The sequence below is a fragment of the Grampus griseus genome, assembly GCF_964374135.1.
Source record: "Grampus griseus genome assembly, chromosome: 7".
Lineage (NCBI taxonomy): Eukaryota > Metazoa > Chordata > Mammalia > Artiodactyla > Delphinidae > Grampus > Grampus griseus.
Genome location: NC_139001.1, coordinates 103070981 through 103142696, shown reverse-complemented (window position 1 = coordinate 103142696; position 71716 = coordinate 103070981). Strand labels below are relative to the sequence as shown.

At 47.2% G+C, this 71716-nt stretch overlaps 1 protein-coding gene across 4 annotated transcripts; it reads right to left on the bottom strand.

Annotated features, from left to right (window-relative positions):
* Positions 1-28273: 28273 nt before the first annotated feature.
* MARCO (macrophage receptor with collagenous structure) lies at positions 28274-61141 on the bottom strand. Of its 4 annotated transcripts, none has more exons than XM_082658337.1 (13): positions 60995-61141; positions 48482-48583; positions 47434-47586; positions 46029-46103; positions 41048-41146; positions 40906-40941; positions 40348-40446; positions 40192-40254; positions 32217-32261; positions 31202-31300; positions 30408-30452; positions 29744-29920; positions 28274-28548 (listed from the first exon to the last, which is right to left on the bottom strand). In XM_082658337.1, the coding sequence occupies exons 1-13, from the start codon at positions 61101-61103 to the stop codon at positions 28418-28420; spliced, it is 1233 nt and encodes a 410-aa protein (XP_082514463.1). In that variant the 5' UTR covers positions 61104-61141; the 3' UTR covers positions 28274-28417. The 4 variants fall into 4 exon arrangements, with proteins under 4 accessions (XP_082514463.1, XP_082514464.1, XP_082514465.1 ...); XM_082658338.1 differs by having other exon boundaries at positions 40219-40254; XM_082658339.1 differs by having other exon boundaries at positions 46029-46073.
* Positions 61142-71716: the final 10575 nt, after the last annotated feature.

The window sequence follows — 71716 nt, the reverse complement described above, 5'->3', positions numbered from 1 at the left end:
AGGTTACTATCTTGATTGTGTATTAAGAGCTCATCTGGAAAAGGGCTGGCCAGTTGCTGAGTCTATAGGGGGCTATAGGGATGCACCCATCACAAGCCTTACTGTGGAGCTCTGGTCTATATTCTCAACAAAACACATCTATGAGGGGCCCAACTGTCTGTTAAACGGTACATTTGATCCCCTTCTCCCTCATTCACTTGCGGCCTACGGCTCATCATGAGGTAGAAGAGAGAGGGTTGATAAAACCAACACGTTTCATTACTCTCTTTGTCCAAGAGAAGCCAGGAGGGAGTGAGCTGGGAAGGAGCAGAGAGGGCAGTTGTCTTCCCCCAGAGCAGGGTGTGAGCCCCCTGGGGGCGCGACACAGTGTCTTCTCTTTCAACGCTACACACCGGGCGCCAGCTCCAGAAATGCAAGCCCAGTCCTGTGGCTGGCGGTCCTGATAGCCGACCCCTGAAGGGGCAGCCAACCTGCCCAGCCACTCCAGTCCTTGCAGCCTATAAACAGACAGCCCTGCCCCCGACCACGGGCGCCCTGTTTCCCCTCTGTCTTCCTGTCACCCAGGCCCTCATCGAGCTGCAGGAACCCACCGAGTCCTGGGTAAGAAGGTTAAAGAGCCCCCGGCTGTGGCCTCTCTCTTGCGTGAAACATCTCCTCGGGAGCACTCCAGCTTCCTGCTGCTTCCAGGCCTCTGGATTTGCAGCCCAGTCTCTCAGGCCCTCCCCGGTGGGAGCGCATTCTCCCAAATACCCGGTACCTGGAGCCCCGCTCTGGCCAGTTCCCTCGCACATAAGGAAGCAGCCCCTCAAGCAGCTTGGAAGGTGCTGCCCAGCTCCAGGTTGCATCTGGGATCTTGCCTCTTCTCTCCGTGGCGTGATGAGCAGCCCGCCCATCTGCCACCAGCCAGATGTCTCCCATCCACCTGGGGCCCATCCGTCCTTTGCCAGGGGCTGCAGCGTATCCAGAGAATGAGAAGACAGAGGTCCTCCCTCGAGGACCCTGGCATCTCTTTGGGAGACAAAGTGTAGGCACAGCCATGCTCTCAGAGAACTACATGGAGCAGTTTGGACTGCAGGTGGCCGGGACCTCCAGGAGGCTGGGGCTGGAACACGTGGTCAGGAAGAGCCTCGAGGGCGGCTGGGTGAGAGCAGGTGCTGGTGGAAGAGGATATCCCGTGGGGAGGTGAGAGGGTGTAGGAGGTTGGAGGAGGGGCGTTTGCAGGCATGGGGTAACCCGGTGACACGCCACCCTCCACCAACATCTTACGCTCAGACCACGTGTATGGCTCCCGGGACTGCAGGTACTTGTTCCCACCCCCCAAGCCTTTGCCATGCGTCTCCCCCTGTCCAAATTCCCCTTTCCTCCTGGAATTCCTTCACAACCTTGCAAGGGGGACTTCTCCCCGAAGGCCACAGACCAGGAGACTGGACTTCACACGGCCTCTCCCTCCCTCGGCCGGGCCCTCTCCCAGGACACACCACATCTTACCTTACTCATCCTGGACTCCCAGTGTCCAACATGAGACCCAGCACACAGCAGGTTTGCCACAAATCCAGTTTGACTGGATCAAACAGAACTGCTGGCCCAGCCCGGCCCAAGAGGCTCTTTCCACTGCGAATGTGCCCATTCTGTCCCAATGTTGGTCCTCTCTCCTCGCTGCCCTGCATCTCTGCTCCCCGCCCCCACCCAGCTCTGCCACTTACTCCCGGTGATACCTGGGCCATTTGCTTTAACTTTCGGGCCTCAGGCTTCTCCACGTCGGTCAGTTATGAAGAGGTCTCCACACCGAGCGGTTCTGACGCTTACATGGCCCAGAGCCTGGCAACTCGGAGGCCCTCCAAAAACAGTCCTTCCCTTCCCCAACGCCTGGCTCCCTTCACCGGCTCCCGTCCTGTTCCTGCAGCCTCCACCCATCTCCTTTTAGCCTGTCTTCCCTTCTCTGACACCTCTTGGTGGCCCAGGTGAGCCTTTGGGGCTGGTCCAGACTCTCGAAGCTTGCCAGACAGGAGGTTTGCATGTTTGGTTAATAGGAGAAAACACAACCCTGGCAGAGGGAAGACTGCAGTGTGCAAAGGTGAGATAAAGACTCAGGGAGTTGGACCCCAGGGAGAAAAACACCAGCTCAGCAAGCCCCTCACCCTGTCTCTGTTCTCAGGTGCGTCTGTCGTGGCTGGAGGAAGAGGGTTTGCCCAGTTGCAGATGCCCCAAGCCCTATGAAACAAACGTGACAGTGGCTACACAGGCACTGGGTCCAATTCTGCTTTGGCCACCTACTAGGCTGTGTGAACTCCGGCAAGTTAGACTACCTCTCTGAGCCTCAGACTCCCCAGGTAGAAAATGCAAATGGTGCTAGAACCATCTGCAAAGAGGGTGACGCGAAGATGAAGTGCAATAATGCTAGCACCATGCTTAGCATGGCGCAGGGGACGTGAGAAGCATGAAATGAATTATATAAATGAGTGAATATGTGCATTTTTACAGCTTGACCAAGCCCAAAGAACAGAAGGATCCTTAGGGTGCATGAGGTCCCGGGAAAACATTTGATTAAAAATGTGTTATAAAATCCATGTGGAGTATAATGATTTACAGATGAAGATTTAGAATAATGGGCAGAGAAGAGAAACTTGTTTGTTTATTGTCCGATCAGAGCTCAGGAAGACTCTTCAGAGTCCCCAGGCTCTGTCTCTCCCTGTTCAGGCCCAGAACCATCTCTTTGTAGCCTTTACTGTCACATGCACAATCCTGGCTAATTTCCTATTTCCCACTTCAAGGATAAGGTGGCAACATTATTTTAACTCTCAGTGCCATGGCTTTTCAGAACCTGTATATAAACCTTTTTGTCTCTCCAGGTCCCTAATGCTATTTAGTTAATGCTGGTTTACATCGTTACGCCCAAAGCTGCATCAGCCACTGTGCTGCCCGTGACGACTGACTTCACTGATTTTAAGCTATTATTGTGTTTTATTTACTGATGACCACTTGGGCAAGTCTTGCCCAAGACTGCAAGGAAGTGGGAGCAGTAATTCATTTTCTGGTCATGTTAAATTTGCCTCTTGGAATTTTGTAGCCTTAACGTAAAACAACACATATCTTCCACCCACGCCTTCTCTGGAACTCGTAATCACCGAGTCCCTAGAATGTGATAGCTCTCACTGTGGCCCAGGCGCTGGCCTTTCACACGCTGCCACCAGCATGGAGAACAGGCAAGGGAGGGTGAGGGGAGCCAGCAGACTGGTGCGTGCACATAGGGGTGTCCATTCCCTCTCCGGCATGGCTTAAGATGGGCCAGGGGACCATGGTGTCACCACACCTTTGGCCATAAGAGAAAGCATCAGTTGGAAAGCTCCAATGGCATTTCTCCAAAGCCTTCAGAGGAGATACGTGTGGTCATTCATAGAGTCTGCCTGACTTGGAGCCTGGGGAAGAGGTGTGGGAGCCATCCCGGGTGCCAGAGGTGGGAGGCACGCAGCGGGGAAAGAGGCCAGCCTCCACTCCCGGTGCCCTCAGGTGCCATTGACTGAGGCAGCACCGTGATGGAAACACACCCAGAAAGAAGCAGCCTGGGCCCACAGTGGTGGCTCAAGCCTGAGGGTCCGCGGTGAACTGTGATTACTCAGAGGTCCCAATTCATCCTCTGTCTGACACGAATGAGAGTTACCGCAAAGCAGCATGTCAGTTCCCTTCTAGGGGCGCAGGCCCATGCCAGCCAAGTGAAAGCCCCAGCCGGCCAGCCCGCAGTTGTGATCCACTCAGCTGGCCACGCTCCTGGAACCACGGCCTGGCCACGGGGCCCTTCGATGATCCACACAGCATGAGTCCTTGGGGGCTGCAGTTGTCTTGTAGATCCTCACGTGTGGGGTAGAGGGTCTGAGAGCACCTGCAGAAACAGGGCTACAGGCCCTCACCAGTCTAAATCTGGACCAGGGGTGCCCTGCTCAGAGGCTCTGCCAGCCCTGGGGATCTCAGGTACCAGCAGGGACCTTAGAAAATTTCAAGGAGCGTGCAGCTGGAACCTGGGAACAGACGGGATCTGGTCTGGGCCTGGGGTACCCTGCTTGGACACAACTCCTAGCCCCAGCTTGTCCCAGGTACCCAAGGGGTCTCAGAATTTCAAGAAAAGCAATGCAAAGTGAGGCCCTTTAAGGTGCAAGGGCCAGGGCAGGGGTCTGCTTGCCTAGGCCTAAGGGAGGTGCTTCCAAAGAACACACTGAATGAGATTGTACGTCTAAGGTTCATGAAAAACCAACTTGCATAAGAATTTCTCTGCCCCATCCAACATTAACCTAATTGCTATGGGCCCGGCTGGCTGTAGTGGGGCAGAGGGGCTTGGCTTGGGAACTGATGACCCAGGTGCCCCAGGGAGGCCACTGTTTGAAGAAGGTAACTCAGCAGGCCGGTGCTTCTGCTTGGGCCTTGCCTTCCGGTGCCAGGGCAGGGGTGCCCAGCCTGGATGCACATTGGTGTAACCTGGTGATGTCCCGGTCCCACACCAGACAAGTTAAATCAGAATCTCTGGGGGCTCCTGTGCTCAGAGAATGCATGAAGAGGGAGCAGTGATCTGACTCCAAATCCTAGCTCCTCCACCTACAAGCTGTTTGACCTTGAATAAGTTAATTAACCTCTCTGAGATTCAGTTTCTGATTCCGTAAATAGGATAGGACTCTGCCTCTTCGGACTGTCACAAATGCAGTAATTGAGACTGTGGACTTGCAGGTCAGGCAGGTTCTCTGTTCTTTACTAGCTGTGTGACCTTGGGAAATTTTCTAACCTCTCCTGAACCTTCATTTCTCCAGTTTTTTGTTATTTTAAAAAAATTTATTTATTTGTTTGTTTATTTTTGGCTGCGTTGGGGTCTTCGTTGCTGCACAAACGCTTTCTCTAGTTGCGGCAAGCGGTGGGTTACTCTTCATTGCAGCGCGCAGGCTTCTCATTGCTGTGGCTTCTCTTGTTGCGGAGCACGGGCTCTAGGCACACGGGCTTCAGTAGTTGCAGCACGTGGGCTCAGTAGTTGTGGCTCACGGGCTTAGTTGCTCCGCGGCACGTGGGATCTTCCCGGACTAGGGCTCGAACCCGTGTCCCCCGCACTGGCAGGCGGATTCTTAACCACTGCGCCACCAGGGAAGTCCCCTACAGTTTTTAAATGGGAGTTATGGTGTTACCTCCCAGGGCTGTGGAGATGGAGTAAGATAAAGTATTTTAAATACTTAACATAGTACCTGGTGCATGATTAGGAATTTCTTAAAAAGATGATTCTCTTGCCTGTAGCCCTGCCTATAAGGAGTGGATGATCCAAATCTCCCATCGGCTTTCTGCGGTCTCCGCTGTTGCTTTCCTGTCTGCTCCCCCACCTCCAGTCCTGACAACACGCACCTCATCAATCCTTGTCTCCCCTAACTGCTCCAGTCATATTAATCTCCCTTGTTCTTTCTTATCTCCGAGCCTTTGCTCCTGTCAGGTGCAACAGAATGATCTCCCCTCTCCTCTCTGCCAAACTAGGCTGAGCACCTCATTCATGCCTTTGTCAAATTAAAATTTTCTCCATGGCAAAAAAGACCATGAACAAAGTAAAAGGACAAACCAAGAGAATCTATTTACATATTCATATCCACACAATACGAAGAGCTCTTACAAACTAGTGAAAAAGGATAATAACTCAATTAAAAAATAGGGAGGGTGGGAGGGAGGGAGACGCAAGAGGGAAGAGATATGGGAACATATGTCTATGTATAACTGATTCACTTTGTTATAAAGCAGAAACTAACACACCATTGTAAAGCAATTATACTCCAATAAAGATGTTAAAAAAAAAAAAAGTAGGGAATGAACACATAAGGCAGTTTCCAAGAAGGGAAGTACAAACGGTCAATAAACATATGAAGAGCAGCTCAGACTCACTCATTATTAAAAAATGCACATCAAAACAATGAGATGCCATTTTCACAATTATATTGGCAAAATAATGATGACAATATACAGTCAGACAACAGGATAGGGAGGAAGACAGTCACGCACTGTTAATGGGGATGTAAGCAGGTGCAGCCTCTTGGGACAGCGGTTTGACAGATTTACTGGTATTTTAAACGCTTATTCCCTTTGAGAGGGCAATGCCACGGCCAGAAGCTATTTTACAGTTGTAATTACATGTGCACCTCCGTTCAGTCAACAAATCTGCAGTAAACTCCTGCTGTAGGCACTGTTCTTGGCATTGGCATGCAGTGAGGGGAGGGCAAAGCACAGCTATGCCTGGATTAGTTTCCTATTGCTGCTGTAACAAATTATCGTAAACCGAGAGACTTAGAACAATATGGATTTATCATCTTACAGTTATGGAGGTCAGAAGTCCTACAATCAAGGTTTCGGCAAGGCTGAGCTCCTTCCGGAGGCTCTAGGGGAGGATGCGTTTCCTTGATTTCCCAGCTTGTAGAGGCCTCGTGCACTCCTTGGCTTATGGCCCCTCATCCTTTCTCTGACTCTGGCCTTCCTGCTTTCCTCTTATGAGGACCCTGTGATTACATTTAGGGCCCGTGGGGATAATCCAGGATGATCTTCCAATCCCCAGATCTTTAATTTAAATCACATCTGCGAAGTCCCTTTCGCTACAGAAACGAACATAGTCACGGGTCCTGGGCATTAGGATGTGGGCCTCTTTGGGAACTATGGCTCTGTCTGCAGCACAGCCTTGTGAAGTTAATATTCCAGTGATATTTATACACAAAGAGATTCATGGCAGCATTACTTGTAACAACAAAGAACTTAGCAAAGAAAAGCCTGACCATTCAGTAGTGGACGAGTTCAACTGGTTATGATGCATCCACTTAGTGAAGTCCTAGGCTGCCGAAGACCTAAACAGTAGAGCTGGGATCCGTCTCCCAGACACCTTGCTGAGTGAAGAGGTGACACCAGAGCAGGATGAAGAGTAAGCTGACAACTGTGTAGAAAGAAAAGCACGTGTGCTTCTACAGGTATAGACCATATTTGAAACTATACACAAGAAACCGTTAACGGAGACCGGGATCGAGAGCTAGGGTTTGAGTGAGGGTGAGACTTAACTCTTCATAATATAGCCCATTGTAGTCCTTTCCTGTTTTACTGTTTGTGAAAATAACTTTTCAATTAAAAAAAAAATCTAGCTAAGGAAAAGATAGAAACGATACCTTCTGTGTCTTACCTGCAGCCTCCATCACTTCCCCAAAGCTCTGCCCCCATCATCTTCCTCCATGACCTCCCCTCCCAGGCGCCCTGGGACAGGAGGGAGTTGTCTGCAAACTTGAAGCATCAGATGCCCCACCCTGGGAGGACTGCTAGAGGGCCAAGCGTGCTCAGAAACTTCAGGCTGAGGCAGCGGCAGTGAGGAGGTGGGATCTGAAGGAAAGTAGAGGCAGGGCAGACAACAGCTAGGTATTCTCCATTTCATTCATTCATTCATTCATTCAACACATAGATGTAGGAAACCACTGTGTGCAGGTTCTGAATCAGGGCCTGGGAGGAGAGCTTGGAGATATCCCTGGGGGATGTGCTGGAGCCCCATCTTTTAAGGTCCCCCGTCTCACTTCAGACCCACAAACCTTTGTCAGCTGCCCACTCTCTGCCTGGTTCTGGGCTGGAGTTTTGCCTCATGGAATTATGAAGTCAGAGACGCCTTTGGGCTGCAGCGGGTCCAGAGATTGGATGGGCTGAGGATTGAGACAGGCAGCTAACTGGAGGCTGGTTCAGGGGGGAGAGTACAAAGATCCGGATAAGACAGTGGCTGCCGGGGAAGAGGGAGAGGATCTGAGGATGACTTGTGACAGAATTGAAAGGACTGGGGGACCTGGAGTGCTCGCTCTGGGAACTGTTGCCTGTCTAAGAGACTGCAGGGACGACAGCAACTTCCAGTGAGAGAAGCGATATGGTGAGAAGGTCCTGGTGTGGGACCGTGCAGTGGAGGCACTCGTGGGGCACCCAGAGGGTGGTGAAGCTGCAGCGGTCGGAAAGTGGCCCAGGCAGCAAGGGTGACGTCCAGGAGGGACAGAGCAGCCGCACTGCCGAGAGGGGAGAGGCCGTGTGCACGTGTACAGCATGCCGCTCTGGCTTAGGTTACATCAGTAGAAGCAGCGAGGTTTTCTAAGGTGTGTTCAGTCAAGCTCTACTGGAGGATGAGAAAACATGCACCTCACTCACCTTTTTCCTCTCCACGTTCTTCTTCATCTGCTTTGGAGGGTGCTTTGGGAGGAAGCAGATGGAGTTAGAGGGTAACCACCCTCAGGCACCCCTTGGCATCATCCCTGCTAGGGAGTGTGTGGCCAGTGAAGAGAGAGAGTGAAGGTCCAGTTTTAAGCCACAGGCAGAGAGAAAGAAGCCAGGGAGGAAGGTGGAGGAGGGGTCAGGGAGACAAAGTGGGGTGAGACTCCAAAAAAGGTTGAGAAAATCAGGGGGAGAAATGTTTCAAAAAGTACATAGTGCATTTTGAATTTAAAAAACATTTTTTGAAAGGAGGCAATGATTAACGCAGTCAAATACCTCCAGTATCTATCTATCTATCTATCTATCTATCATCTATTTATCTATAATCCATCTACCTAGTCAGTAAATACTTAAGACATGCCTGCCAAGCACAAGGCATCACCTTAGAATCTGCAGGCAATGCTGTTAAGGCACCGTATGTTCTAGTCGGTTGAAAACTGAAACTAGCTATAAAATATTTAACTAACAGTTTAACCCTGAAGCCACAAAGGAAAAGATGGATAAATTTGACTCCACAAAAAATTAAAAGCTTTAGTACAAGGGAAAAAAATCTTCAGGACAAACTGTAAAGGTATTTGACAGACAAAAGACTAATTTCCTTCATTGACATTGCAAGGATCACTGAGAGACAGACCCCGGAGGAGCAGATGTGAACAGGAAGTTCTTAAAAATGAAAGCTGATATGCAAGTATTCTCAACCTAACTCATAATGAAAGAAATGTAATTCAAAACTTCATTAACCACATCTCAGGTTGGTAAATATTAAAAGGCTCATTACTACCCAGTGCCATGAGGAGTGTGGGGAAAATAGACAGCTACTTACTACTGGTACCAGTTAACTGGTACAGCCTTTTTGGAAGGTAATTTAGGACCATGTCAACATTTAAAATACATATCCCATTTGACCTAGAAATTCCATCCCTAAGAATGAGCTCTATAGGTGTCTTGCATAGACACCAAGGTGGACCAGAAGGATGCTCACAAGTGGCAAAGATGGCACACGACCTAATATTCATCAGCTGGGGACTGGATAAATAATTTAGGCTATGTCCAGACTGTGGAATATCGCATAGCCATTAGGAAGGATGAGCTAGAAGTGAAACCAGCTCAGTAGAGAACAGGGTGTCTCTCATTAGGACATTGCACTGATCAAAAGCATATATACTGTATATGGATTATACTAAATTTTATTTTGGAAGTAACCATGTGAAACTAGTAACCATTTCCGTCTTGAGACACTATGTGATTGATTGCTCCATCGAGTGAGATAAGAAATGCAGGAGCAGGTCTTTGGGTGAAGATCATGACTCTGTTGACTGTTGAGTTTCAAGTATACTTGGGAGGAAGACTGAGTGGGGTTCAATATAGAAAGGAAGGCTGCTATTATCTAGTTTATGTTTTCAAGTACTTTATGAACTTTTCTATTAAGTTCATGTATTATATTTTATAATATATAAAATATTTTAGAATAGATTTTAAATAAAATTACATATTAAGACAATACTTGAGCAGTTGGCCCAAGGCCACATGTGAGAAACATCATTGAATTTTTCCCCAAAAAATGGCCAGGACAGGAAGTCTCTCTGATCATCCCTCTGTATCACGTTGTTTCTCTATTTTGTGAAATACTTTTCTCACTGCATATTGTTCATGGAAGCCCTTAGGAAGACCCCCTGCAAGATGCCTGAGATGTTCCCACCCACAGCTAGCCCCACCACCTTGCCTCAAGATACAGCCAGGACAGGAGTTTGTTCTGAGTAGTTTCTATTTCTTTGAAATGCCAAAACATCAGTAGGGTCTTGGCCAGAGTTAGAATGAATCACTAATTTGGATAATTGTGTGTGTGTGTGTGTGTGTGTGTGTGTGTGTGTGTGTGTGTGTCCCACGGTGAGCAGTACAGCTTGATGAGTGGGGGGAACCCTGACTTAGGGACCAGGGGCCTTGGGTTCTAATCCAGCTCAGCAGTCGACCAGCTGTGTCCTGTGGCCATCACAGGGCCTCTCGATCTCCATCACCTGCCTCTAAAATGAAGGAATCCAACTGAGTCATGGTCTCCAATGATCCTTGCAGGTCAGACTTTCTGGTTTCTCTACATTTTGTTCTAGGCCTCAACTCAGGGCTTGGTTATATATGCTTCCATTTCTCTACTCTACCTGTAGAGCCTCCTGTAGGACTGAGCCTGCAAAGGGCTGGAGTCCATAGCTTCCTGGGGTGGAGAGTTTGGGCCTTGGAGGCAGATACCCTTGGGTTTGAATCCCATTTCTGCTCTTCACCAGCTGTGTGTCCTGGAATAAGTCAATTACCTTCTCTGAGCCTTGGTTTCTCCCTCTATACAGTACTTTCAAGGTGGTGGTAGAGATTAGAGAGGTACCATCTCCATCTCAGGGGCCTGGCATATAATAGGTGCTCAATAAAAAGGGAAAGGCTTATAATGTCATCAGAAAGTAATGATAGGAGGACACAGGATGCCTACTTCCTTGCCTCCTTCAAGTCTTGTCAAATGCCCTTCCTCTGGGCGTTCATGTCCCAACCCCTCTGACCTTGTGTGTCGTGTCCTATTGAAGTGGTCTGCTGATGTCTCGGTCTCATCCTCTAGACTGTGAAATCCTTGGGGTCCTGAATCATGATCCCCAGTACCTGGCACAGTGCCTGGCACAGATGCACCTTTGTTAAGTGAGCGTACCCACCCAGTTACCTGCCACAGGTAAGCCTGAGAGGCCTGCAGGCTTTGGCGGTGGTTTTGCCTCAGGCCCAAGCTATCCTCGGCCCGCATGTTTCAGCTGGGACTGAGCTAATCTAGGAGGGTTCCTGTATGGATGGGGGCGGGAAGAGCTCTCTGGGCAAACTGATGTAAGCTGTGACCCCTCGGCCCCGTGCCTGGTGGGGATTTAGCCGTCAGCCAGGAACCTCAGGGAGAGGCATGTCCATTCATCCAGGAGATAAAGAGCCCTCAGGTGCTCCGGGGAGCATCTGTAAATGCCACTCACCAGGGAAGGAGGCTCATTTTTAATTAATTGCAGCCTCTTTTATCAATAACAGCAGGGACCACAATCAGCATCCCAGAATCGCTTTAATTGCCTCTGAGAACTCTCCACACTTCGGGTGCCCTGGGACATCCCCCTCAGCAGGTCCAGGAAGCCCCAGTGGGCCCTCCTGTTCACGCCAATTGCACAGCTCCTCAGGGGTTCCCAGAGGTCAAACCCAAGCTTCTCTCTCCCTGAAACTGCCCTCCGTTTGACGAGTAGCACAACTACACTCCTGGGTACCCGAGCCAGGAACCCAGGAATCAGGCTGGAGTCCACCCTCCTTTCCAGGCACTGAGGGGCCCATCCCGTGCCCCTTGCGCCTGTTCCAGGCCTCGTCCTCTCTCAGCTGGGCTGCTGTGCCAGTCTCCTCACCGCTCTTGTCCCCTAAATGTCCAGCTCCCTCTCTCTAGAGCATCTTCCCTCTGCCCTCACTCCCCTAGCTGACTTTCCTTATCCTCCCAGCACCGGGGGAACTCTTTCAGGAAGCTGCCCAGGATCTCTAGCACCCCCAGCGGTTCACCGTCCTCCTCTGGGTCTCCCTGGACCCCGTATTGGATGGCCTAGCTGTCTGTTGATGGTTCTGACTCCCCAGCTGGACTGAGAACTCTTGAAGGCCTGGCTGCAGGTCGCCTCGGTCCCCATGTCCCACAGCTGCCGCAGTGCGTGACACGTACAATGTGCCTGCTCGGGGTATGTTGGAACAGAATTAAACCCAACACGTTCATAGCAGAAAGAGCCAGAGGAGAGAGACAGCTCCCGGCAAGGAAAAGGTGGGTTGTCGAGTGCTGGGAGCGCTGCCTGATGCCAGCGGCCGTGGGGCTCACTGAGACCCTGGGTGAGCACCTGCTGGTGTGGGTATGTGGTCCCCTGTCTTCCCAGACCACTGGCCACCCTCAGGCAGGCCTGGGGTGGGGCAACTTTTCAGGGGCTCTGGTCCTCTGGTACCCAGACCTCACTTCACAGATGGCATAACCCCGAGACTGCTTGCATAAAGGCTCCCTCTTGGCTTTTTTCTGACCTCTCTGGCCGGCCCTTGGAGGAAGCCAAGTCGGGGAGTCCTCCGCGCACAAACTGTTGGAGATGCCGGGGGCCTTGAGAATGACTTAGTTCCACGCCACATTTTCCAAACAAGGAAATGGGCGCTGGAGGGGAAGGACCTGGCTGGAGGTCACCAGCTAATATTTGACTGAGTAGAGACTAGGACTCAGGTTCCCTGACTAGTTTGGTGCTTTTTCCGCTGTAGAGCTCCGTCTCCCCCAAGCTCTTCAGAAATCCTTCCATCAAACCTGCTGTGGTAGCCCCTCCTCCTGCCCAGGTTCTTTACCCTGGGGTGTGGGTATGGGAAGGCACTGGCAGGGATGGGGAAGGACATGGACTTCGGGTCAGCCTTGGGTTTGGACCATTAGCCCTGCTGCATACCAGCTTGCTGGTGACCCTGGGCAAATAACCTAACCTCTCTGAGCGTCTCAGTAAAATGGGAGCTATAGCATCTCATGAGACTGTTCTGAAGAATTAACGTATTTAAAGAACCTCACCCAGTACCAGTTCACAGTGGGTGCTTCGTGAATGGGAGTTTCCCAACATCCTAAGGACCCCCTGAACGGCCCCTTTTGAACGGCTTCTGTCCAGGGTCAGCGGTAGATTGGTTGTTACTGCGCATCAGGGAGAGAGAACGAGGAGAAAGTTTCGCGGAGGCCCGGACTGGGCACAGATGAAGCGGGTGGATTTCTTCTGAGCGGTGCGCTGGATCCGGCCCTGGAGCCTGGACCAGTCTTTCTAGGTTCGGCCCCGGCGGCGCCGGGCAGAGACCGAGGCCGGCTCCTGGCGGGCTGAGCACGGCCTGCAGCGCCCCCTCGTGTCCTCAGCGAGAAGGCGGCCTCCCCAGCCGCCGCGGGTTTGCAGGTAAATGCCCCCCAGGCCTTGTGCCCTGAGCAGAAGCGGGGTCCAGCAGATCACGCGGAGGGGCAGGCGGCCAGGTTATGTTGGTGGGGCAGGAGGCTTGAAACCCACGCTTCCCCAGACGGTTCTCCGGTCTCAGCCCTGCCACCGCCTGCAAAGGTTAGTCCTCGCCCAGTGTTTACCGAGTTCCTGGAGCGTCGCCAAGCCTGTGGTACCAAGCACCGCCTGTGCTCCACAGTGCACCCGCTGTGTTCTTCCCAGACCCAGACAAAAAGGGGCCGAGGGCCAGAGAAGAGCTCCCATCAGTTTATGAGAGGACTCCAATCAGAGAATCCAGGAAAATGCCATTTTAACATTCATTTTAACACACATGCAAATTTCATTTGCTATTTGGTATGATTTTGAGCATATATGAGGGGAGATACCATGCAGCTGTTTCTTTAAGATGTTACCATAGAGATTTGGGGAGGTGGTAGGGAAGGGATCCCAGCCTGGCCCTTGGCCTGGGGGCGTTCAGAGCAGAGACCCCTCTGGCCCCCACATTCCTGGGCCGGGCCAGCCCGTCACTCTGTGCTGACGTGTTCACTCATGGTTTCCTCTGTGAACCCTGGCCTCAGGGGTCAGGAAATGGGTCTTAAATCTTTGTGTCAGCGGCTCCCAGCACAGCGCCTCACACACAGAAGGGACAGGTAGAGACCAGATTACAGGGGCAAATACAAGTGTGAGGCGGTGAGGCTGGGAGCAGCATTGTGGCAGGTGGAAGGAGAAGCCGCACTGGATTAAGCACAGAGGGGGCCCTCGTGAAGAACCCCCCCCCCAAACTCTTCTGGTAGGACGTTAAACCTTCGACACTCATTCACGTATTAGAGCCCCCAAATTTGCTGGTCCTGCAGGGACCGGACTTGATCAGGAAGTGAGCGCTGGGATGAAGAGGTGCTCAGAGGGTTAGAAGGGGAGGCAGGACACCAAGACTCAGCGAGGGCGCGTCCAGCAGGGGGTGCGTGCGGAGGGCCACTCGTCTCTGGCATCAGCCGTACGTGGTTCAAGTCCGGCCTCTGCCTCTTGCTAGCTGTGTGAGCTTGAAGCCACAGCTCCTCATATGCACAGCGGTCCCAGGAATTCTTACTTTGCAGGTATTCTGAAGATAAGTGAGAATGTGTGCCTGGCACAGAGGGAACCCTCAATGACGGTCGCCCGATGACTCCTAGCATTTCCAGTAAAGGCGGCAGTGCAGTCCACCCCACCCCAGCTTCAGATCTGTCTCCCTTGATGCCCCCAGCACCCATTCTTCCCCTGAGCCCGCTCAGCTGCTGACCTTGGCTCGTGCCCTCTGAAAGAACAGAAACAATCAGATGAGAACTCCCTTGTCCCTTATCTTACCACCACCAAACCCACCAGCTTCTGCATCTTTATTCAGATTTTCCCCTTCTTTCCTGTTGGGGATTCCCACCCCCAACCATTGCTCAGAACCCTCTAGTCCTCATAAGGACCTGGCTCCTGAAATTGTGTCCTCCCTCCTGAATTATTAATTTCTCCCTTTCTACTGGGTCGTTCCCATCAGCTTACAAACAGGACTTTATCTTTTTATAAAAAATAAAGTCCTCCCCTGCACCCCACCTGTCTCGCTCCAGCTGCAGCCCCCTTTCTGTTCACAGCCACACAGCAAAGGTATTCTCTGGACTCTGTACCCCTGTCCTCCCAAGTGCTTGTGCACCAGCGACACACAGTGACACACAGAGAGCCTGGGACGGAAAGTCTGACCTCAGGAGGGAGAAGATTCTGGACTCTTTGATGATCATATTGCACTTTTATTGTTTACTTTAAGTGACAATTTCTTTTCTGCTTATAAATATATACTCATGGCAGACAACCACCAAATCATGGAAAAATATAAAAAAGAAAAGAAAAAGCCATCACAATTCTACTACCAAGCAGAGACATTTTGGTGTGTTTCCTTCCAATTTCTTTCCCTAAGCATACACATTTAAAAATGTATAGAAATATATATACTGTGCGCCATGCCCTGTGCTCAACAGTAGGAATAGGGCAAGGCATAGCTCCTGCTGTCAGAGCAGAGAGAGGCCATGTGCTAAACTGTGCTGAGTGCCATCCTGCTGGCTGAATCCAGGCGTGTGGGACTCAGAGGAAATGGGCATGAATGACCACAGCTGTCCTGAGGGACTGAACGAAATGCCTCAGGCCGGAGAGTAGATTTGGGCTTTGTGGCAAGTGGTGATTCAAAGGCTGGATGACCAGGGCCCCTTATGTCGTGGCTGGGAGTGGGGACTTCCTTGTAATGGCAGTGGGTGATCGTTGAAGTGTTTGAAACAAGGAAAGTGACAAGAGCTAAGGCCACTCTGGCTGTTCTGGGTGCATGGCAAGGAAGGGGCAAGACTGAAGAGGGAGAGAGCAGCGAGAGGCCAGAGCCATCATCTAGGCCACTGTCGCTATGGCTCAGGCCATGCTGGGGAGGGAGGGATAAGTGGACACACCCCAGAAGCATCTGAGGGAGAACTCAGAGGTCTTTGGTGCTTGATTGAATCTGGGGAAGGCATGGTGAGGAAGAAGGAGGAAGGTTTTTTCTTTTTTCTTTTTTTCTTGCGGGGAACGGGCCTCTCACTGCTGTGGCCTCTCCTGTTGCGGAGCACCGGCTCCAGACGCGCAGGCTCAGCAGCCATGGCTCATGGGCCCAGCCGCTCCGCGGCATGTGGGATCTTCCCTGACCGGGGCACGAACCCATGTCCCCTGCATCGGCAGGTGGACTCTCAACCACTGCGCCGCCAGGGAAGCCCGGAGGAAGCTTTTTATTAAATTGTGGCCCTTCTGTACACACTGTTTTATAATTTCTGTACATACTTTTATAACTTCCATACATACTTATTTATTCTAAAATATCATGAATACTTCCTCATATTCCTAATATCCTCTGTAATGTGGTTTATAATAGTTGAATAATCTGTAATTGCAAGTGATGTATATCATTTAGTTAACCAATACCCTCCTACTGGCCATTGGCTAGTTCCAATTTCTCTTTACAAGAGAAGAAATCTCAGCTCATAAGGGGAAAGCACACTGCACTTTGCTTTATTGAACTTGGCAGATACCACATTTTTTACTGAAGTTTGTGGCAACCATGCATTGTCAGATGATGGTTAGCATATTTAAAAATAAAGTATTTTTAATTAAGGTACGTACATTGCGGGGAGGAGTCAAGATGGCAGAACAGGAGGACGTGGAGTTTGCATTTCCTCCCAGGTACATCAAGAATACATCTACAGGGCTTCCCTGGTGGCTCAGTTGGTTGAGAGTCCAATGCAGGGGACATGGGTTCGTGCCCTGGTCTGGGAGGATCCCACATGCCACGGAGCGGCTGGGCCCGTGAGCCATGGCTGCTGAGCCTGCGCGTCCGGACCCTGTGCTCTACAACGGGAGAAGCCACAGCAGTGAGAGGCCCACATATCGCAAAAAAAAAAAAAAAAAAAGAATACATCTACAAAGGGAACAGTTCTCAGAGGGCACCTGCTAAACACTAGCGGAGCAACTTGAACACCTAAAAGGACCAGAAAAATCCCCACGCACCTGTGTAGGATGAAAGAAGGAAAAAAAGAAAAGAGGAAATGTGAAGGGACCAGCACCCCTGGCGGGGGGGAGCTGAAGAAGGAGAGAGGTTTCTGCACTCAGAGAAGGGGGATCAGCTGGGACAGAGAGGGCACTGCCTCCATGGGCCCTGGGATGGGTGCCCATCTGAGCAGGTTCGCCCCTCCTTCAAGCCAAGGCCTCCTTCACCTGCACAGGCCCCAGTGGACCTACACCCCACCCCTGCCAGGGCCTCCTGGGGAGTTAGCCCTGGGTGCTCCAGTCTGAGCCGGGTGTCCGACAATGCTGGTGAGGGCTGGGTGCTAAAGCGAGGGGTTAGGAGAGTGGACCCAGGGAGAGGACTACTGTTGGCTGCGCGGACACTGACTGAAGGGATGGGAGTAAGGATCTCCGCGGCCAGGAATGCTCCTGGAGGAAGCGTGGTCTGCCTTGGAAATGAGGTGCCATTGTTGAGGGGTGTGCAGGGGGCAGGACCACCATCACGGACTCTCTCCCTGCGTGCCAGCCCCTTTTTGTTTGTTTTGGTTGTTTTGGTGTGTTTGCTCGTTTGCTTTTCTTTTTAGTTTGCTTTCTATTTGTTTTTTGATTTTGTTTATGTTGTTTGTTTTGGTTTTGGGTTCTTTGTTGTTTTCTTTGATTTTATGGTTTGTTTTTTCTTGTTTGTGTGTTTTTTGTTTGATTTTGTTTTTGTTTGGATTTGTTTTTGTTATTTGTCTTGGGTTTTCTTTGCCTGTTTGTTTTCCTTTTTTTGTTGTTGTTGGCCATGCCATGCGGCTTGCTGGGTCTTCTTTCTCTAGCCAGGGGTCAAGCCTGAGGCTCTGGGGTAGGTGAAACGAGTCCTGGCCCCAGGGAATATTAATCACTGTGAGCTCTCTTAGAGGTCCTCATGGCAGCACAAAGATCTGGCTCCACCCAACTGCCTGCAAGCTCCAGTGCTGAGTGCCTCAAGTCAAATAACCAGCAAGACAGAAACACAGACCCACCCATCAGTAGACAGGTTGTCTAAAGTCATACTAAGCCCACAGACACCCCAAACACACCTCCTGATGTGGCCCTGCTCCTGAGAGGGACAAGACTCAGCTCCCCCCACCAGAGCACAGGCACACGTTACTCCCACCAGGAAGCCGGCACAAGCCCCTGGACCAACCTCACCCATCAAGGAGCAGACACCAGAAGCAAGAGGAATTATGACCGTGCAGCCTGTGGAAAGGAGACCATAAACACAGTAAGTTAGGCAAAATGAGATGAAGAGAAATATGTTGCAGATGAAGGAGCAAGGTAAAAACCTACAAGAACAACTAAATGAAGAGGAGATAGGCAATCTACATGAAGAAGAGTTCAGAGTAATGACAGTAAAGATGATCCAAGATCTCAGAAATAGAATAGAGTCATGGATGGAGAAGATACAAGAAATGTTTAATGTGGACCTAGAAGAACTAAAGAACAAAAAAACAGTGATGAACAGCAGAATAACTGAAATGAAAAATACACTAGAAGGAAGCAATAGCAGAATAACTGAGGCAGAAGAATGGATAAGTGAGCTGGAAGATAGAATGGTGGAAGTACATGGAACAGAATAAAGAAAAAAGAATGAAAAGAGACGAGGACAGTCTCAGAGACCTCCGGGATAACATTAAACACACCAACATTCAAATAACAGAGGGTCGCAGAAGAAGAAGAGAAAGAGAAAGGGTCTGAGAAAATATTTGAAAAGATTGTAGTTGAAAACTTCCCTAACATGGGAAATGAAATAACCACACATGTTCAGGGATCACAGAGAGTCCCATACAGGATAAACCCAAGGAGAAACATGCTGAGACATATTAATCAAACTAACAAAAATTAAATACAAAGAAAAAATATTAAAAGCATCAAGGGAAAAACAACAAATAATATACAAGGGAAACCCAATAAATTTATCAGCTGATTTTTTCAGCAGAAACTCTGCAGGCCAGAAGGGAGTGGCAGGATATATTTAAAGTGATGAAAGGGAAAAACCTACAACCAAGATTACTGTACCCAGCAAGGATCTCATTCAGATTTGACAGAGAAATCAAAAGCTTTACAAACAAGCAAAAGCTAAGAGAATTCAGCACCACCAAACCAGCTAAACAGCACTCAAGGCAAGAAACACAAAAGAAGAAAAAGACCTACAAAAGCAATTAAGAAAATGGCAATAGGAACAGACATATTGATAATTACCTTAAATGTAAACGGATTAAATGCTCCAACCAAAAGACACAGACTGGCTGAATGGATACAAAAACAAGACCCATATATATGCTGTCTACAGGAGACCCACTTCAGACCTAGGGACACATACAGACTGAAAATGAGGGGATGGAAAAAGATATTCTGTGCAAGTGGAAATCAAAAGAAAGTTCGAGTAGCAATACTCAAATGAGACAAAATAGACTCTAAAATAAAGACTGTTACAAGAGACAAGGAAGGACATTACATAATGATCAAGGGATCAATCCAAGAAGAAGACATAACAGTTGTAAATATTTACGCACCTGACATAGGTGCACCTCAATATATAAGGCAAATGCTAAGAGCCATTAAAAGGGAAATTGACAGTAATATAATAATATTGGGAGACTTTAACACCCCACTTACACTCCACCTACAATGGATAGATCATCCAGACAGAAAATTAATAAGGAAACACAAACCTTAAATGACACATTAGACCAGATAGACTTAATTGCTGTTTATAAGACATTCCATCCGAAAGCAGCAGAATACACTTTCTTCTCAAGTAAACACAGAACATTCTCCAGGTTAGATCACATCATGGATCACAAATCAAGCCTCGGTAATTTTTAAAAAATTGAAATCATATCAAGCATCTTTTCCGACCACAACACTATGAGATTAGAAATCAATTACAGGAAAAAAAAACTGTAGAAAACACAAACACATGGAGGCTAAACAGTATGTTACTAAATAATCAATGAATCACTGAAGAAATCAAAAAATACATAGAGAAAAATGACAGCGAAACACAACAATCCAAAAACTATGGGATGCAAAAAAAGCAGTTCTAAGAGGGAATTTTATAGCAATACAGTCCTACCTCAGGAAATGAGAAAACTCTCAGATAAACAACCTATCCTTACACGTAAAGCAACTAGAAAAAGAAGAACAAACAAAACCCAAAGTTAGTAGAAGGAAAGAAATCATACAGATCAAAGGAGAAATAAATGAAATAGAGATGAAGAAAACAATAGCAAAGATCAATGAAATAAAAGCTGATTCTTTGAGAAGATTAACAAAAGTGATAAACCTTAAGACAAACTCATCAAGAAAAAAAAAGGGAGAGGATTCAAATCAATAAAATTAGAATTGAAAAACAAGAAGTTACAACAGACACCACAGAAATACAAAGGATCATAAGGGATTGCTACAAGCAACTATATGCCAATATAAGACAACCTAGAAGAAATGGATAAGTTCTCAGAAAGATACAACCTTCCAAGACTGAACCAGGAAGAAATAGAAAATATAAACAATAGAAAATATAAACAAATAGAAAATATAAACCAATATATTGGTCTATAAACCAATATAGACCAATCACAAGTACTGAAATTGAAACTGTGATTTAAAATCTTCCACCAAAAAAAGTCCAGGGCCAGATGGCTTCAAAGGCAAATTCTGTCAAACATTTAGAGAAGAGTTAACACCTATCCTTCTCAAACTCAAATGTGTGCACCCTGATGTGTGCACCCTGATGTTCATTGCAGCTCTATTACAATAGCCGGGACGCGGAAGCAACCTAAATGTCCATCGACAGAGGAATAGATAAAGAAGATGTGGTACATATATACAATGGAATATTAGTCAGCCATAAAAAAGAACGAATTAGTGCCACTTGCAGAGATGTGGATGGATCTAGAGACTGTCGTACAGAATGAAGTAAGGCAGAAAAAGAAAAACAAATATCGTATAATATCTCTTTTACGTAGAATCTAGAAAAATGCTAGAGGTGAACTTATTTGCAAAGCAGAAATAGAGTCACAGATGTAGCGAACAAACTTATGGTTACCAAGGGGGGAAGGGGGGACGGCATGTATTGGGAGATTGGGATTGACATATATACATAGCTATGTATACAATAGATAACTAATGAGAACCTACTGTATAGCACAGGGAACTCTACTCAGTCCTCTGTGGTGAACTAAATGGGAAGGAAATCTAAAAAAGAGTGGATATATGCATACATATGACTTATTCACTTTGCTGCACAGCAAGATGCTAACACAACATTGTAAAGCAGCTATACTCCAATAAAAATTAATTTAAAAATACACGCCAAATACAAAAAAGAAGTATGTACATTATTTTTTAAACATAATGCTATCGCACACTTGATAAACTACAGTAGAATGTAGACATAACTTTTATATGAACTGGGAAACCAAAATATTCACATGACTTACTCTATTGTGATGTTTGCTTTATTGCAGTGGTCTGGAACTGAACCCACAATATCTCCGAGGTCCACCACCATATTCAAATATCTTTGAAAACCACTTAAGTCACTCATGAAGTATAGTCTTCCATATGCATAGACATGTATAGTAATGTGCATGTGTCAGTATCTAATGTATAGCATCTATTTAAAAAGATATGTGCGAAATAGAACTTTAGGCCACTATTTACATTGCCATTTTTCTTTTAATTTTTCTGAAGTCAGGTAGTTGAATTTACATAAGGTGACAGTACCAGAGCAACTGTGTGACTCCACAGTGGTATACACAATGCTCCAAAGAACTTTGATCCACTCCAGTGGGTTGGCAGGTGCCTCACTAGCCCCAGTTCTGCATCCTACCCACCCCACCCCCAATACATGCCCTTTGCCCCTTTGCTGTCCTCCCGCCAGAGGTGGAGGGAGCTTCAACTGCCCAGGGACTTTGTGCTCGGCCATGTGACTTCCTTTGGCCAGTGAAATGTGGGTGACAGTGTGCCACCGCTGACCCCAGGGCTTAAGAGGCATCATATGCTCCTTCTTGCTCTTTCATGCCGCTGCCTTCACAATAAGGCAAATTTTAGAAGGATACAGGTGGAGCAGCCCTAAGCCTGACCCACAGAGAGGAGCCAAGCTCAGCTGGACCACAGCTTGCAGCAGAGCTGCCTGGTTGAGCCCAGCCCAGCTCCGCTAATGTCCAGCTGACCTGCAGATGCAGGAGTTAGTATAAATAATGTAACCTACCAAATCTTGGTGTAAGTTGTTATGCAGCAATAACTAACTGATACAGTGGGCATTTCTCATCAGCCCCTTTTTCTATTTCAGAAAGTTCAGGTCACATCTTGCCAAATTTCAACACCCTCCCATCCTGCCCTAGGAAATCTATTTTTATTTCTATTCATAGTTTCTCTCCTCTCTGACCAACACCAAGGATTTTTTAAATTGCCAATTTGATGTGCAAATAAATGATCTCCCTCTTTTTGGATTTCTTTTATTATAAGTGAGGATGAACATTTTTAAAATATACGTTTACTAGTGTATTGACTCTCTTTTGTGACTTGATGGTTTGTATTCCGGGGACTTGAAATAATTCACCTCTGATTACCCTGCCACTGAAGAAGACTGAAGAGTGTTTGAATGAATGAATTCCTTGAGTTCTGAGCCCCTCCTCAGTCTCATAGGCTTAGAACAACCCTATCAGGTGAGTGCTATTTGTGTATAATTTTAATAATGCAGTTTCCTATGTTGCAAAAATATAAATTTTCTGAAAGCCTCCTGAGTCCAGCATGGTGCAAATGAAATAGTCTTCAGAACTAGAAGAACTGGAGATGAGTTCTAATGACCAAAGGAAGGTCATTTTATTTCTCTCAGCCTCAGTTTTTCCATCTGTAAAATGGAGATAATAATCGAACATCCCACTCAATGTTGCTGTGAAGAGTAAGTAAGGTCATGGGTCACCAACACAAAAATATAATGCAGCTAGCATGATGCATACCCCGCAGTAGGCCCTTAAAATATCAGATTCTGCACTGAGTTTTCCTTCCTTTCATGGATGGGCCAAAGGGATTAAGAGAAAAGAAAGATGTCTCTGGAGTGAGAGCCATCAGGGAAGGTTTCCTAAAGGAAGTACAATTTGAGCTCGGTGTTAAAGGGTGGGGAGGATTCTGGAGTAGTGGATGGAAGAAGGGAAGATATTGTGGGTGTGGAGACATGGTAAGAACAGGCTTGGAGTCAGGAGCTGTTCTAATAAATGTTGCTGTTGGTCAGTACCCAGTGTATGTCAAGGGCACACAAGCTAATCCACATAAGGTAATATTTTATTTTTGTTTTTATCATCATCATCATCATCATATTCCCATTTCACGGATGTGAAGCAGAAACTGAGAGAGGTTATGTGATGTCCCCAAAGCCACACAACTGGTCATCGGTGCTGGCTTTGAATCTGATCCTAAGTCCCACCCTCTTTTAAGCAAACCATCTGTAGCAGCCATAGCGGTGCTTCTGGGTCTCTGGCTTCAAGAGAGAACCTGCTGTTCAGCTGTAGGAGTGCCCAGCTTCAGGGCAGCATCATACCAAATCCACCCTCACATCTGGGCCAAGGCCCTGCACTTCTGGGGCAGACCCCGGCCAGGGGACTGAGTTGGGAGGAGGGACTAGGGCCTGACTATTCTTGCCCAACACGGCACTCCTCTGAGGGGCCATCTTTGCTCCTGTCTCCCTATAGAGCTGGCTGAGACTCTGTCATGGCTACATGTCGGTCTGAGACTCTGCCTCCACCTTGCATCTTTCACAGGCCTTCCTTGCAATAAACCTCTCCCACTCCCAGCTCCATATGTGTGGGCTTCTGGAGGACCCACAGACATACCATCCTGGTTCATCCTCTCCACAAGCCTGGTGCAGATGGGTGGGCCCTGAGGAGACCCACTGCCTGGTGCAGGGGGCTCAGTGGGGCAGTGTTGGGGGCGAGGGATGGCTGTGAAGGGTCTTGAAGGATCATAATAACCGAGACCAAGCATTTACCACGTGCCAGGCACCATTTAAGATGTTTTCTTTTAACTTACCTTTTCAATTAATCCTCACAAGAACTCTGACAGGGAGGAACTGTTACTGTCTTTATTTTACAGATGAGGAAAGCTCAGAGAGTTTCAGTAACTTGATTGTGCGGGTAAAGACCTACTACGTGGCAGTACCAGATCCTAACCCAGGCAGTCAGGCTCCAGAACCTCAGTTCCGAGCTGCACCTGTCCAGCTGGATGCTGGGAAACTCTCTGTGCTTGCCCTTCCAGGCGGGGAAATGATGGGAGTCTTGCACACAGAGGACCCTGCCATCTCCATGGCACCCAGCCAGTATGCTCAGCGTTGGTGTCTGTGCTGCCGGCCTCAGACAGGGCACAGAGTCCCCAGGAAAGGGAAGCAGGAGGGAGGAGAGTTATTTCAAGTGGACGGTAGTGTCACACAGAGGTCATGCCCAACATATGGCGGCCCCAGCCGCCCAGCCTGTTCTCTGACCGTTGAGGATGCACTCCTGCTAGTTTTACCCAGTTCCTCTTCCGTCCCACCATCAGCCGCCTATCAGCCACAGCACCAGCGTGCCACACACTGCAACTGCTTTCTGTGGTCTCTGCGGTTCTAAAGGGACTTCCTCAGCTTACCTCGGCCTGAGAGCTTAGCAGAGGACCCACCAGGAGGAGCTGCAGGCAGCAACTCTCCGGGCTGTGTGAATTCCCCTCTACTTCTCACTGGCTGTGTCTAGTTTTATTTGGCCGTTATTGCTACCTAACGAACCACCCCCAAACCTAGCGGCTTTTAGTTGCAACCATCTGTGATTACTCATGAGTTTATGGGTCGCTTGGGCAGTGAGTCCTTCTCATATGGGCTTGACCAGTCTCTGCTGGGCTCGCTAACGTGACTGGGGCCAGCTGTTGGCTGGCTCGCGGAGGATGGCCTCTGCTGGGGTAACTGGGTCCTTCTTCACATGCTCACTCCTCCCCCAGCAGCTTAGCCTGGGCTTGGTTTCATATCGTGGCAGGAATTCCAAGCGAGGGAGTGGAGCAGTAACAGCTTTAGTTCCTGTTAGAAGAGCTGCGGTCACGTCGCAAAGGCAACGTGAATAGAAAGGTGGTGAATTGGGACCAGCATACCCCGGTACTGAACCTCTCAGTGACTCAATTTGCTTATGTATGAGATGCAAATGATACTGCTTGTATCATATGATGCTCTGGCGTGCTGTGTCCTTTTAGGGGTTGGTCGGTCAGGTGCAGCCTCAGGAGGAGACCCAGGAGGGGAAAACAAAGTCTATTACACTCACAGGTCCTAGTGAGACAGAGTCGCTGCAGGCTGAGGGGGAGCCACCCACAGAGAGCACCAAGGGGGTGGGTCAGCCACGCAGGCAGGGAGCCGGGAAAGGGTGAGAACCCGTGGGTGAGGGCCTTTGTCGGGGAGGGGGTGGGTGGGGTACACAGTCAAACAGTGTGAAGGGGATTCCATTGGTGCGTTTGAATGTCATTAGGTCGCAGCGACAGGAAGGGAGGAAGGGGAATTTGTGGCAGGGCCCAGCTTATCACACTGGTGCACCTGGTCACCTGGGCTGGTGCTCATAGCCTGTTTGTGGCGATGCTGAGGCAGCAGGAAGATAAGAACTTTTTTTTTTTTTGGCGGTACGTGGGCCTCTCACTGCTGTGGCCTCTCCCATTGCGGAGGACAGGCTCCGGACGCGCAGGCTCAGTGGCCATGGCTCACGGGCCCAGACGCTCCGCGGCACGTGGGATCTTCCCGGACCAGCATCGGCAGGCGGACTCTCAACCACTGCGCCACCAGGGAAGCCCGATAAGAACTTTTAAAATTTACAATACACCTTGTAAAAGTTGGACCCCACGATTTTGTTTTGAAAGCTAATCTTGTTAAAGGCCTCGGATTAGATTTGCCTCTGGAGAAAACCATTCCTTTGTATGGGGGCACCTGTTTAGTGGGTGGGGATGCAGGGGTCTTTAGTCACAAAAATTAGAGTACAGGGCACAACAAGGATGTGCCTCCCATCTGAGGAAAGACTATGAAGCAATCCCAATACGAGAAGCTAAGCGCCCTGTTTAGCATTCCTTCATTTGTTCAGGCAGTCATTCATTTATTCAGGGAGCCAGTCAGAAAATATTTATCATGAGTCTATTGTGTAAGAGACATTGCATAAGAGAAACTGCATAAACAAAGGACTGGATGTGATAGAGGGGAAACAAAACATTAAGGTTGCTGGAGGACCAGGTGAGATTGTCAGGGGCACATCCTTGTAAGCCGTGATGGTGAGTTTGAGCCACTGCCTAAGGGAATGGGGAGCCACTGAAGGCTATAGGCAGGGAGTGGCATGGTGAGCTATATCATTTCTAAAGATCTCTCAGGCTGCTGCCTGCAGAACAGATAGGTGGTTGGTAGAGCACGGTGGATGCAAGAGACTAATTAGGAGAAGTTCCAAGCACCCAGGCCACTGGGGCTGGAGCCTGGATCATCTTGGTGGCAGAGATGGAGAGGTTTGGGAGGTAGAATGAGTGAGACTTGGTGCCTGGTGGAGGCATGGCATTTGACACTCAGTTTCTGTCTTGGACCCTGGATGGAGGGAGCCATCGGCTGAGATGGGGGCAGGCTTTAGCTGCCTGGCCTTCGAGATACCCGTGTGGAGGCAGTTGGTGGACATACAGGTGGCCAGAGCTCAAGAGAGAGGCCTTCACTGGAAGTATAGGTTGGGGAATCAACAGCTAAGAGATGAAAACCAAAGCCATGGAAGGGAAATGCTGGGTGTGCTGAGCCGTGTCTCTCAGTTTCCTTGCTGTGATGGGGTGGGGGGATGGTCTATTCTCTGCAAGGATTTTGTCTCTTCTGTGCCTGTAAACTGTCGTTTGTTCCTGTGGAAAGGTGTGTGTGTGTGTGTGTGTGTGTGTGTGTGTGTGTGTGAGAGAGAGAGAGAGAGAGAGAGCATGCCTACTGACACATCCCTAAGGATGATGGAAGGGGTCCCCCAGGCAGGAACCAGTCCCGCAGTGCATCATTCTTGGAGGAGGCAGATCCTGGGAAAGGAGATGAAGGTGGGAGAGTTGGGCCTGAGACTCCAGGGAGGACCCTCCTCTATTTTTGTCTCCTTGTCTCCTTTCCCACCTTCCCCTGTGAGGGGCAGGGGGCTTTCACGGTACCCTCCCTTCCTGATTGCTCTGTTCAGACCTCCTGCACTTTTAAAACACTCTAATCAAGTCAGCCAGGCTGGGCTTTTGATAAGCTAAATGGAAAAAACTAGAAAACTATTTCTGCTTTCAACTCTATTTTCACGGCTCTCCTCTTTCTAAAGAGGTTCAGGAAGTCAGCTCTGAGGTTCAGACGGGAGAGATGACATCTTTGTTTCAGGCTGTACCTGCCCTTTCCTTCCTTTACGGGGGTGGGGGAATGGAGGTGGGGTGGGAAACAAGGAACAGGCAATAAGATTGGAGAGATAAGGAGGCTGATAAGACACATTAGTTACCATTTGCAAAATATTATATCCCAGCACCCCCTGATAGGGCTTAAAATGTCCTCTTTCCTCCCTGACTGACCTACCACTCCCCTATCACAAAGTGCCAGGAAAACCTGCATCATTATAGAGGTTTCTGACAAATGAAGACAGGCAGCTTTCAACCCCCCGTCCCATGCCCCTCTCCCTGCCGAGGGCCAGAGAGCCCTCACGTCCCCCTGCAGCTCTGCCCTTGGTGCTGAGTGTGCCCCTGCAGCCTCTGAAAGTGCATATTGGGTCCTGGGTGGCTGGTTGAGCTCTTGAGGCAGAAAGCCCTGAGGTGTCCACTCCATCTCCCAGCCCTTCTGCCGCGCCTCCTCGGTCCCACCATTTACAAGTGTCCCTGGGCAGGTCTCCTAACGCCCTGAGGCTGAGCTCCTTACAGGTCAAGTGTGAACAGTGATGCGTCAGAGCCGTTTCCCATGCACCTCACTCTCCCAGATTTCACATTTACTTGAGCCATTTACAGCACCTGGAGGGAGAGGGCGAGAGCATGTGATTGCGCTCAGAGAATATGTATCCCAGGGGAAGACTGCAAAGGGAGAGGGAGGCCAAATTTCCCAGAGAGGGTGAGCTGCTCTACCTTCTTGGTTTAATTCAGTCGTTCATTCCATAAATATTTACTGCATTTATGGAGCTCACATCCCAATGAGAACAAATTTTCATGCTTAATCGTACGTTTCCTATTTTCCATGCAACCTGGTGTCAGCTACGCGCGGCCTCTTCGTTTGCTGCCGAGCAGCTCCAGTGCTGGAGGGAGAGCCCGCTGCTGTGCAGAGATGCTACGTCGGATTGATTGAAAGGCTGGTCATGACTACTTCTGTCTACAGGTGAGCCTCGCTTTCGGCATTGCATTTCAGCCCCCCCCCCCGTACCCTCAGCCTCCCCGGCTCTGAGCTGAGACTCCACTGTCCCCGTGCGTGGGAATGGGGGTGCAGGGAACGTTAGGACTCAGTGAAAGGCTGTGTGCAGGGAGTGGGCAGGAGGGACGAGCTAGTGATTCCAGCCACGGCGCAGGGCGGTGCCAGGTAGCGCTTTGAGCTTTATTAGCAAGCCCACTTCAGAGGCTGTCAGCCACCCCAGGAAGCCCCTCAGAGAGCACGGCCTCCCTTCGTGGGCTGAGTGTCTTGGCTGTGGACGCCCTGGGGGCAGAGCAGTGAATAGTCTGTGGGGTCATCTGCAGTCCACACCCGCATCCTCACTGTGGTTGCAGTTGTGAGAGCCCCAGCTGTTCTTGCTGCAGCTCCACAGGCTCGATTCCGACCCTTGACACGCAACGTTGTCCAGCCAGATGGTCCCAGTGCCTGGACACAGCAAAAGCAAGGAGGGAGAGGAGCGTGGGATTAGGGTCCAAGCAGCATAGCCTGTCTGTCCTCAGGGTCTTCCACGGGGAGCTAGACTGCCAATTTCTCCCACATGTGCCCAGGCCCACCGTGCTGATGGCTGGTCTGCTCTCTTACGATGGCTCTGCCTCTGCTCTTTCTACCTTTTGACAAAAGTCTCATTCGAGTATTTAATATGTAACCCAAGCATGATCTGAAAGCTCCTCCTAGGATCTCTAGGGTTTGTCTCTTCCTTAAATGCCTTTGTAAACAGGCTATTCACGTGTTCTAAATCACTCACACCTTCCTCAAACCGCCTTCCTTCTGATATAACTGATTTCAGATCAGGAGCTCAGAGGAATTACCGGATGATTTGATTTCCGTAATTGACACTACAGTGTGACCATCTATAGAGGCTTAATCTGTTTGAGGAGAATGTGTATTTTAAAGGAGTTTTGTAATCCAACTGGACTCAGATTGAAAAGTAGGTATGCATTTTGGTGGGGTTGTGGGGAGGGGTAAGGGGAGAGAACATTTTGGGGTGGAGGCAGGAGAAATGGGCCTAGTGTCCCTGTCAGATCAGCTCAGAAATGGTCTCAGGCCTGGGGCTTAACTCTTCTGTTGAAAGTCTAAACATTTTGCTGCAAGACGTAGCTGAGTCTCTAGCACCCGAGGACATCTTTCCAAAACTGATTTTAGGAGGTCCCTGCTCTGATTCGTTTTCTCTTCCCTTCACACCTTCTCCTTGAAGATGATCAAGCTTGGGCCACCTAGACCTTCAGGTTCCAGAGAGCTGGGATGACCACTGTGCTGCCTGCCCTGCGTCCTTCTCTGTTCTCCCAGCTCCAGCCCCTCAGCTGTCCAGAGAGTGTCCCTCACAAACACCCTCCGACACATGGCATTCTGGCTTTAGGGCTGGACAGACAGCAACTCAAACAAGCCTTTGCTGTCCCTTTGGGGAAGAGAGCCTTCTTTCTCCTGGGGCTGCCAAGTCTGAAGGATGTAAGTTGGGGTCCTGGGCTGCAGAACTTTTCAGTTGCTTGAACCAATCCTTTTCTTTTAACGCAACCAAGCTGAGTCACTTGCAACCAATGGTTGCCAACACCCTACCAGGGAGAGAAAGCCCACATCAGCACCTCAAGGAAAGAGGCTCCTGGTTGAGGATCGATTCACTTACCAGCTCCCACGTTGAAAACGGCAGTTCCCGAAGAGAAACCCAGCATGCGGCAGAAGACGGTGGCATCTGAATTGTCCCAGTCATCATCGCAAATTGTCCCCCAGGCTCCATTATAGTAAATTTCAGCCCGGCCTCGGTTCCTAGAGCCAGCAATCCGGACGGATACCATGGATTCGCCTGGATGACAAAACACACACGGGAGAGGTGAGGGAAGCAGCCCAGGGCTTTGTGTGAATGTAGGCTCTGCCGTTTCATTTCTGGAAGTCCTATAGTTAGGGCAAAGAAGCCTCCTGCTTGGCTGCCACCACAGCTGGGAAGATCCCACATGCTGGCACCAGCACAACCAGCGGCTCTGTGCACCTGGGCCTGCAGGTACGAGGCCATGGGGACAGGTCCCTCTGCAGCTGGCCTTGCAAATCCAGCCCACCATGTTTAGCCTTGTGTTGTCGATAAAAAAGGGGGAAGAAAGGAGGGAGGGAGGGAGGAAGGTGTTATCTGTGGCTCTGTGCCACGGGCAGGCTTATTCAAGGGACAAGCCCTTAGCTTTCCCCCCAAATGAGGAATCTCTCTGACAACCAAGCCCTCTCCCCCTAGCACACCTACAATTTTCAAGTACAGAGTAACCTCTGGAACACACATTAAAGAGAACAGAAATAGCAATTACCTTTTTGACCTTTTTCTCCCTTTGCTCCTTTCAGCCCAGAAGATCCTATCATGAGGAGAAAAACCACACAGTTCGAAGGAAACCAAGCCAGGACCCCCTTGCCCTCCTTTGCCAGCAGTGGGGAGGAGGGGCGGGCAGGAGGGTGGAGGGGTGAGGGTCAGACTCCCTCCTTCAGCTTTGCCAGCCACCTGGCATCATGGGGACTGGATGTGCCGTGGGATCCCATGGGTGAGCAAGAAGAAATGGGCCTGGGGCTTCCCTGACAGCGCAGTGGTTGAGAGTCCGCCTGCTGATGCAGGGGACGCGGGTTCGTGCCCTAGTCCGGGAAGATCCCACATGCCGCGGAGTGGCTGGGCCCGTGAGCAGTGGCCGCTGAGCCTGCGCGTCCGGAGCCTGTGCTCCGCAACGGGAGAGGCCACACAGTGAGAGGCCCGTGTACCGCAAGAAAAAAAAAAAGGAGAAGAAATGGGCCTGAGCCACAGCAGGAAGGATTTAAGCTCTATTAGAGAGGAACATTCAAGAGACATGGAGTTAGAAGTCTCTCCTGCCATCAGTCATGGCGACTGTGTGGTCCAGGGCCTGACTGGGCGTGATGCCAGTGCATGGTCACCGGCCTGCCACTCGGAGTGCCTGGCCGTGCCTTATTCTCCTCTGTAAGCTCAGCGCTGAGGGCGATCCCAGCGCAGGACTTGGCCACAGAGCCACTAAACCTCTACCCTTCTGGTTCTGAAAACTCCCAGCACCTTATGACAGGCCTCTCCTTAGAACCCTCACATCAGAAACCGAGGCCTTACCTTTCGCTCCGGGCTCTCCCTTTCGGCCGTCTGGTCCAGGTGCCCCCTTGAGGCCGACCAGGCCTGGGCTTCCCATCTCTCCCTTCATGCCTGCAGGGCCTGCGGAGGAGAGAGACCACCTCCATCAGATGCTCTGCTCTGCTTTCCAAGGGGGACCAAGGGCCTTGGTGTTTAGTGCCTGAGTTGTCCTAAACCACCAGGTTCCCCCCTGCCCACATCAATGGGCTGTTCGAATGTTCAGCAGGGCACTGCCCTGATCCCCCGACTCCTGTGTAAACTCTGGTTGAGGACGAGCGGGTGAAAATCGCGGACAGTATTCCAAGGCTGCTGTTCCTCATTGGATGGCATAATTGTGTGGACGTTCTAGACATTCTAGGAGAATTTGCTAGAACATTTCTAGCATTCAATTTCCCCTTCAGTAAGTTAGAATAGGGATAGAATATCCAGCTCAGGTGGAAGAAAGACTGCTCAGGAAATGTGTCTGGGGAGTGTCGCTTTGGCTTCTCAGGGTAGGGCTGGCGAGAAGACTAGAAATGCCATGGGCAGGGCACAGTAACCAGCTACTAGCTAAGGCGGGGGCCCACGAGGACCTTGATGATAGCCCCGTGAGAAGCAACAGGAAGAGGGGGGCACCTTGGGGGCCAAAGGGTAGAGGGAGATGGACCGAAGCAGATGTGGACAGGCAGATAGAGGCCATGCAACCAACCTGGCAACTGGAGAGGAAGGTCACCCAGCTCCTCTGCGGCTGTGCCGCCTGAAGCCACCACCAGGGGCAATTGTCCTGGCTTTCTTTACCCTCCACCCCCTCTGCCCCCGCCCCTCTCTCTACACCCCTTCCCCAGGTTTGTCACCCAAAGAGTCTGAGGCTGGAGCGATAGAGCCCTGCAGGCAGAGACGCTCTGGGGAAAGGTTACTGAGGTTACCGCCGTGATTTCAGGGTCGACAAGACCCACCCTTGGAGCACAAGCCCTTCCAGTCATCACTGTGAGAAATGAAAATGAAGCCGGCACTTTACCTGGGACTCCTGATTCTCCTTTTGTTCCTTTCTGTCCTTGAAGTCCTAAGATCAAAATACAAAAAAGGGGAGAAGATAATAAAACGTAGATATTAGACTCTTTTAATCTTAGACAACCTCTACCTTCTGTCTGATTAATGCAGAAGGAAAGGCACATTGGTTCTCCACGATTGTTTAAAGCCTCTTTAGCAGAGCATAAATGTAGACAGACTGCAGATAAATGGGGACGTGTGTTGGGGTGAAATAGAAATGTATTTGATGAGAGTCTAGGTTAGATGGACAGACCCCAGACTCAGTGGCTGGCCTTCCTTGTCCAGAAATAACCTGACTTGGTGTCTAAATTCAATCCCATTCCTTTCTGTTGCATTTTATTGAAAAAGAGTTGAGAGATAGTTTGAAAATAAAGTTATTTTTATTTCTAAAAGACTGTGGAGGAGACTCAGTGGCCAATAGGAGCTTTGGGGGGGCCGTCACCCTCAGTAGATATTCCATAGCGTTTATTGGTTTATTTCATTGTGGCCCCCAGTGTAGCTAAACATCCTTCTTCCTTCCTCCCATTCATCTCTTTATTCACTAAATTACGTGGAAGACCCAGTATCCCCAGCACCATGCTGAGTCATAATTTATTGTGGGATAATAATTTATTGGTTTAGCAACTCCATGGTCTCTCAGAGAAACAGGACTCTCCAAGACAGTTACACAAACTTGGGGAAACTAAAGCTCATTATTGACCACGAAGTAACAGTTACTAGAGGGTAACAGTGGGAATGCACTCCCACCATGCTCTTGACTGGTAACCCTCCCACCACGCCAGCTCAGTCTTAACCAAGAACCCACCCGTTTGATGATCACTAGAGACCACAAGGAACTCGGTTACCCTCATTGCCAATTGCCTGGAGGAAGTTCCTGCCTTCCACTTCAGTTCCTGGCTTTCCTGAGCACCTACTGTGTGCTGGTCAGTGGAGGGCAGGCGAGGGGCCTGGTGGGCCTCTTCAGGATCCCTCCTTGGAATAATGAGCAAGCAGTCCTGGCTCCTGGCAGCCTTTCAGAGGGCTCGTCTGAGGCCGGGCGCTGCCTGGGGAGGAGAGCCCGAGGGCCGAGGAGCTAGGAGCTGCTGCTGCAAGCCTGGGCACAAAGGAGGCGGGAAGCCCTGGAAAGATCTGAGAGGGCAACTAGTTCTGCCCCTCATGTTTGAGTTGAGGACCAGAATGGGGCTCAGAGAGCATCTTCTAAAAGCTGGAGGGACCTTCGAGGTTGGCCCTGGCAGACAGGCCCCAGCTCACCCCGCGCCAGCTGTGCCCACTGCAGTCCCTCGGTTTGGAAAGCCTCACCACTTTGGTCCCCTGGGGAATGGGATCAAGGCTGTGAAAGCTGCTAAGATGCTAGATGTTGCTGCCTCTGAAGCCTTCTCTGGCCTCGCCCGTGGCTGACGTACTTCCTCCCAAGGCAGCACAGGGGCAAGAGTCAGAGAGCCTGGGCTTGCGTCTGCCTCCGTGACCTTGAGCCAGGCTCCCTCTCCCTTAGCCTCACCTTTCTCCTCTGAGCCTCTGGCTGGTTGTCAGACTGAAATGAAGTTGTCTGTGTCACGTACTAAGCCTCGTGTCTGACAAGCGGTACCACGAGGACCCCAGGGCCCTGTCGGCATGTGTCTGTCTCTCCTCCAGCGGACAGCGCCTGGGACACTGGGGCTGAAGCCCCCGCAGGAGCTCCAGGCTTGCTGCCCAGCAAGCCCCCCCCCACCAGATGTTTGCTGTTGACCTCAGGTGGCCCAGCACGGGCAGTAGATGTGTCCTCTCTGCTTACCTGCACCTGAATTGCAGGTGTCAAGATGAGGGAGGAGAAACCACATTCAGAAACATGTCTTTGGTTATTAAATAGAAAAACGGTTCATATCTAGACTCTTGACCCTCTCTGTCACATCCTAAAGGGTCCCATATTGCACAGATCTCTACCTTAAGAGACTGTCCCTAGACCCAAGGTTGAGGGACACCTGGCACTGGGATCTCCCCTTATTGCCTCTCTGCCACCAGAGAAGTCTCCAGAGCACCGAACAACAAATGTCCTATACAGACAGGAGCCCCAGGGGAGCCCCTGCTCACTAGGGCCATGGTCCCCAAGGCCTGACCCTTCCACCTCGTTTCTCACACCCTCCCTCCCAGCCCCCCACCTCTTGAGGACTCAACCTCTGCTGCTGCCTGCACTGCACTAGGCACCACGCCAGGAGCTTCACATGCATCTCTCAGCTTCCCAGCGAGGTCGTGCCATTTCCCTCTTTACAGAGGAGGAAGTCCACACTCAGAGACGCTAGGTGATTTATCCCACGTCACACAGGGAGGGAGTGGTGACGCTGGGGTTAGGACCCAGGGTTGGCCTCCCACTGGGCACTGTGGCTGCCTGTGTGCCACCAGCATGCCAGCTCACTACTTCCTGGAGTTTCACGTGGGCTCTCCACCTAGTTCCAAAGACTCCCAGTGGCCTTAGGCCATCTCTTACTCCTAAATAAGTCATCAAACTAGAGTGAGCGTCAGAATCGCCAGCACAGGGTTTGTTAAAAACAATGTGCTAAGCCCCCCCCGCCCCGCCCCGGGGTTCCTGATTCACTGCATCTGGGCTGGGAATCTGAGACGCTGCATTTTTAACAGGTTTCTGGGTCTTTCTGATGCTGCTGGTCAGGGACCATGGTTTGAGTAACCACTGCCCTAAACACATCTCACTCGATCTTCAGGGACCAGCTGACAGCCCGCGTCCTCCAAGCAGCCTTCCTATCTCTGAGGAACTCACGGCCCCTCCCCTGTCTAAGCTCTCCCGTAACCCACTGGCCCTTGATAAAATGCCCTCTGAGATGTGTATAATAGGTGTAGGTTTATGTCTTCAAAACTCCCCTCTTCAGGCTTCCCTGGTGGCACAGTGGTTGGGAGTCCACCTGCCGATGCAGGGGACACGGGTTCGTGCCCCGGTCCGGGAAGACCCCACATGCCGCAGAGCGGCTAGGCCCATAAGCCATGGCCGCTGAGCCAGCACATCCGGAGCCTGTGCTCCGCAACGAGAGAGGCCACGACAGTGAGAGGCCCACATAACGCAAAACAAAACAAAACAAAACAAAAAAAACTCCCCTCTTCAAGGCAAGGAAACTGGAATTGAGTTTTGTGTGATTTTTGGGGGTGTGATTTCTCTCCAGTACTGGACTCTTGAGAGGTGCTCGCTGAGTGGCTATGCATGGATCCAGGGACCAGTAATGACTTCACTATACATCAAGGCGGCATCCTGATTGGATCAGGGAGAAGGAGAAATGGCTGAAAAATACAATTTAGAAGTTCATGTTGTAAACCTTCCCTGGAAGGGAATGAATGCTGGGTTTGTCCTCTTAACCACAAGCAAACTGGGATTCCCTGGGTGTCACAGACTCATCACGCTGAAAGGGCTCAAAATATTTATTTGCAAGCTGCTTATTTATAGAAACAATTTTCCCCCAAGAAAATAGTTTAGTTAGAAAGCACATGCCTTCCTATTGTTTTGTGTTCAGCTGGTGCTCTGCCTAAAATCTTAGAAGGTCCCTGCGTGAAGGGAAAATTGCCTGTTTCAAACCCAGAGTGCTGGCAGATTGGCAGGGACCTGGGTATTATTCTAGAACTCTCCCCACACTCCACAGAGGAGGAAACCAAGGCTCTGGAAGTCATGTACCAACCCATCATCACCTAGCTAGTTGGCAAGTCCAAACTGATGCACAGGCCTCCTCACTCTGATTTAATGTAGAAACTTCCAGTACGTTAGGAAACTTCCTTAAATACCATCCCAACTTATGGGCTAAGTGCAGCCTGGCAAATTTTGGGTTAATTTAATACCTAACACATTGAGCTGTATAACAAGAAGTAAGATGGTAGGTAGGGGACCCAAATTTGGGACGCATGTAGACTTCTTCAGATGTTTCTAAGAAACTTAGAGGAAAACGAGGAAAACTCTAAGTGACAATTTAGCAATATGAGTTGGTAGACTTTAATAAATTCTTGGACTAAGTCAATACTTAGACGTGGGGAATGAAATCAACTGAGAAATTATATTCATGATATAGGGCTTAATTGCTATTATGGGTTATTCTTTGTTACTTATCTTTAAAGTAAAACGCGTCTTAAAAGACAGATGAGAAACTAGATTTCAAGTTCTTTGCACTTTGGCTTTGCCTCAAGAGAAACATAAAAGGACATAGAAGATTCAGATTCTTGTTATATTTTAGACATGAAGATTGTTGCGATGCAGAAATTTTGATCAGATTGGTATTTTGGAGCTTCAGTGTTTTGGCTGTGTCTAACTTCATTTCATAAGGTGAGATGGTAGAAAGAGAAATGCCGTGATCACAAGTTGAAGTGAGCCCTTCCTTATTTCCAAACAAATTTTCCTTTTCAAAATGGCCAAAGGATTTAGAGCTAAAATCTGTTTTGCTGTGGATTTTTTGCAATTTTTTTTTCCCCAAAGTCAAATGATTCTGCAATCGTTTGAAAGATCAAAGGTGAGAAAAAACTAGGTTTTCGGGGTTTGATAAAACCTTGTTTTATGAACGGTGAAGGAAACTACCATTACAGAAAGTTCTTCTTGGTGATAATGTCCTGCTTAAATAAACTATGCAGTCTATCTTCCCAACAGAATGGAAGGAGTCTCCTCTTTGCCATCTTTATCTTTAATCTTTCTCAAGGGGTGTGAACGTGGGGAAACGTTCCACCAGAATGGGTTGGAGTGTGATTAGAGAGCAGCAAGAAGATTTGGTGACTAAGCTAGGATTTACCCATCTACTGTGGGGTGAGAGGTGCGGGCAATTCTGATTTCTCTGAGTCCTCTACTCTATGTTATTCTACACAACAAAATTTAGAAAAGCACAGTTTTGGAATCAAACTTTGGGATTAACTCCTGGACTCAGTGCATATTAACTGTGAGACCCTGAGGAAAGGTTTTACCTTTGCTTCCTCAGTTGTGAGGTAGGGATGATGAAACTCAGCTGTGTGGATGAACTAAGGTCACGGGAGGAAAGGCCCAAACACAGTGCCTGGCTTGGAGGCGTCATCAGTACTAAACAGACCTCTTACTTTTGGTAATTAATGCACAATAACGAGATCTAGCTGTTACCTAGTTTAAGCCAACCCACCAGAATTTCTCTGTTTTCATGCCATACTGCTAGACAGTCTCCTGTGAGATTAATGATTTTATTTACAAAATGGGAAATACATCTGTTTGAAAAACTGGCTTGATATGATCAAAACTGAACCAACACCTCAGTACCTCTAGTCTGGGGAATACCAACATCCTGACGTTGACAAGTAAGCATTGTCTTCCGCGAGGAGATGGTCTGGCTCCCACTCACCACCCACCCTTCCTTCTCCCACTGCAGAATCTGACCTTTCCAAAAGTTCATTAACCTATGACCTCAGGAGAAAATACAGCCCTGGCTACGGCTAGCCAGTTTATGGTCCTAAGGGAATTCCCTCCTGAGATGTCTATGTAGACCATCAGCTACTCGATCAAGACAAATGTTTGGGTTTGAGCGGGAAACATATGCAATTTGGAATTTGTTGTAATCATCACACGCCCCAAATTGAAAATGTAATTCACCATGTTTACCTGGGCAGCTGGAATTCAGGAATAACCCTTAGAATCTGCCTGGTTGGTATTTCCCACTAGGCCTGATTGATGGAGGTTCCCATAAAGGTGCTCACCAGATATGCAGGGACTCTATAATGGAGTTAAAGTGATTCCCAGACAGTTGGCCAAGAGTGTCTGTGGGATCTTAGGTGAATAACAAAGAGCCATAACAGGGCCTGAGAGCTCCATGTTTCCTTCTAAGAGTGGAAGAAGCTGCTGCAGCTTCTGCTCTGATTCTTCCAGGACTTGGGTACAGGGAGAAGGTGCCGCTCAGCGGAGTGCCCTGGTGGGGGTGGGGGAGGGCTCAGGCTGCCCGCAGAGGAAGGCAGCATGACAGAGTATAATGGATGAGGCCCCAAGCTTTGCATCAGCCGGGCCTGGATTCCAACCCATGCCGCATCTCTTACTGTGAAATAGCACTAACGAAAGTGTGTTTTCCATTGGGCTGTCATGAAAATGCTCACGTCAGAAGCTGCTCTTATTATGCAAACCCTCCCATGATGCAGAGTGCAGGCAAGATTCTCCACCTTCAGTGGGAGACGCAGGCTCAGGGGCCTGGGGAGTGGGTGCAGTGCCCCTTGTGGGTAAAATCATGTTTTGTCACCCATATTCTTGCTTAGTCAATAATCACTAGCCTGGCAGTGGTGGGGTCGGGTGGCGGGGCTCCCAGTTTATAACTGAGGGAGAAGAGCCAACATCTCCATGAAGCCAAGCAGAAAACTCAGTGGTAAGACAGCCTCAGAGTCAGGCACCCTAAGATCTGGAGTCAGGGAAGATGGAAGTATAAAATCAGGAAGAGGCAGCCAATTAATCGGGGTCACCTGACCACCACACCCAGATGGAACCTTTCTGGAAGGCCAGACTTGCTGGTGGCCTTCAAGTGGCATTTATATGGCATCAGGTAGCAGAGCCCCTGCCTGCACTGACCCACCATCTGTGAAAAGGAAATCAGCTCCGAGGCTGGATGGATTGGAAGGGCCAGGATATAGGAGTTGCTTGTGCCAGGGCTGCTGACAAGCATCAAGGAAACTCCAAAGGTCGAAGGTCCAGAGTCCAAGGCTCAGGAGGTGGCATGGCCCAGCTCTCTGGCCAGAGCTCCTGAGCCTCTACCACATCCTAGACCTGGACTCCAGGGACACGCGCCTACAGAGCCCTCCCTCGCCCTCCAAGACTTCACCTGCTCGGTTCCCTCTCTCTGGACTTGCCTTCCTCTCCCCACGTGGCTAAGCTCTACTCATCCTCTAAGACTCAGCTCGAGCTCTTCCATCACTCCTGCACTGCCTACCTTTTGCTAACCCCACCAGGGGCCGCTGTGAACTTGAAGGATTTGGGTCAAGTCGCATTTGTTTTAAAAAATCAATCCGTTGACCACTTGTTCAATGAAAACTGAGAGGGCTTGCCCCTGGTGTAGGTGTCTAACATGGTTCTGGGGTGAAGGCATCCGGGTTGTCTAACTCAAGTGTGACCTTCTGCTCTGGCAGTGACTGTCCACAGACATCCTTGGAAGATACACAGCCCTTTCTCACAACCCTGCACTGGCCACAATACCTCCTGGCCTGCACCTGGCTTTCTAAATGGCATGTGACACTTCTCCATGCAAAACCTACAGCACGGTGTGCCTGACACCATCTGGCAACAGTCCATCTACCTATCTCCTGCACCGGCCTGCACATCTGAAGGCAGGAACCAGGTCTTAGGCATCATGGGGGGTCCAGCACCTAACACAGTGGACCAGACTTTCTAGACCATCGTAGGTGCCTGGACTTAGTGACTAGAAAACACACAGTTCTTTATAAAGTAGACCACACTGGTATGATGGTGTATAACCTAGACTAAATTGGCGTTAGCAGTTTATAACCTTGACTAGGATGGTTTATGAGCTAGTCTCTGTGAGTTGGGTAACCGTGGGTCACCCCTCTCGGCCTGAGCCCCCCTGGGAGAATGTGCAAGAAGGGTTTCTCGACAGCTGTTGTCCAAATCCAGAGCCCTGACCCTTGGGACCTCATGCAGGTCAGTGGGAGAGAGAGGGCATTACGAGGACCCCTGGAATGCAGGCCAGGAGACAGTGCGGCCGAGGCGTCCCCTGCTCTCCTCTTTGACGGTGGAGGTTTGGTCATGGCATTCAAAGCCCCTCAGGGACCCTGGGCAGAGAAAAACAGCCCCAGAGCCTTGGACTCAAAGGGTTCCAGCAGAGGAAAGTGTCCTTTTTAATCCAGGTGCATCAGGGGCCAGAACACAGGAGACCCTCCGCCTGCTTCTGGTGGACCTGCTGGGAGGTAGTCTTCCTCTCTGTCCATCCTTGACACCCAGCAACTCCACCTGCCCGCCTACCCACGTCCTCTGTTACCTGTGTCCCCCTTGCTTCCTTTCACACCTTCGGCTCCTGGACTCCCGGGCCTCCCTGATGGTCCTGGACGACAGATACCATGGAGGGTGTAAGGTCTGGGCTGGGTGGATCTTCAGACATCACTCCCCACGCCCAGCACAGGACCCAGGACCTCACCTATTGGCCCAGTGGGACCAGCGCTGCCAGGCTCACCCTTGGCACCCGGGGATCCCGCAGCTCCTGGAAAGCCTGGAAGACCCTTGGCTCCGGGTTGTCCTGAAAGTTAAGTCATGAATGAAAGGCTGGGAGTGGTTGGCCCCTTCAACACACCTCTTCTCTGCAGCGGCACAGGCATCTCTTAACACCTCATATGTTCCCTGGGCAGCTTAACCTCTAGGAGCCTTGAACTAGCCCTATGAGTGGGAGGAAAATTACAGTCTCAGCAATTGATTAATTTTTTCCATTCACTGCTGCAGAATTTGAGGTTTACGGACTTACTAGGAACTCTGGGTGTGAGCATCCTGCTTCATACCCCTGGGTGGCAGGGTGGAAGGAAGCTCTAAAAAAGAATATCAGGTAGGCCTGCCTTCCAAAGCTGCTCTGTTCCTCTTAGGACAGGCCAGGTTTTACAAAACTCCAGAAATAAGAAATAAGACACAGTAGAGTCAGGTCCTGAACTTGACTCTGCCCAGGGACGGCGGTAGCTGGAATGATGCCGATTCCCACAACGCTTACCTTGATCTCCTTTGAGTCCAGGAATTCCAGCCACACCTAAAATACAGAAGGACTTTTAAGGATTTTTTTCCCCTCTAGCTCAGCCCGCCGGACAAAAAGGGAATACCCACAGGACCACAGACCTGACTGTGCAGACTCCTACCTGGGGAACCGGGCATCCCTGAGTCACCTTTCTGCCCCCGGGCTCCAGGGGGTCCCATGACCCCCATGTCTCCTTTCATGCCTATGTCTCCTTTTCTCCCTGAAAAACCAAGGGATTGTGGCCAGACATGGGAGGAGGGCAAACCCGGCTGCCACGTCCATCTCTGACACATCCTGTCCCACCCAAATTCCAAACTCAGACTCCTTGAACTCCTACTGGTGCCCAGAAGTGGAAGATACAATGGCTGCCCGCAAGGAGCACACCACCTTGCCCAGAGGCCAGACATAAACTCATGAAAAATGGATGAGGTGACCTGGCCCGGCGGATGCGCAGCGGAAGGTCCCAGAAGCCGGGCTCTCAGGGCCCTGGTTAGTGACCTGGTCCCTGGAGGAGGGACCACAGCCCAGGCTCATGCAGCACTGCCTGGTTTACTTCAGTGTGTGAATTTGGGGAATTACTGTTTCAAACTTCCCAAACTGAAATCTGAATATTCCAGAAATCAGATCCCAAGGGCTGAGGACAGAAGCTTTGAGGCACTGCTGGAGAGGAAAACATTGCAGCAGCACTTATCCCCCTAGTGGTTCAGAGCCTGGCTTTCCTGGTGGCCAAGGTTTCAGAGTTCCCACCTGTCATCAGCATTCCGGGCTCGCCCCAGTCTCTCCTCTCCTGGTTCTCCGTGTCTCCCTCTCCTTTCTGCCACTGCTCAGCGCATATCAATCGAGGGAGGCTCCTCCCTAGGCAGGGCTCAGCAACCCCTGCCCAAACCTGCCAGCCTCCCCGCACAGGGCCTGCTCATCGGGGCCCACTGGCTTAGGAAGCCAGCCAGGTCCCACCATCAGCAGAGTTCCACCCCAAGCAACTCCCTCAGGGGCTGGGACCAGCTTGTTGGGATGGAATTTGGTTAAAGAGCTCCACTCCATTATTTTCAAGATTTCAGAGCTGGAGAGGACTCAGAAGGGGGCCAGCCTCCTCTCTAGTGATTTAGGAAAAGTAGACAAAGTGGTCTGGAGTGGAGGGAAAGAAGCAACTGTCATACAGAACTCTCTGGGTCTAAGGTTTGAGTGACATTAGGTGCAAGGCTTGAGAATTAGCTTCTCTGAGGCGGTTTGGATACTTGAAGAATAATTATTCCTTGATGGAAGACAGAAGAGCCATAAAGAACATGTTTACAATTCAAGTCCCTTACAACAGACTGAGGTGCAAACAGCAAACAAGTGTTTGGTCATTCAGAGCATCCACCGTGAGTGGAAGGGCCAAATGGCGCTCCTTTCTTCTTTTTTTTTTAACATCTTTATTGGGGTATAATTGCTTTACAATGGTGTGTTAGTTTCTGCTTTATAACAAAGTGAATCATTTATATATATACATTTGTTCCCATATCTCCTCCCTCTTGCATCTCCCTCCCTCCCACCCTCCCTATCCCACTCCTCCAGGCGGTGACAAAGCACAGAGCCGATCTCCCTGTGTTATGTGGCTGCTTCCCACTAGCTATCTACCTTATGTTTGGTAGTATATATATGTCCATGCCTCTCTCTCGCCCTGTCACAGCTCCCCCTTCCCCCTCCCCATATCCTCAAGTCCGTTCTCCAGTAGGTCTGTGTCTATTCCTGTCTTACCCCTAGGTCCTTCATGACAAATGGTCCTTCTTAAACAAGGCTAGGAATTATTTCCCTGGAGGAATTTGTTGGTGCCCTATGGCTCTGGGCCAGCCAGGGCCATCACGCTAAGGCAATTGTGTGACTCTCTGAGGTTTCTTTCTTTCTTTTCCTTATTTTTTGGCTGCCCCACGCGGTTTGCGAGATCTTAGTTCCCCGACCAGGGACTGAACGCAGGCCCTCTGCAGTGAGAGCACGGAGTCCTAACCACTGGACCGCCAGAGGATTCCCTGTATGAGGTTTCTTGAGACTGGTCTGGGCCTGAGTCTGTATTGCTATGACTTCCGTGTCTCTCTCAAAAGTTACAACCTTGGGAAGCAAAGCAGTACCGGTGAAAGGACCAGAGTCTGGAGGCGCCTGAGGAATCACAGCTGCGTCTGACTTCAGAACCTGCCCGTCATCACAGCTAAAGATGGAGTGAGGGAAATAGATGTGTCCCCTGGAACCTCATCAATGTAGCTTTACCCATCTGCTGGGGCAAAGAGCAGAAAACCTCAGTGCCGCTGGGGCGGGTCCCACTTGGTCCGCTAGCCCCGTCCGCTGACAGTGGATTGGGCAAGCAGTGGGTAAGAGAGATCTGGTGACCTTGGGAAAAGAAATTTGGGAAGAGGAGGGGTAGGTTAGAGTCCTGATTTCTGAAGAAGTGAAACTGATCATTTCCGCTCGCCAGCCACATTGCTTCCAGGCCTGAGTCTGGGCGTGGCGATGGGTGAGAGTGATGGGTGGATGGGAAGTGATGGGTGGATGGGAAGCAGTGTGGCTCAGACTCCACAGGCAAAAGCCTGGCTGTCATCCCCTCTCTGGGGCTGGCAGGGTCACCTTGAGAAAGTCTGGGCCATAGAGAAATGCGGAGGGCTACCTTTGGGGTCATCCTCACAGGTCAACTGTCCAACCACCTGCCTGGTGCAAGGATCCCCCTTCAGTCCCACCAAGGAAAATTCTGCAGCCCCTGTTCCCCACACCCCCCATCTGCCCGTTTCATCGTGCGGCAGCCCAAGTCTTAACTATTCCTCCCTTACCTCAGCATAATTGGTTCTCCAGAAACTTTGCCCGTTGGCCTCCATTCTTCTGTGGGGTACCACTGAGAGCAAGTCTATTTTCTCTTCCACAGGAACCTCTCTAATATTGGAGGATGGCTGACACATCCTTATAAGGGCTCCCTCTTCCCGATGGCAAGCACCCTCCGTTTCTTCTAATGTAAATATTTCCTACATGCCAGGTATAGCATCACAATCTTGTCTTATATTCCTGTTGTAATCAATCCTCATTGAAGGTTGCTATTATTATCCCCCTTTTGTAGGTGAGTACATTGAGGCTCGGAGAGGTTACACAGCTAGAGCTGTATTAGAACCCAGATCTGTCTGATCTTAGAACTGAAGTCCTTCCCTTTCTACTTTACAGGATCACTAACACTACCTACCACGTAGCAGAGTTTGAACACACGATCTCCAACCCTTATAGCTGTCCTGCAAAGCATGTATAATTTAATTATTATGATTTTAATGTAATTGCCATTCTTTGCTGAAAGGAAGAGGTTAAACCTCAACAGGCCAAGTAACGTGTCTAGTTACACAGGTGAGCAGGGATGGCGACCAAGGCTCCTGGTTCCACAGCCTCATTCCCCTGCTGCGCCCAGAGCCACCCTGAGGGTGGTCTCTTGCCAAGAGACCAGGAGCACACAAGGTGCTCAGTCACAGCCAGAGCGCTCGGGCCGTGCTTCTCAGAGCCTGTCCCCTCCATGTCCAGGGTCAGAACCCTCCACGATCTCTAAAACACAGACCTGCATTTTAAACAAGCGCCTCAAATGGTTCTTATCCATGACCCACTGCTTGAGAGGCACTACTCTAGAGAGAGCGCTGGCCATCGAGGGAAGATTCTAGATGCTTAAAGTCCTCCTTCTGGAATCAGCCCCTTAGCCCTCACTGCCAGCGGTCTCCCCTCCTTCCCCAGGCCCCCCTCAGGCCCCATTTCGGTCCCTCACCTTCTCCTCTGAGCTCCCAGCACTGCTTGTGTCCCCACTGGCCACACGTTGTACCTGGCAGGAAATTATTCCCCCTCTCACTTTACTCTTAGCTTTTCCATTCCTGTCCTTTGCTCACCGGGACAAAAGGGACCACAGCTGTGCCCCTGGGATGCCTGGTGACCCTCCACCCTCTGAGTGACCCTGCCCCACTCTGGCTCTGAAGGTTGAGTGAGCGTGTGTGAGTGAGTTTGTGGCTGGGCGGTGAGTGCGTGTGAGTGCGTGTGTGGGCATGTATGCATGTGAGTGTATGTGCACATGTGAGCACGTGCACGAGTATGCTGGTGCATGTGTGATTGTGTTGCATAAATATGTGTGCACACGTGTGTGTGAGCCCGTGGGTGTTTGAGTGCCTCTGTGTGTCCCTAAACTCTCCTTCTACTCGTCCTCCCCCTGAAAACCTCCCTGGAAAAACCCTGCTGGTGACCTACAACACTAGGTTGTTTGGGATTCCCCCTTCTCTTAAAGTCCTTCCAAAAAATTAGTTACTCGAAAATGAGTTTCCCTTTATCAAGTTTCCCTTCTGTAACTGGTGGTGTTTTTCATTCTGTCTCAGTGACCTGGAGGCTGAGAGGATCTTGGTTTGTTTATTTCCCCCTTTCTTGCAAATCCTCTCATTTCGCTTTTTCCTCCAGTAACGTTTGTCTTTGCACCTTTACAGCTCAGCAGCCTCAACCCCTCCAGGGATTGGAGGTTTGAGAGTCTAAGTGAAGAGCAGAGCGGACTGTAACAGTGATGGAGGCCCCCTACCCCCGGGGGCAGCCAAGCCCTCACATTCTCTGACCCAGCTATGCCGTGGCGATTTGTAAGGCAGCTGGGCAGGTTAAGGCCACAACCTAAAAGGGAGAGACAATCATGTGCTTTGAATCGTTATTTTAACCTCCTAGTAACCCTCTGAGGCACTCTTGTCCCCATTTTACAGACAAAGAAACTGAGACTCAGAAAGGTAAGGGAATGCTTCCGAAGTCACAGAGCCAGTCTATGGTGAAGGCAGATGCGTCAGACTCTGGAGTCTGGACCAAAGAGCTTGACTCTTCCCGGTGAGGCTCACAGGCTTGTACTCTGAGCACCAAGGAGGGGCTTGGAGTGTCCACACCCCTCCAGCCACACCTAGCTGTCTTCCCCGGGATGCAGGTACTTCCCAGTAACCCAGCCCATCTAGGGTCTCACTTCAGGTGACCTCCCTCACATACAGACCCCACCGGGTGTTCAGACTCTGGGGATGGCGTGTGTGCCTGCGGACCCCTGCAGCTGCTCCGAGACAGCCTTCTGTGCACACTGGAGCACACACCCAGCCCCTGCTCACCTGCCTCTCCCTTGATTCCTGGTGGACCTTGGGGTCCTGGGGGGCCTGGAAAGGAGAAGGAATTCAGAACGTAGCCTGCACAAAGGAGGAGAGAAAGGATTATGGGGTCTATAGACAGAGGCAGGTTTCTGCGGCTCCATCTCGTCTGGGGCCCCCATCTCCACTGGTGGCCCTGGCAGACGGGGGAGGCGAGGGCCCCTTTGGACCTGGAAGACTTGAGGAGAAGGGGCAGAGGCACCAATGCCCCAACCAGCAAGGGGGGGGCAATGCCACTCACACCATCATTCACTTAACGAGTGTCACTGAGCACCGAGGACCAGCCAAACTGTGTGGAAGGGACACAAGAAAAGACAGAGCTCCTTCCTCCAAGGAGCTCATGGCCCAACAAGCAAAACACAGCCGTGCAGATGGTGATTCCCGAGGGAGGCTGAGTTCGAGCGGCAGCAGTGCCACTTGAGCTGGGTGACCCTGGGCACACCCTCTCATTGTTTGGGGCATCAGCTCTCTCGTCAGTGAAATGGGGTTCATATACCAGTTATGCAGGGCTGTCCTGAGGCTGCCACATGGAGACCAGCACGGAAAGCACACCCGTGCTCTGATAAATGGTACCCATCACTGCTGCCACTTACGTCAGATCTCTCCCTTGCCAGGGCTGCTCTGCGGACCACAGCCTCCCAAAGACTCGGGTGGCCGGGACAGGGCTCCTTGTCTGGCCTTGGTCCATTCTGGTTGCTATAACAACACACCGCAGACCGGGGTGGGAGGACCTTAAACATCAGAAATTCACTTCTCCCACTGCCGGAGGCTGGAAGCCCAAGATCAGGGGACGGCCTGGCTGGGTTCTGGGGAAGGTCTTCTGGGCTGCAGACTGCAGCCTCTCGCTATGTCCTCACATGGTGGGAGGAGCCAGGGCTCTCTCCTCTATAAGGACAGGCCCGCTGTCCTCTCCCCTCGAAGGTCCAGGCACTGGCCAGCCTGGCTTGGTGCCCACTGGTACTCTCTCCAGCCACAGACCGGTATTAGTTTGCTGCTTGGGAGTGGTCCTGGAAATCGCCCTGGGCTCTGTCCTGCACACTCTGGATCAGTCTGAGGGCTCTGCGACTCAGACCCGGCCTTTGGCTGGTTGCTGCAGACCTTGGCCCTTGGAGATCACACTCGTCCGGACAGCATCCTTGGTTCCTAGGTCCCTGACCCCACTGTCTCCTGGAGAGCTGTCTGCAGCCACCCAGGGTGCCTGTAACTTCATGCCCTCCCCATACAGCCTTCACCCCCTGTCTTGGCCTCCACACTCTCATACGAGGCCAGAGAACGGGATTCAGGTCCAAAGGCCCCTTGGTCTGCCCACGAGACGCTCCCCCTTTCCCGTCCTCTCTGGGGAGTCCCAGCCCAGGGGGTAGGGGCCAACCTGGGATCCGAGTAAAGTTGTCCACCAGTCGTAGTAGGTGCTCCTGCCTGGTGCGGACGCGGATGAGCTGGGCCTGCAGGAGATGCTCGGGGACCAGCGTTTGATTGTTGTAGGGCGTCTCCAGGGCCTGGAGCCGCTTCTGCAGATTCAGAACTGGACACCCCACCGCCACACCTGCAGCATCCTTTTAGGGACTTCATTAAAGTCCTAGGCACTTGAGCATAACCCTGACATTCTGTGTCACATGTGCATAACTCTGCGTCCTGAACAGGTAAGCACGTGTTTAGTGTACCGTGCGGACTTAGAGTGAGCACACAGAACTTTGTCTGTGTCTTGCATGCGTGCACTCCACACTCAGATATGATGTTACACGACCACAGAACGTACCTACACCCTGTATAACCACTGCGCCCACGAATAACCTGCATGCAGTTAGGAGCTTTGTGCATGCTTGGACATGAAAGTGTGGCCGCTAATGTGCTGATCTGGCCTAATCATGTGTAACTTTCATAAGCGTGTGACGTGTGTTTATGACAATTGGCCACACGGCGTTCTTGAGGGACTTCACTATCTGCTGATGGAATTGCTTCATGGCCTCACCATTTGGATTGGGAGCACTTTGAAAGTCAAATCACGTTCAAATGAAACACTCTGACCAACAAAGGTACTTCCCATTCAGAGGCAGGGAATCCTTGATGTGAGAGGCACGAGACACATCCTTGTGAGATCACTTCATCTTTCACTACTTCAGACACACACAGCCTCACACATGTGGTCCCTCTCTCTCTACCTCCCTCCCTCCCTCTTGCTCTCTCTCTCTCTCTCTCTCTCTCACACACACACACACACACACACACATGCAACACACACTCCCCTTTCTGCTTCCCCCTCTTCTCTCCCCACCATGCAGACCACCCAGGGACTGAGAACTCTCTCCCAGCAGATAGGGAGCAGTGGCCCCAAGGGCTCTCCTGTGAACCTGTGCCTTGTGTCGGGCCGGGCCACACTGTCATCCCAGGAGGGACCAGACAGGACCCAGATGCTTTACCTTGCACCACCAGCAGCCCAGCACCTGCGGTGAGCAGAATCAGGTAGATGAACAGCAAGACCGTGAAGCAGTTTATCCCATTCCTCTTCTTGGGCTTTGGATCTGAAACACAACCCAGGCAGACGGCTGCTGCTGCAGAGGGCAGAGAGCAGGGGCCCCCAGCCTGTGCCCGAATCCCCTCTGTATGAGCAGGGGGCTGCCCATGAGGTCCCACAAGGGGAAAGACACAAAGGCCCACGACCCCCAGATCATCTTCCCCTTGATTCTCCTTGCCACAAGGCAAGGAGTGTCATTGTCAGCCCCTCACTTATGTGGCCAGGCGAAAAACCCCTGTGCACACATCCTTAGCTGGAAGGGCGCAGTCCTGTCAGCCTTTCTCCCCATCGAAGCCCCAGCATGGAACCTGCCACAGGGGTTACTCAATAGATGTACATCAGAGAAATTGATGAATTAGCATATTTCAATTTCAAAATTCTGGGAGGAGGATGATTGTTCCTGTTTTACAAACAATGAGTGGGGTTTGGAACAGTCAAGAAAACCTGATAGGTTATAAGACAAGAGCTGGAAATCACGTCCAGGCCTTTGTTTTCTTTTTAATTACAAAGGTAAAACGTGCTTAATATAATTCCTCAAACAATATGGAGAGCATTTCAAGGATTAATAATCTTATAATTAATCCCCTGAGGTCCTAACCCGCTGAGGTAAACTTTGTTAGCATTCTGGGTTGTGGCCTTCCTTCCATCTCCCCTTCCTCTCAGAAACTTACAAACTCACATCCTCCTAGATAGACTTGTTTTTTTTTTCCTTTTAATTTTACTCTAATGACATCATGTTATAATTACATATTACAGTACATATCAATTATAGCACATGCGTTTTCTGCAGTGAAGGAGTTTTCCATGGACTTCCCTCTAGTTTTCTCAGTAGAGAGAGATTTAACTGTTCTCTTTAATAGTTGCCTCGTATTCCTTGAAGACACGTGGTTATGCTCAGTCTAGCACAGGGTGTTCCCCCCACCCCCATGCACCCCTGGAATCTAGGCCCACACAGCAGCCTGAGTGAGTTCTCCAACACACAACCTGCTCCAGTCACTCCCTTGCCCTCAGCCCTTCAGCTCACTGCCCTCAGGACAAACAGCTCCCCCTGCTGGTTCATGTAGCCTGGCCTCCAGCCAACTCTCCTATGGCCACACCTCCATACCTCACCTCCCCGCTGACACTGACCAATGGTCAGGCCAGACCACTGTGGTTACACCCTTGTGACTTCAGGCAGAGTATCTCCTCTGAATACCCAACCTCCCTTCCTTCTTTCTGCATAACTAATTCGTACTCATCCTTTGGGAGCACAGTAGATCTTTTCCTGCTCCAAGATAGATTCTCAGACTCCCCTCGGCTGGGTGGAACCTCGCTCTGCTTCCCCACATCACTGTATTTTTATCCACTGTGGCCCTGAGCACCTGAACTGTATATATGTTTCAGTATCCTCCATATGGCCTGGAAGTTTCTTAGACTGTGTTCCAGCACCAACATGGCGTGCTGGAAAGATGGTGACAGGCTAGATGAATGGATGAATGAGTGGTTTGGGTGCTGAATGTGTACAGAGTTGAACATTTTGAAGTGTTGGGAGAGCATCAGGAATGCAACTTAAGACCTCAGGTGTCCATATAGTCATGATGGTGAAGATGGATAACTTACAGAGGAAGCCTCACGTTTAATAGAAGATGGTGGACGGTGAATACTATCTCATAGACAGCAACCAAACATGATGAAACATAGCATGCGATGGGAATAGAAAGATAAATTATGCTTCAGAGACACAGGTACCATAGAGGTCAGAGGTGGAGGTGAAGGCCAGCACGGAAGATAAAGATATTTTCAAATTACATGGTAGCACCATGGTGCAAGGCATTTGAGTAAGGATGATGAGAGGAAAAACAGACATGGTAGTGTGATGGGAGTAGTTCAAGCCCAGAATGCTTTTTAATTCAGAGCTATCACCTGGCATAGAGGCAAGGTATTTTAGAAACTGGGAACTTCAAATCTGTGAGCTTTGTCTAACTCACTCTATACAAAGCAGAGGATCTGATAAATTCTTTACCCTTATGTTGATCATTTCATCTCTTAGTGGTTAGAATAAACTGTCATGGAAATATCTACTCTCGTTTGGGGTTGACCAATGAGCAAGAATTGCTTGAGATGAGAGAATGAAAATTTAAAAAAAAAAAAAAAAAAAGCTTCAGGTGAATAAGAATGAGCTTACCTGGAGTAAACTATGGTTATTCTGGGTAGAGATTTTAGGGAAGCAGGTTTTAGAAATTTAACAGCTCTATTGTCTGACTCACAGTGAAAATATGGCTCCAGAGAGAAATAAAATTTCAATTCCATAAAAGAGCTCAGTGAAGAAAAAAGGTTGCACACAAATTTTAGGGTTCCCAGGCCTTCCATCTCCCAACCCCTCACCAAGTGGCAGAATATGGCTTGGTAGGTGTACTTCTCTCCTACTGTAACACTAGTGGAAATCAAGTGGGAGCCCCTCTCCCCACATTCCCAGCACTGAGCTACTGGTGAGGCCCAGGGAAGTGGTCTCTGCCCTGTGGGTTTGAGGTCTCCCACCCTCTACTTAGTAGCACTGGGCAATGTAGAGCAGTGTCCTCTGCCCCTGCAGGCAGCACAAGCAAAGGGCAAGAACACCAATAGCACAGGAAACAAAACAGACTAGAATAGCATGGTCAGGGCTCTGAAAATTAAATTGTGATTGGAACCATAGCCCACAAAATGAACCAGAATCTATCTAATAAATCTAAATAGTTTATGTAAGAAACGTAAACCTAAAATCATTGAGATGACACAAATGTTGGAATTATTCAATAAGGATTTTAAAGCAGCCATCACAAAAATGCTTTAATGAGTAATTACAGATAAAACTTTTTTTAAAAATGTTACAAAATAGAAGATATATAAAAGAACCAAATGGAAATTGTATTATTTCAAAACACAAAAAAAATTTTTTAAACGTCACCACATTGGCTCAATAGTGTAATAAATACAATAAAGGAAAGAATCACTAATTCTTTCAATGACTGATAGATAGATAGAACTAAATGATAGAACAATAGAAATTGCCCAATCTGAAAAACGGAAAAAATCATCAACAAAAACAACAAATAAACAGAGCCTATGAGACAGGTGGATCAATAAAAAAGAAAAAAAAATACATAATACTTATATCATTGAAGTCCCAGAAAAAGCGTGAAGCTGAAAAAATAATCAAAGAAATAATGGTAGCTGAAAATTTCTCAAATTTGGGGAAGACATAAACCTACAGATCCAAGAAGTTGGGCAAATCCCAAACATGGTACATTCAAAGAAATCCATACCAAGACACATAGGCAAAAATCTGAAAAATCTAGACATAAAGAAAATTTAAAATCTGAAGAAAAAGAAAAAATTTTGAAAGCAGCCGGAGAAAAATGACACATTACCTATAAAGTGATACCAATTTGGAATATCAGCAGATTTTTCATCTGAAACCATGGAGATCAGCTAGAAGTGGCACAATATTTTTTGTGTGATGAAAGAAATGAATTGTCAACCATGAATGCATGCTTTAGCAAGGTATGGGAAATAGAGATTCTCAGATGAAGGAAAACTAATAGAAGTTATTGCTAGCAAACCTACATTTAAAGAATGGCTAAAGGAAGTTCTTCAAATAGAAAGTTAATGATAGTAAGAGAAGGCTTGGCACTTCCGAAAGGAAGAACAAGAAAAAGGAAAGAAGAATGGGTAAAATACAGGGCTATATATTCGACCATACTTCTCCTCATGATTTTAAAAATCACATTTGATGGTTGAAACAAAAATTATGATGCTGTCTAATGCGGTTCTCAGTGTATGCAGAGGAAATACCTCAGGCAATTCATTTTAAAAAGTGAAGATGATAAAAGGACATAAATGGAAATAAGATTTCTACACTTTACTCAAAGTGATAAAATGTTGATACCAGTAGACTGTGATATGTTATGTATGTATATTGTAATGCCCAGAGAAACCACTAAATAAACTATTCAAAGAGATGCACCACAAAAATCTTATAAATAATTAAAAATAGAATTCAAAAAATGTGCTCAAGTAACCCATAGGAAGGTAAGAAAAGAGAAACAGATGAACGGGAAACAGAAGAAACAGAGAAAATACAAAATAGGATGGCAGATTTAAGCCTAACATACCTATAATTACTTTCATGTAAATAGTCTAAATATACCAAGTAAAGGGTAGAAATTGGCAAAGTGAATGGAAAAGCATGACCCAATTATAAGCTGTCTATAAGAAACCAAACAGTAGAGCTTCTATTCACATGAAACAGAGTTGATACAACTGAAAGGAGAAATGGACAAATCCCAGTTATAATTGGGGACATTAATACCTCATTCTCAGCAATTGATAGAAAATCAGCAAAGGTATAGAAGAACTGCACACCACCACCAACCAACAGGATCTAATTAACATTTATAGAATACTCCATGCAACAACAGAAGAATACACATTCTTTCCATGCATACATGGAATATTTACTAAGACCATATCCTGGGTCATAAAACAAACCTCAACAAAATGTAAAAGAAATTAAATTTTACAGATGTTCTCTGACAATAATGGAATAAAAATAGAAATTAATAACATACAGGCAGAAAAATGTCCAAACCCTTGGAAATTTTTTTAAAACTTCTAAATAATGCATGGGTCATAGAGAAAGTCTCAAAGAAAAAAAAAATTTTTCACAGAACTGAATGAAAGTGGAAATACAACATACCAAATTATGGGCTACATCTAAAGCAGCACTGGAAGGGAAATTTACAGCACTAAAATCTTACATTACAAATGAGGAAAGATCTCAAATCAGTAAACTAAGTTCTTACCTCAAGAAACCAGGAAAGAAGAGTAAAATAACCCTAAACAACCAGGGAAAAAAAAGAAATAATAAACACCAGAGCAGAAATCAATGAGACTTAAAATAAGGATACAAAAGAGAAAATAAAAAACAAAAATCTGGTTCTTTAGTGGCATGGACATATATACACTACCAAACATAAAATAGATAGCTAGTGGGAAGCAGCCGCATAGCACAGGGAGATCAGCTCGGTGCTTTGTGACCACCTAGAGGGGTGGGATAGGGAGGGTGGGAGGGAGGGAGATGCAAGAGGGAAGAGATATGGGAACATATGTATATGTATAACTGATTCATTTTGTTATAAAGCAGAAACGAACACACCATTGTAAAGCAATTATACTCCAATAAAGATGTAAAAAAAAATCCGGTTCTTTGAATAAAATCAATGAAATTTATAAAGCTCTAGCAAGACGGACAAAGATAAAAAGAAAGAAGACACAAATCACCAATATCAATAATAAAACAGGGTATATCACCACAGATGCTGTAGCCATTAAAAACAAAATAAGAAAATACTACCACTAACTATGCTCACAACTTAGAAGGAACGAAACAGTTCCTCAAAAGTCACATACTACAAACACTCAACCAAGATGAAACAGATAATATAAACATCTATGCCCCTTAAATAAATTTAATTCGTAATTTAAAATCTCCTATAAAAGAAATATCCACGTCCAGATGATTTTATTGAAATTTCCTAACAAACCTTTAAAAAAAGAATTAGCACCAAGTTCAAACAATCTCTTATGGATAACAGAAAAGTAGAGGACACTTCCTAACTCATTTTATGTGATAAGTATTACCCTAATATGGAAACCAGACAAAGGCAGTACAAAAAGAAAACTAAAGATCAATATTTCTCAAGAAATTTGGTACAAAAATTCTCAACAAAATAGCAGTAACCCGTATCAAGCAATGCATCAAAAGGATTTACAGGGGCTTCCCTGGTGGCACAGTGGTTGAGAGTCTGCCTGCCGATGCAGGGGACACAGGTTCGAGCCCTGGTCTGGGAGGATCCCACATGCCGCAGAGCAACTGGGCCCTTGAGCCACAAATACTGAGCCCGCACGTTTGGAGCCATGCTTCGCAATGAGAAGCCATGACAGTGAGAGGCCCGTGCACCACGATGAAGAGTGGCCCCCGCTCGCCACAACTGGAGAAAGCTCTCACACAGAAACGAAGACCCAACACAGCCAAAAGTAAATACGTAAATAAATAAGTTTATTTTTTTTAAAAAAAGGATTTACATACCATGACTAAATGGGATTTCCAGGTATACAAGACTGGTTCAATATTAGAAAATCAATGTAATCCACATATCAATAGGCTAAAGAAGAAAAATCATATAATCATATAGTTGATGCAGAAAGAGCACTTAACAAAATGTAATTCATAATAAATTGTCATAATTATCACTCTCGTAATAACAAATTTATAATAAACCTGTCAGCAAACTAAAAAAGAAGAGAACATCCTCAAGTTAAAAAAAAAAAAAAGAGAGAATCAACAAGCTATCTAAAGCTTACAGTCAGTCTTAATGGCAAGACAGAAAACTTTCCTCCTTAGGTTGGGAACAAGGCAAGGATGTCTGTTCTCACTCTCTTTTTCTGTATACAACTGGAAAACAAGTGCAAATCGAAATTTAAAACACAATGGTGGGACACATTGGCGCAGTGGTTAAGAATCTGCCTGCCAATGCAGGGGACATGAGTTTGAACCCTGGTCTGGGAAGATCTCACATGCCGTGGAGCAACTAAGCCCGTGCACCACAACTACTGAGCCTGCACTCTAGAGCCCGCGAGCCAAAACTACTGAGCCAGCGTGCCGCAACTGCTGAAGCCCTTGAGCCAAGAACCCATGCTCCACAATGAAGAGTAGCCCCCCCTCACCGCAACTAGAGACAGCCTACATGCAGCAACGAAGACCCAACGCAGCCAAAAATATATAAATCAAATACATAAATTTATATTAAAAAATGGCATTTACAATTGCTCCAGAGAAAATGAAATATTTAGATATTAAATTTAACAAAATGTATACAGGATCTGTATGCTGAAAGTTACAAAATCCTCATTAAAAAAAAAAGACCTAAATAAATGCAGAAACATACCATGTTCACAGATTGTAAGACTGAACATAAAGATGGAAAGATGTCAATTTTCAAACTGATCTAGAGGTGTAATATAATGCCTACAAAATCCCAGCAAGGTTTTCAATGATATAAATTTATACCAAAATGTATATGGAAAGGCACAAGCCCCAGAATAGCTAAAATCATCTTGAAAAAGAATAACTTATGAGAAATAATGTTACCTGATGTTCAGAATTACAGTAAATCTACATTATCCAGACAGTGTGGGATTGGTGCAGGGATAGACATGCAGATTAATGGGACAGAATAAAGAACACAGAAATAGACGCACACAAGTATGCCCAACTGATTTTTGACAAAGATGCAAAAGTAATTTACTGAAGGAAGAAGAGACTGTTCAGCAGATGGTGTTGAAGCAATTGGGCATCCATAAGCAAAACACACAAACCTTGACCTAAACTTCACATCTTATTAAAAAATCAACACAAAATGAACCATGATATTGTCATGTAAAACTGTAAAACTCTTAGAATTAAGCATAGGAGACATCTTTGGGACCCAGTGCTAAGTGAAAAGTTCTCAGACTTGACACCAAAAGCACAATCCATAAAAGGAAAAATCAATAAATTGGACCTCAATAGAATTAAATACTTTCGCTTTGCAAAAGACCTTGTTAAGAGGAGGAAATGACAAATTACAGACTGAGAGAGAATATTTACAAATGATGTATCTGGCAAAGGACTTGTATCTTGAGTATATAATGAATTCACAAAACGTTTAGTTTTAGTTTAGATTAGTCAAAAACCAAACGATCCAATTAAAACGCTGGCAAAAGTCACGAAGAGACATTTCACTGAGGAGGGTGTACCAACAGCAAATGAACACATGAAAAGATATTAGCTATTAGGAACGTCATTAGCTATTAGGAAAATACAAATTAAAATTACAATGAGGTATCACTCTCACGTGTCTATCCAAATGGCTAAAATAAAAATAGTAATAATATCCATTGCTGGCAAGGATTGTGAATCAGTTGTACGCTGCTGGTGGGAATGTAAAATGGTGCATCCACGCTGGAAAAACAGATCAGCTGCTTCTTGTGATACTAAACATATATTTAGAGTCCAGCCATTGTACTTTCGGGCATTTATCCCAGGGAAATGAAAACTTGTGCTTACACAAAAACTTTTATGTAAATGGTCATAGCAGCTTTATTGGTAATAGCCCCAAACTGGAAAAACAACCTAAATGTCTTTCAATGTGTGAACGGTTAAACCGACTGTGTACATTCATATCATAGAATAATACTCATTAATAATACTCATTAATAAAAGAACCAACTACGGATACATACAACAACTTGGATGGATCTCGAGGGAATTATGCTATGCGAAAAAAAGCCAGTCTTTAAAAAGTTACATGCTGTGTAATTCTATTTATATAACTTTCTTTAAATAGCAAAATTATAGAAAGGAGGAACTGATTAGTGGTTGCTGGGGGATAGTGATGGCTGGGCGGGGAGAGAGGGTATGTGCGTCTATGAAAAAGTATCATGTGGGAGATTTTTGTGGTGACGGAACTGATCCATATCTTGATTTTGGTGGTGATTACACAAGTATACGCATCTGATAAAATTGTAGAGAACTACATTCACACACACGAATGAGTGCGTGTAAAACTAAAGAAATCTAAGTAAGCTCTGTGGGTTGTACCAATTGTTTCCTGGTTGTCATATTGTACTAGAGCTATGCAAGATGTTATCATATTGTACTAGTTTCCTGGTTGTCATATTGTACTAGAGCTATGCAAGATGTTATCACTGGGGGAAAATGGGTGAAGGTCACAAAGACTTCCCTGTACATTTGTGTGTTTTGCAACTTTTGATTGCAAAAATTTACAATTATTTCACACAAAAAAAGTGAAGAAACACTTCTGGGTAAAGTCAGATTTTTACAATTTACAATTATTTAACAATAAAAAGTGAAAAAACACCTCTGGGTAAAGTCAGATTTTAAAAAAATTCTAAGAACTAGTGACACGACAAAAAATAAAGTCAGAACAATGACATGAAATGAAAGAAGTCATATCAGCAAGGCTGACCCTGCACAGACTCCAGGGTTAAGGTTTGTTAGGAGAATATTTAAAATTAACTTCAGAGCAGGAAGAAGGGACAGCTAGCTCTAATGTTGGGGCCAATGCTTAGTGTTAATTAAAACAAACAACAAAAAAAAACATAACTTTCTTTCATAATTTGTATTTTTGGGGGTCTTCTCTGTCAGGAAGGATGTTCTTCAAATAGAAATTGATGGGAAGAAATATCATGAAGAAATGTGTGAGACCTGAAATAGTTGAGGGCTTTGGGTGAGAGGGCCAGATTACATTCCACAGACGGGCAAAAGGTTGCCAATGTGGTAACAGAACTTGAGAAACCAGACACATCAGGAGACTGACAGGAAGACCTGAACCAGACAAATGCTCATATTTTCAAGAAGGTGAAAGGAGCGCATCCCAGAAAGATACGGTCCACAGGGACAAATGTGAATTCTCTCGTTCAGGCTCAAATGCTCCATTGTTGAAGGGGAGAGGGGCTGATCCTGGTTCATAAGGGAAGACCTGGGGTTTTGTTGGACTTTCAGGGCAGCAAGAGCCAGCAGTCTGTAGCGCCTCTTCAGAAAACTAAAGCAAATCTTCAGCTACAGAGAGCTAGGTAGGTAGGTAGATAGATAGATAGGCAGATAGATGAATAGATAGATAGACAGGTAAACGAGGCTGGAGCCGTTTAGTGCTGAAGTAAGTAGTTTTTTCATCTCAGTAAAGCCCTGAGTGGGTAACTGTGTTACAGAGCCTCACCGTGAGTGCTGTCCATGATGGCACTCATCTAGTAAGTTCCATATGTTCTTTGTATGAGGAGGTAGAAGCTGTGAATGCACTTAGGAAAGTGTCCCATCCAAACTGGAGCGACTTTGGTCTGGGGTTAGATTTTTACTTCGTGGTATCTATAACCCCAGTCAGAAATCTGGGATTCACCCTTGACCCTTGTAGCATCCTCACTTACCTTGTCCCCCCACTATAGTCTTACTGATTTGACTTTTTAAAAATATATATTTATTTATTTATTTGGCTGCACCAGGTCTTAGTTGCAGCACGTGGGATCTTCGTTGCTGCATGTGGGACCTTGGTTGTGGCATGTGGGATCTAGTTCCCTGGCCTGGGATTGAACCCAGGCCCCCTGCATTGGAAGCATGGAATCTTAGCCACTGGACCACCAGGGAGGTCCCTGATTTGACTTCTAAAATGTCTCCAGAGCATTCTCTTTTCCTTCCACACACCCACTGCCTCACATCATCTCTTGCTGCCAAGCTCGTCTCTGTCCTCAGGGTTACTCTTTCCAACTCGTCCCCCATCTATGACGGTGAGTAACCTCAAGTGCAGATCACTGCCTATCAGCCCAACTTCAGTCTCTTCAAAGCTCCCCATTGCCCTTGCCACTTACAAATAGGCACTTGCCATCCACCTCTACAAGGATTAAATCAGGAGCCGCTGCAGCAGCTGACCTTCAACCACCCCTGAAAGGAGTTCAGTGGGGAGATCAGGAGTGAGGCTCTCTGCACTCTGCGAAAAACTGGCAGAACAGGTCTTCAGATAGTTAGATATTTTCAGGAGAAGATTTTATGAGCCCAATTCTTGCATCTCCTCTATTTAGAAAAGCGCTAAAATCATGAGCAGTGACATCTGCTCCTTTTGACTAGCAACGAGCCTCTGCCAGCATGTGTGCTTGACTGCACATCCCCCCTTCACTAAAGTCATATATAACACTGCCCTTCCCCCTGCCTCTTTGGAGCAGTTTCTCAGAGCTCTCTGAGATGTTGTCTCCTGGGCTAGAGTCCTCATTTTGTCCCCAATAAAACTTAACTCCCATCTCTCACATTGTGCTTTTTCTTTTTTCTTCAGCAGACACCCTCAGGATAAAGTCCAAATTAATTGGTCCTAGTCTCAATCCCCACTGAGCTCCCCCACCCGATTTTGACCCGACAATATGGAGCTATTTGTATTTTTTCTGATATTCCTTGGGAAGGTGTCATAAACATGTTGTGCCCTATCCCAGCTCCAGCCTCCATCTCCTTTCTCTAACGAATCCTTGCTATCCCATTAAACTTTAGAAGAGCTAAAGCTCAGCTCTGCCCTCCAGGGTCCCACATCAGCTTAGATCTGTCCATAAAGTCCTGTGCAAATCTCAGTGACAGCCAGTAATGAACTGTATAGAAATGGGTTATGAATAGGCTCTCTCTGCCGCCCTCCATCCGACATAACTGTGGGCTCCCTGAGGCCAGAGGCCAGGTTGATCCATGTCTATTTTCTCAGTGCTGAGTGCAGTGTCCAGCATGGAGTAGGTGCCAAATCTGTTTGATCACCTGACTTTGCTTGAACATTTTTAGTATCTTAAAAAGGCATGTGTCCAGAACACTGCCTTCTCCAAAGTTCTGAATAACCAACAATTATTAAAGTCATTTGCACTCCTGCCTTCTCTGTTACCCCACTGTGAACACCTAAAGGCAGAACGCTGGACCCTTAATCTTTGTACCCCCATAATTCCAGCCGCTGACCTGAACAAACAGACCCTGGGCGAGAGGGACAGTCAGGCCAGGGGACAGAGCTGCAGTTGTTCCTGCACATACAGTCTCCAGAAAAGAGAGTGGGAGTGGGAAAGACTGATCAACTTGGAAGACAATTCCAAGAGGATATTCTGAAATGGGAAATCAGAGATCTCCTGTGGGAAGCACTCACCAGTGACTTTGAATGCTACAAATTCTAGAAGATTTAAAAAACTGCATCACCTGTGTAACACTGAAGGCGAAAATAAAACAACAGTTGACTGAATTTTTAAAATCTGAGTTTAATCTAAGACAGACTAATTATGAAGCTGTAACATACCCTAGCCCACACCAAATGGAGAACACACTCCCCGAGGAACACATGAGTTTTCACAGAAGACATCTTAAAGAATTTTAACAGAATTGCATTAAATAAATTTTCACAGAAGACATCTTAAAGAATTTTAACAGAATTGCATTAAATAAATATGACACTTGGCTTCAGTTTTGTGGAACTTTTTCATCCCTCTTGTTTTGCATTGTCCTTTCATCACACACGTCACAAACATAATCTGTGTGTCAGAATGAGACACTAATAAAAAGGAGGGACATATAATAAGCATTAGCATTAATTGAAGGGAAAATATTTAAATACAGTTTAAAGGAGTCACGAAGCTAAAAAAATCCCTGTATGCTAAAGACACAGCATCTATTACTAGCATTATACAAATTTCCAATGGAAGCATGGAGGTATTCCAGAAATGTATTATTGACTCTCTAAGATGCAGACCTAGACTTTCAATGGACTTGTCTATTCTTATGCCGCCAAGAGAAAGACTACATCACAGGCAGTGTCATTACTGGGGACTAATACTTTACCATTAAGTTCAAAGGTCTCCATCGTAGACAGCATGGTTTGGTCCAGAGTCGTTCTTTCTCTGGCGCTAGCTGAGAGCTCTTTCTCCTTGAGAATTTCCTCATTTTCCATTGCTAAGTTTTATAGATGGCCAAAGTCCTGGAGCCAGCAGAAATGCTCCCCACAAGAGGAACCACTCGGGGAAAGATTGTTCCCTTTTAACTACTGCTGCTACTGGTGGAGCACACAGCACTTCCCTTGGCTCTGATTTCTGAATTTGCAAAATGTTTCCTGACATGATCAGGCTTAGGTATTTCTCAAACATGGGCTATTTACATGTGGAGCTCCTACTTAGTGCAGCTGCTTGTTAAAGGGGGTGTGGGGAGTTGGGACACAAGTCACAGGTCCTTGAACCCACCCCTTGCTCCCAGGCCCCTGAGAGCAGAGCCGATGATCCCCCACACTTTCTCCATCTGTCCAGGCCCTGCCATCATCCCAGACCCTGTTTATTGTCGTGGGACCTCTCCAACCCACCGTGAAACCTGCCTCCTCTGACCTACTTCAACCCTTAGAGTTCATCCTTGCTACTCAAAGTGTGGGCCACGGACCAGCAACGTCAATATCACTTGGGAACTTTTTATAAAGGCAGAGTCTCAGGTCCCACCCCACAAAGACTGAATTCAAATCCACAGTTTAAAAAGGTCCCCAGGTGGTGTATGTACACATTCAAGTTGGAAGCGCCTGGCTCTACCCCATACATTTTAGTGTTTAAGTATGTTTCCTCTCATAGCTTTCCTGTGTTCTCTCTGTGTGCGTGCACATGCGTGCTTGCTCTGGCCCCAGTAAGATCTGAGCTACTTAAGAGAAACCCCTTTGCTCTGCCCCCTACACCAGGCACTCCCCACCAGGGAGGTTGTATAGCACAGTAGTTAAGAGACAGACTGTAAAATCTTGAATGCCTAAGTTCCAATTCCACCTCCTGCAATCAGCTGTGTGACCACAGGCAAGTCATGTCAGCTTTGAGCACCTCACTTTCCTTATTTGTAAAATAAGGAAGGTGGTAATGATTTTTGTGTACATTAAATGATTTAAGTGGTATAAGGTGGCCAGGATGAGTACTGACACCATGGTGCTGCTATCACTAGAGACATTGTGAACCCACTGTGTCCAGGGAGATGAAGGAAACAACCTTTGCCTTAAAGGAGCTCAGTCTAGTATGCAGGATGATAGTGGATACAACTGATTTCCAGAAAATCGCTGTTTGGTGATTGGACCACCTAGGAGGACAGAGGTGGCCCGGAGGCAGAGAAGGCAGAGAAGGCAGGGCTGGGAATGCCACAAGGAGCTTTTCCATCAGATCTGGGTTTAAAGGGATGACTTGGAAAGTCACCTGTAGAGCAGAATAAGGTGAGGGCCTTGCAAGTGGGAAAGATGGCAAGTGTAGCCTCACAGTGGCCGGATGCTTGTGGACCATGGACCACTGGACTATTTGGGACATGAGAGGTGAGGTGGCAGGAGACGAGGTTGAGCTAGGTCAAGTCGCTTTCTTTGGCCTGTGGCATGGCAGAAAGTAAAGGGGCAAGAAAGTCAGGAAAGAGCATTACTGGCAGCGCCCCACAAGGTAGGGGCCCCCATTGTGCCCACATTTCAACATTCAGGAGGTCCCCGGTTCGGGCTGAGGGCTATAGGAGCAGAAGCCAGGACAGAAAAAGTTAAAGGAGAGAATTGGCAGTGAAGAAATGAAGGCAGCTGGCAGCTCCAGTCACAAGTTTAGGGGGGGTACCCCCCAAGAGGGCAGGGGCTGTAAGGGCCTCCCCTGTGGGCAGGAAATCCCCTGACAAAGGGGTGGCTCCTCTCTCCGCCTGGTCAGCTCAGCTCCGACCAAGGGCAGTCCTCACTCATGGGGGTGCAGAAGGGACACTTTGGAAAATGCTGTGTGTTAATTACCGAGTGTAGCCTTCTTCGGAGGGAGCATTTAGTGGATGTCAGGTTTCGTCATTTAGCTCTGGCTCTGGGATCAAAGAGACTTGGGACCCAAACCCAACTCTTGCATTAACTTGCTGTGTGACCTTGGGTGATTGAGTTAGCTTCTCTGAACCTCAGCACAACGTAATAGCTCGTAGAAGGATTAACACATATACATTACTCAAAACTTCCAATAACTTGTAACTTGCCTCTGATCTTGTGGTTAGAAAGTGATGACACCACAATGCAAACCCAGGACTTCCTGCCTCTACAGCTTGGTTTAAATCTAGTTTAATCTAAGGGCTATAATCCAGAAGTTCATACCAGATGAGCTTTCTGAAAACACACATGCCATTCCCCCAACCCCAGCCAGAGATTCTGGTTTTAATAAGAAGCCTCATGGTTGGTTCTAATGCACAGCCAGGCTGAGGACTGCTGTGCAGAATAGTAGAGCAGTCACAGGCAGCACGGAGACATGTGTGAGCCCTCGGGACTCCATCCTCGGAGGATCCATGCAGTTGAACAATCAGAAATTACTGATATTCACCCCTTTTGATAGTTGATAAATAAATACTTCATAGGATTGCAGGGCCAGACTAGGCACATGAGGCACTAGCGTGGGGTGCAAAAGATTCAGTAATCAAGCTATGTAATATTTGAACACAGTTTTTAAAAATCAAAATGAATGCAAAAAGCCCATCATGAAAACAAAATCAACATTTTAAATAAACCACAAAGATCCCATGCTGCATTTTGCAATGACTCTGGTCACCCGCTCACCTGGTCCCAGCCCTGCTCCTTACTCGGGGTTTCAGCATCCTCATTTGCAAAATGGGATACCAACAGTTTCCCTGTTTGTCCATAGGGTGGGTGTGAGGATCAAACGAAATAATGAAAGTCTAAGTGTAAGCAAAAGGGCTTTCAGGGGAATAACATCTTATACCAAGCCGGCACATAATGTAAAACTCCTGCATTGTCGATGCTACCCTTAAAAATACCTTAAGTCTCCCATAAAGTGCAAAACACACAATTTGGAGAATATTGCACAGTTTCTTCCTAAGTCCCACTCAGACACTTTTATCTCCAGAACACAGATCTGGCTGTTGCTTCCCTTGAGCACCAGGTGAAGTGGTCGACTTGCATTTGGGGACCATGCTGTTCAAGAAATGCAGGGCTTGGCTTTCTTTTTCTTTCAGAGTGCATATAATTGCACTGGAGAATTTAAATGTATTTTCAGAGGGGTTCTGGTGTAGTTCTATGAAGGTCTGATGTTCTCCAAACTGGCTTCATTAGACAGGGGTAATGGGGCTGGAGTCCTAGGCAAGCACAACCCAACTCATGGTAGCCTCTGCAGAGCTTGACTCTCTATAAACTAGCCTAGTCGATAGGCCACCTGGCAGATCACCGAGAACTCCTGAGTAAACCCATTCCCGCTTAAAACTGGGGCAACCATGTTAACACATGATGTAAAAATCAAACCAAAGTATTCAAACCAAAGTATTCAAAACAAACAAACAAAACCTCACAGCAAACCGGCAAGCCGAGACTCTGGGATGGTCCTTGAGTCCCTGTCACACCTCACGGGCAGCTTGGCCATTTGTTCTGTCGTCTTCTTAAGCTCATCAGTGGAGACAATGGAAAGAGGACCTGGGCTGAAGAAAACGTAAAGGAGACAAATATTAAACATTTCTATCTATTGACTTTACTTTTCTTGCCAGTCGTGCATGACAGTAGTGGTCAGTGTCTCCCAGGCCTAGCCTAGCACCTACTTAATAATTTCATTAATGGTACTTCATGAAGCATCATTACTGCAGATTCATTTTAAAAATTAAAAAAAAAAATCAACACCACAAATGATCATCATTAGGTGAACAGGTAAATAAATTGAGGTGTACCCATTCAATGGGATACTAACCAGTAATAAAGAAGCGGCGACATGGGTGAATCTCAAAAGCCATTATGTTGAGTGAAATAAGCTAGACCCCAAGAGAACATATTGTATGACTTCAGTCACATAAGTTTCCAGAACAAGCCACACTCATCTATAGTGTCAGAAAACGGAGCCACAGTTTCCAGGGGTGGAGGTAGGGAAGCATTGACTGCAGAGGAGCACAGGGGAAATTTATGGGTTGATGGCAGTGTTTTGTGCCTTGATGAGGGTGTTAGTTACAAAACTCATCAAATTTTACTCTTGAAATATATATATATATATATATATAGTATGTAAATTACACCTAAGTAGAGTTAATTAAAACAGAAATTAAAGAAAAAAGATGACAAAATTATTATTGTTGGATCTTGGCCCACCTCGCAGAAGTTTGTCCTTTGAGAGCCATTGGAGGGTGTAGATGGGGTGAAGTGTGTGTGAGGCCTCGCTGAGCCACCACACCTTCTCTTCCCTGTGTAGGGATGCTCACACACGTTTTGGGATTGCTGCATCAGGACTGCAGCCTGTGTCCTCAGAATAGAGGGAAGAAAAGGGAAGCAGACTGGTCTACGATGGGACTTTCCCACTGACCCAGCACTCCCACCCAGGGAACACCCAGCACAAAGGCCAGGGAGGCAGCTGTGCATCTCTGGGCTGATTTAAAAAACGCAAGTTCTCCTGACCAAAGATGCCACCCTCTGTCTTCCGGACACCTACAATGTTTTCACAGGGGCCAAACATTTTATTACCCCAGTTTAAATGTATCCCTTTCTTGGAGATTATTCATACTGACGTGTAAACAAGCAATATTATTCCTTTCCCAGAGAAGGTTTTGGAAGTTGGAGGAGATGCAGGGGCAGGTGAGAGTTGGAGCCACCCTGGATTCTGGAAGCCTCTGCACAAGAAAATGTTAAGTATGCACTAAAAGAAAAAGAGTCACTCTTAGAAGTTGTACCAAGGGTCACCTGTGCTAATTATCATTGATCTGAAACAATTTTGCCTGAGCAATCCTGGACTGGGAGCAATTGGGATGGAACAGAGAAGATAGGAAATCAGTCAGAATTGCCTGGAGGTGGTTGTCAGTCATCCCCCATTCATTCAACAGATGTTCACTGAGTTTTTACTCTGTCCCAAGCTCTGCATTGGTAAGAAAACAGACTCATACCCTCTCCAATGATCTGGTTCTTCCCCTCTATTAGTCACATGCTGTCAGGGTCATAACCTACCTTGTCATTTTTACTCATAGTAAATCCTTCATAATCACTCATCCGTTCTACTTTCTGGCCACAGCACAGATCTTTACAGCTCTTCCTTCAGTATGCTATTTCTAACAGTCCTTTGCCTCTAGGACTTCTGATCTGTTATTCTGCCACTCTTCCACTGTCCATTCCCCAGTTCATGTCCTTTCTCCCATTTAAATTTATGGTCAGTCATTTTAATCACACCCGGTACACACCCTCAACTCCCTTGCCCCTGTTTTGCTCCATTGTACTCAGTTGACAAAAAACATGGCAGAGGTTAGATCCAACCCTCTGTGCAACGGAATGTAACTGGAGTAAATGATGTGATCATGGTGGTGGTCTCATTTTAATCTTGTGACATAAACTGCAAATGAACCTTAATCAAGACTATAGTTCTTTATTCAAGTAACTCTCCCAAACAACTCTTTCATCTTCACTTCATCTCCTGTCTTCACTCTCAGCTGATGACCTTGCCCTCCTCTTAACAAAATTCAAGAAACCAGAAATGGAAAACCAGACTCCCACCACTGCCGGCATCTCTACCAAGATGCCATCTTCCTGCCTTCTTATGACTTAGATGAACTGTCCAAGCTCCTGTCAAGAAGCACTCTCTCAACCTGTGCACTAAATCCCATCACCTCTCACCTACTTTCAGGTATTTTCCCAGCAGCAGTCCTTCCTTCTCTCTCCTCTACAACATCAATGATACAGTCTCCATTGGATTGTTCCCAACTGCTGAACATACATACTATTAGTTTTCCATCCTGAAACATTTACTCTTGGTCCACTTCATGCAACCTACTACCTAAATTTTTGCTCTCCTTTGTGGAAAACTTCCTCAAAATTGTTGTTGATACCCATTGTCAGTAATTCCTCTCCTTCCATGCTTTTAAAATCCACTCCAATGGAACTTTTATCCCCATCGCTTAACCAAAACTGCTCTCATTAAATCACTAATGGATTCTACATGGTGCCCTCCTATGGTCAAATTTTAGTCCTCCTTTTTTTTTATCAGAAGTGCATCATAGGGTTCCTCACTCTCTCCTCCTTGAAATAATCTTTTATGTTGTCTTTTAACACATTATTGACCGGCAGATTTTTGCAGAAACTAGTGCCTGTGGCCAGAGATTTGTTATGTAAGTGAATAGTGAAATGTCTCTAGTCAGTAAAGTTTGGGTAACAAAAGACGTATTAAGACGTCTCTGGTCAATAAGTTGTTAGGACATAGCACTTTTTTGATAGTTTTCCTACCTCACTGGTCACTCTTGGTTAATTTTGCTCATTTGTTCTCTTTCTTCACCTATTTATGTTAGGGTGCCCCAGGATTTGATCCTTTGTCATCTTTTCCATTTATACTCACTTCTTCGGTGAAGTTATCTGGTCTCATGTTTAAATTCCACTTATGTGTCATTATTCACAAATTTATATTTCTAGATCAGACTTCACTCTTGAATTTCAGATGCCTATATCTACATACATGTTACATAGACATCTCAAGCTCTATGTGCTCCAAATTTTGCTCCATCTTAGTTGATGGCAAATTTATCACTCCAGTTGTTTTGATCAAAAAACCTGACACTGGGCTTCCCTGGTGGCTCAGTGGTTAAGAGTCCGCCTGCCGATGCAAGGGACACGGGTTCGTGCCCCGGTCTGGGAAGATCCCACATGCTGCGGAGTGGCTGGGACCGTGAGCCATGGCCTCTGAGCCTGCACGTCCGGAGCCTGTGCTCCGCAACGGGAGAGGCCACAACAGTGAGAGGCCCACGTATCACAAAAAACAAAACAAAACAAAACAAAAAACCTGACACTAACCTTGACTCCTTTCTCTCTCTCACACTCTTTCTCTCTCCACATTCAATCCATTAAGAAATCCTTTGGCTTTACCTCCAAAATAGATCCAGAATTCGAAACTTCTCATCATCTCCCCACTACCACTCTGGTGCAAGTCACCACACTCTCTCTCCTGAATTACTTCACTAACTTTGTTTTTTGTGAAGAAACAAGATATTAATATAATATTCAAACTTAGTATTCTTTTCTTTCCAATTTTATTGAGATATAATCGATATACAGCACTGCATAAGTCTAAGGTGTCCAGCATAATGATTTGACTTACATACATCATGAAAAGATCATCACAATAAATTTAGGGAACAACCATCATCTCCTATAGATACAAAATTAAAGAAATAGAAAATAATTTTTCCCTTGTGATGAGAACCCTTAGGATTTACTCTCTTAACAACTTTCGTACATAAGGTTCTGCAGCGTTAATAATATTTATCATGCTTTGCATTTCATCCCTACTTCAATAATTTTCTAACTGGTGTCCATACTACCATATGGTCCACATTCAATATAGCAGCTAGAGTTATCCTTTTAAAACATAAGTCAGGGCTTCCCTGGTGGCACAGTGGTTGAGAGTCCGCCTGCCAATACAGGGGACGCAGGTTCATGCCCCGATCCGGGAGGATCCCATGTGCCGCGGAGCGGCTGGGCCCGTGAGCCATGGCCACTGGGCTTGTGCATCAGAGCCTGTTCTCCGTGGCGGGAGAGGCCACAGCAGTGAGAGGCCCGCGTACCGCAAAAAAAAAAAAATAAAAAAGTAGAAAATAAGTCAGGCATGATGTCAGGGAAGATGATGGAGCAGAAACTAGCAGGAATCTATCTCTCAGCTGAACAACAATTATACTGACAGAAACTGTGTGAAGTGACTATGTTGTAACTCTGAAATTTATTTGAATATTTGCGGCTTCAATGAAACAGCTTGGCTGATAAATTGCAGTTCATTTCTACTGATTTTAGCCATCAGCATGGTGACAGCTAACCATCTCCTACCTGCCCCTCACTCCATGGCAGGCATTTGTAGGGACAGCAACACACATTTCTGGCATGACTTGACAGGGCCAGAGTGTGCAATAAGGACCTTGTCCTCCAAATATTGGGGTTCTGTGTTCTGACTACAGATTGCTCCTTCAGATTACTAATGGGAAGGCATGAAGGCTGTATGCCCTTGTTTCAACCCTCACCTGCTGAATCAGCTTTGAGGAGATTTACAGGAGCAGTACCTGCTGTTTTGGGCATTCAAAAACAACCCTATATATGGAGGAATTTAGAAAGCAAGTCCAGGGAAGGAGGCAGATTCAAAAGAGAGCTGAGAAAACCTTAGGTTTTCACTGTAGGCTGATCCCCAGCACAGAGGCACCCTAGAACAATTTTTGAAAAATTAAAACAACAACAAATTTTTTTAAATTAAAAAAAGCCAGCAATCCAGAGGAAGATGCTAATTTACAGATTTACCACATTATAAGATTCAAATGTCCCAGCTTTCAACCAAAAAAAATCACAAGGTGTACAAAGAAATAGGAAAGTATGGCTCATTCAAAGGAACAAAATAAATGGACAGAAACATACTTGAGGAAGCCCAGATATCAGATTGACTATACAAAAACTTTAAAGCAATTCTCTTACAGATGCTCAAAGAGGTAAAGGAACACATGGACAAAGACAGAAAAGCAATGCATGGACAAAATGAGAATATCAACAAAGGGGTAGAAAATATAAAGATGGACCAAAAAGAAATTCTGGAGCTGAAAGGTACAATAAGTGAAATGAAAGGTACACTAGAGGGTTTCAAAAACGTATTTGAGCAAGCACAAGAAAGAATCAGAAAACTTGAAGATATGATCATTGAGATTACTGAGTCTAAACAGAAAAAAAAAAAGAATGAAGAAAAAGTAAACAGAGTTTAAGGGATCTGTGGGGCACCATCAAGCTGACCAACATACACATTGTGGGAAGAAGGAAAAGAGAAATGGCAGAAAGAATATATGAAGAAATAATGGCTGGAAGCTTTCCAAATGTGCTGAAATATATTAATACCCACAAATCCAAAAAGCTCAACAAACATGTAGGATAAACTCAAAGAGACCCATAGTGATACACATTATAGTCACATTGTCAAAAGATGAAAAGAATCTTGAAAGCAGCAAGACAGAAGTGACTTCAAGGAATCCTCAATAAGGATCTCTGTGAGACAGCACACAACACTACAGCAGCAGAGTTTTTGTATGCTGTTGAAATTAAGTTGGGATAGATTCTAATTAGAATGTTATAAGTTTAGGATGTTGAATGTAATGGTAACCTAAAAGAAAATAGAATTTATGCATAAGAAAATGACAATAGAAATCAAAATGTTTCACTATAAAAAATCAACTAAACACAAAGAAGGCAGTAATGGAGGAAATGAGGGGAAAAAGCTGTAGTTCATGTAGAAAACAAATGGCAAAATGGCAGAAATAAATGCCTCCTTTCAGTAATTATTTTAAATGTAAATGGATTAAACTCTCCAATAAAAAGGCAGAGTTTGGAAGAATGGATTAAAAAAATATAATTCAACTATATGTTGTCTACAAGAGACTCATTTTATTTTATTTTTTAATTTATTTTTTGTCCTTGAGATGTTTTATTTCATGAATTTTTATGCCCTATGCCCAAATAATTTTTTGATTGGAGTATAGTTGTTTTACAATGTTGTCTTAGTGCCTGCTGTGCAGCAAAGTGAATCAGTCATACATATAAGTATATCTACTCTTTTTAAGATTTCCTTCCCATTAAGATCACCACAGAGCATTGAGTAGAGTTCCCTGTGCTATACAGTAGGTTCTCATTAGTTATCTATTTTATCCATAGTAATGTATATATGTCAATCCCAATCTCCCAATTCATCCCACCCCGCCTTCTCCCTTGGTAACCGTAAGTTTGTTCTCTACATCTGTGACTCTATTTCTGCTTTGCAAATACATTCATCTCTACCATTTTGCTAGATTCCACATATAAGCGATATTATATGATATTTGTTTTTCTCTTTCTGACTTACTTCACTCTGTATGACAGTCTCTAGGTTTGTCCATATCTCTGCAAATGGCACTATTTCATTCCTTTTTATGGCTAACTAATATTCCATTGTATATATGTACCACATCTTCTTTATCCATTCCTCTGTCAATGGGCATTTAGGTTGCTTCCATATCCCGGCTATTGTAAGAGTGCTGCAATGAATATTGGGGTGCATGCATCCTTTCGAATTATGGTTTTCTCTGGATATATGCCTAGGAGTGGGATTGCTGTGTCATATGGTAGTGTTATTTTTAATTTTTTTTTTTTTTTTGCGGTAAGCGGGCCTCTCACTGTTGTGGCCTCTCGTGTTGCAGAGCACAGACTCCAGACACGCAGGCTCAGCAGCCATGGTTCACAGGCCCAGCCGCTCCACGGCATGTGGGATCTTCCCAGACCGGGGCACGAACCTGTGTCCCCTGCATCGTCAGGGAGACTCTCAACCACTGTGCCACCAGGGAAGCCCTTTAATTTTTGAAGCAACCTCCATACTGTTCTCCATAGTGGCTGTACCAAATTAGATTAGCACCAACAGTGTAGGAGGGTTCCTTTTCTCCAAACCCTCTCCAGCATTTATTGTTTGTGTCAATAGATTTTTTGATGATGGCCATTCTGACCAGTGTGAGGTACAAATCAAAACCCCATTGTAGTTTTGATTTGCATTTCTCTAATCATTAGTGATGTTGGGCACCTTTCATGTGTTTATTGGCCATCTG

Coding starts and splice junctions, on each gene's coding strand:
- MARCO (XM_082658337.1), bottom strand. CDS start 61,103: ATGGAAAATGAGGAAATTCTCAAGGAGAAAGAGCTCTCAGCTAGCGCC. Junction 31,301..32,216: donor AGGAGAATCAGGAGTCCCAG/GTAAAGTGCCGG, acceptor TCTCCTCCGCAG/GCCCTGCAGGCATGAAGGGA. Junction 30,453..31,201: donor GGGAGAGCCCGGAGCGAAAG/GTAAGGCCTCGG, acceptor TCCTCATGATAG/GATCTTCTGGGCTGAAAGGA.